Source organism: Somniosus microcephalus, unplaced genomic scaffold (assembly GCF_052327205.1).
Source record: "Somniosus microcephalus isolate GS21.2 unplaced genomic scaffold, FLI_Smic_1.0 unresolved_chr4, whole genome shotgun sequence".
NCBI classification, from domain to species: domain Eukaryota; kingdom Metazoa; phylum Chordata; class Chondrichthyes; order Squaliformes; family Somniosidae; genus Somniosus; species Somniosus microcephalus.
Genome location: NW_028225182.1, coordinates 10,235,139 through 10,307,227, shown reverse-complemented (window position 1 = coordinate 10,307,227; position 72,089 = coordinate 10,235,139). Strand labels below are relative to the sequence as shown.

Genomic DNA, 72,089 nt, shown 5'->3' with positions numbered 1-72,089 from the left:
TGCTGAGTATTTCTAGAATTTTCTGTTTTTATGTCAGATTCCCAGCCTCTGCAGTATTTCGCTATTGCATACTTTACTCCAAATAGACTCACATGCATTGATAAATATTGTGACGGTGCAATGCAACGTTCCCTAGTGGGTAGGATTCAGCGATCTCTTGAGTTTGATTCCTGGTCAGGGGAGTAACAGTTTTTAATTCGAGGCCTGATTTAAATGAATTACATGACTTTCATGTGGAAAAAAGAATAATTGGTTTAAACATCATTTATTAATCCATAAAGTTATTTTGTGGAACTTCAATCATTTAATTAGCCCTCAGCATGTGATGAACCTTTATCCCGAGCTCATTGTATTTTAGGAGCCTTGGTGCAAAATGTTGAGTGTTTATGACACGGACCCAGCCCCAGAATCGCCACTGTGAAAGTAGGAAACTGCTCGAAATACACAACAGGGCGGGCAGTTTGTGAAAAACAATTAAACTTTTGGCGTGTAGACTTTTCACAGAAATGGAACCAGCTTCGTGTGACAATACGAGCTGTGGCTGTGTGTACATGGGTGGCATGTTTCTATATCAAGTGAGTGTTTGTGTTCTGATGCGATCCTTTGCATGTCATTGAGTCATTGAGTCATAGCGGCACAGAAGGAGGCCATTCGGCCCTTCGAGTCCGTGCCGGCTCTCTGTGGAGCAATCCCAGTCAGTCCCATTCCCCCCGCTCGATCCCCGTAGCGCTGAAAGTTTATTTCCCTCAAGTGCTTATCCAGTCTCCCCTTGTGTGTCAGTTGTACATTTAATTTCTTGACTTTTATCATATGCATCAGGTTGCCAATATATAAATATCTGTGTTTGAAAGAGAGATTCTTCAAAATGGATTTTAGGTGTATCAGTGAGCTGGTGATAAATAAATGTGATTGTATCTGTGTGTTATTTCTCAATGTATTTGTGTGTATCAGTGTTCTGTATAAATGTATTTGCGTGGCATTTAAAAGGAATACAGACATAAAGAGCCAGAACATGCTTTTTGAATGAGACAGATTCCCCCAAATAAATAAATCAATAACACAGATGCATGGAAATCTTGGATAAGTGCCTGAAGGAAATAAAATGTGCAGGGCTACGGGGAGAGGGCGGGGGAGTGGGACTAGCTGAAGGGCTCTTGCAGAGAGCCGGCACGGGCTGGACGGGCCGAATGGCCTCCTTCTGTGCTGTATCCATTCTCTGATTCTATGATGTAGATCTATCTGTAAGTGGTGAAAGGCGACTACAGTGATTCACCGCCACCTCGGTGATGGGCAATAAATGCTGGCCTTGCCAGCGAGACCTACATCCCAGGAGCGAATATAAATAATATATCTAATACCAGTACTCATTGTTGTGAGTTAACAAATAAGATATTAATTGTCCAGACTGATATGAGCTGTAAAAGAATAGTGACCCCGACGTGATTTGAACACGCAGCCTTCTGATCTGGAGTTGCGCCAGGATGTCTCGACAGCGTTTGTTCTGTATTCAAGTTCATATATACAGAAGTATCATACCTGTTTCCTGCTGGACGAATGACACTCACCTGCTTTCGATTCTCAATCAAGGAATTTATGTTGACACAAGATTTGGGAACAGTAAATTACAGAAAGATAATTCACGTCTGTGAGACGAGTGATAATTGCTTTAATCTTGGTTAATAAATCCATTACTTTCTGTTACAGATTTCGGTTACAGACGCTCTTTGCGTGACATTTGTTCCGCGTTTAATTTTGCAAACTGGGAGAGATGGCCGATTGCGGGGAGACAGTGGGAGCTTCAGCGGCCCCACTGTCAGGATGTGGAAGGATTCACGTTAGGGGTGTGCGGGGGGAATCAGTGACATTTTTTGTAAAGGGCAGCGGGGGAGAAGGACTGAGAGCATTCAGTGTGGGACAGAAGCTGTTTAAATTGAGGCAGCACATTGCCGATCAGCACAGAGGGAGTTAACTGACTCAGCGCCCCTCTGCTGCTGCTACAGAGCCGGTGATTTCCACATTGTAGCGGTTATCAGATTCGAGCCCGCGTGGAAATAAATATGTTTTAAACTTGCTCGGCGAACAAACAGAGGCGAATTTATTCTCCTGTCAAAAGGGCCACAGCGGCTTCTACCTTGTTCTTTAATTGCTCTTTATTTCACTTCACTGAGTTAGATATATTTCTTATGGCTAAAGGGGTCAAGGAATATCGGGAGAAGGCAGGGACAAGGCACTGCATTTGGATGATCAGCCATGATCTCATTGAATGACGGAGCAGGCTCGACAGACCGAATGGCCTACTCCTGCTCCTACCTTCTCTGTTTCTATGTTTCTATGAACAGATAACTTTGAGTGAGAGAAAACTGATCCAGAAATATAATCCATTAATCTGCAGGGTGGCCGTCTGTAAGAAGCCTTTCCTCTCTGGATCCGGTAGCGGTTCTGTTTTCAGGCTCAAGATTGCCGGTACTGTCGATAGATTTTTGTTGAGTAAGGGTATTAAGGGTTAAGGAACCAAAGCGGGTAGCTGGAGTGAAGATACAGACTAGCCCTGATCTAATTCAATGACGGAACAGGCTCGAGGCGCTGAATGGCCTCCTCCTGTTCCTATGCAGTCGCTGCAATGCAATGTACTCGATGCTGGACGGTTTCTGGCGTGTAATAGTTATCGCACTCCGCTAACACACGAAAACACAATGGTTCGAAAGTGGGTAGAGGCAATTTAATGCCTTTTCTCCATTCAAGATTACTAAATATGAAAACAGGAATAATTTACATGTTTGTACAAATAAAACACGCATTGTCAGGCGAATTATACCTTTCAAATGGCAGCGTTACAGTGAGTGAAGTAATTCTCAATAATATGTCCCATATAAAACACAGTTTGGGTTGCGGTACTGTAAGCAGGGTTTGGGGAAAATTGGCATGATTTAGGGAATCTCCCCCACGCGTGTCGCTACATTAAAGAGGTTCAGAATGTGGAAGCAAAACAACACAGATTAATAGCAAAATACAGGGTGAGCGACGGGATTCAAAGTGCAGTTTCAATCGGTCTGTCTGGGTGTCCTTTCAATAGCTAACAAAGAAAGCGCGTCTCCAAAAATGTCCCACACCGTGTTATGATTCAGGAAACTGAGACGGGGGTAGAAATAAGAAAAAAAACAGAGTGATATAGAGAAGAGTAAGAGAGAAGGGGAAAAATACTGTTTCCACGGAGAACTAATGCAGAGACTCCTCTGCTGCGCCTGGGGTGGCCTCCTGCAGCCCGGATACATTAACATCCTAACAGCTCATTAACTGTACGAGTGGGACCGGGCGGCGCTTCAGAAGACAGGACGAAAAGGCAAAGACACTGTGTCGGTCTCAAGTGCTCTGCTCATCAAGAATAGCCACACACACAAAATGGTTTTAGCATGGTTACCTCTTATCTGCATTACCGCCAATCAGTCGGCTCTTTGGTCTAGGGGGTATGATTCTCGCTGCTTGAAACTTGCGGGATACTGTGGGTTGAAATCCTGGACGTGCACTACTTTTGTCCACGGATATTGAACTTGCAGTTGAAACTATTGCAAAGAAAGTCTCCCATTGACACAGCGCTTTTCACGAGCTCAGGACAGCCCAAAGCGCTTTACAACCATTGCAGTATCTTTGAAGTGTTGTAAGGTGGGGAAAGATGTGCCCAAATTCCCCCCACGTGAATCTCAACTCTTTGGGAAGGAGTTTGGTGGAAAGACACAGGCTCCTCAATGACGTGGACTTTCTTTGAATGAGTTCTGCCTGTAACTGCACTCGAGCTTGAAACAGCTTCTGGGCCTCCATCTTACGGGAGCAGAGTGTGGTCGCTGTGCAGCGGTTAACGAGTCGGTGACGAGCTCGGGGGTGAGACACGTCGCTTTCAATATATAAAATTTCACCAAGGGCCAGAGAATAGAAACGCTGAAGGGAACAGTCCCTGTGAGTGATGGATTGAAGGGGACGGCGCACCGAGCACAGCTGGAGAACGCGCAGTGCAGCCAAAGTGTTCGCAACATTAAATGTCAGAGTTATTAGTCCTGCAATAATTAGACATATAATTAACAACAGCATTTAGACAAATTCTTGCGAATTTTAACCGGAGAACTCAAATACGTTATAGTTCCGATCTCGATATACAAGTTAATCAAACCTGTATCGGATTCAAAAGTATCTGTTCCAAACGTTACTTTTACATCCTTTCCTCGCCTCTTCTACGCGGCCCCTCAAACTATTACAGCTGTTCAAATGGATGCATCACCTCACCTAATACAAATTCTCGAACTGATACACTATGTCAAATTAATACACCTCAGAAAAATATAGCACCTCAAACTAATACAGCACCTCAAACCAATTCAGCCCCTCAAACTAATGCCGCACCTCAAACTAATCGAGCACCTCAAACAAATACAGGTCAAACTAATATGGCACATCAAATTATTACAGCACCTCAACCAATACACCTCAAAATAATACACTACCTCCAAATAATACAAATTCTCAAACTAATACACTATGTCATAATAATACAACACCTCAAGCTAATACATTGTGTCAAAATAATACAACACCTCAAAATAATACAGCCCCTCAAAATAATATCGCGGCTCAAACTAATGCAATAGCTCAAAATCATACACCTCAAAATAGTACACTACATCAAACGAATACAAAACCTCAAACGAATACAGCAACTCAAACTAATACAGCCCCTCAAACTAATAAAGCACCTCAAACTAATACAGCACCTCAAACTAATACAGCGCCTCAAACTAATACAGCGCCTCAAACTAATATAGCACCTCAAACTAATAAAGCACCCCAATCTAATACAGCACCTCAAACTAATACAGCGCCTCAAACTAATACAGCACCTGAAACTAATAAAGTACCTCAAACTAATACAGCAACTCAAAATAATAAAGCACATCAAACTAATACAGGATGTCAAAATAATACAGCGCCTCAAACTAATACAGCACCTCAATCTAATACAGCACCTCAATCTAATACAGAGCCTCAAACTAATACAGCACCTCAAATGAATACAGCGCCTCAAACTAATACAGCACCTCAAACTAATACAGCACCTCAAACTAATACAGCACCTCAAACTAATACAGAGCCTCAAACTAATACAGTGCCTCAAACTAATACAGCACCTCAATCTAATACAGCACCTCAAATGAATACGGCGCCTCAAACTAATACAGCACCTCAAACTAATGCAGCATCTCAAACTAATACAGCACCTCAAACTAATACAGCACCTCAAACTAATACAACACCTCAAACTAATACAGCACCTCAAACTAATACAGTGCCTCAAACTAATACAGTGCCTCAAACTAATACAGCGCCTCAAATTAATACAGCACCTCAAATTAATACAACACCTCAAACTAATACAACACCTCAAACTAATACAGCACCTCAAACTAATACAACACCTCAAACTAATACAGCACCTCAAACTAATACAGTGCCTCAAACTAATACAGCGCCTCAAACTAATACAGCACCTCAAATTAATACAGCACCTCAAACTAATACAGCACCTCAAACTAATACAGTGCCTCAAACTAATACAGCGCCTCAAACTAATACAGCACCTCAAATTAATACAGCACCTCAAACTAATACAACACCTCAAACTAATACAACACCTCAAACTAATACAGCGCCTCAAATTAATGCAGCACCTCAAACTAATACAACACCTCAAACTAATACAGTGGCTCAAACTAATACAGCACCTGAAAGTAACACAGCCCCTTAAACTAATACAGGGCATCAAACTAATGTAGCACCTCAAGTCATAGAAAGATAGAGGATTGGAGCAGGAGTAGGCCATTTGGCCCCTCGATCCTGTTCCTTCATTCAATGAGATCATGGCTGATCATCCAAATTGAGTACCCTGTCCCTGCCTTCTCCCCATATCCCTTGATCCCTTTAGCCTTAAGAAATATATCTAACTCCTTCTTGAATATATTTAATAAATTGGCCTCAACTGCCTTCTGTGGTAGAGAATTCCACAGGTTCACCACTCTCTGGGTGAAGAAATTCCTCCTCATCTCAGTCCTAAATGGCTTACCCCTTATCCTCAGACTGTGACCCCTGGTTCTGGAGTCTCCCACCACCGGGAAAATCCTTACAGCATCTAGTCTGTCTATTCATGTTAGAATTTTTTAAGTTTCAGCGAAATCCCCTCTCATTCTTCTAAACTCCAGCGAGTATAAGCCCAATCGACCCAATCTCTCCTCATACGTCATTCCTGCCATCCCAGGTAAATCAATAGAGCATTTAAAACTAATAAAGCAACTCAAACTAATACGGCACCTCACACTAATACAGCACCTCAAACTAATACAGCCCCTCAAACTAATACAGCACCTCAAACAAATACAGCGCCTCAAACTATTACAGCGCCTCAAACTAATATGGCACCTCAAACTGATACAGCACCTCAAACTAATACAGCACTTCAAACTAATACAGCACCTCAAACTAATGCATACCCTCAAACTAATACAGCGCCTCAAACTAGTACAGCAATGCAAACTGATACAGACCCTCAAACTAATACAGCACCTCAAACTAAAAGATCACCTCAATCTAATACAGCACCTCAAAATAATGCAGCACCTCAAACTAATACAGCCCCTCCAACTAATACGGCACCTCAAACTAATACAGCACCTCAAACTAAAAGAGCACCTCAAACTAATACAGCACTGCAAACTAATACAGCACCTCAAACTAATACAGCACCTCAAACCAATACAGCACCTCAAAGTAATACCGCACCTCAAACTAATACAGCACCTCAATCTAATACAGCATCTCAAACTAATAGAGCCTCTCAAAGTAATACAGCACCTCAAACCAATACAGCGGGTCAAAGTAATAAAGCACCTCAAACTAATACAGCACCTCAAACTAATACAGCACCTCAAACTAATACATCACCTCAAACTAATACAGCACCTCAAACTAATACAGCACCTCAAACTAATACAGCACCTCAAACTAATACAGCACCTCAAACCTAATCAAAAATAAAGAATGTCTGAAGTGGGATCTGAACCCACACCTCCAGGGGAGACCGCTCGACCATCCTGACTTCTAAAAGTTATGTCGGGACACCTGCAAGTTGATTCTGAACGAATATCTGTGATCGTGTCTTGTCCGCTTATTTAACTGATGCCATCAGGCTCTTCTCTCCCTGACTCTGGGGAAACAGTGAGACAGAATTTCGAGCAAGCGTCTGGTTATTGTGAAACAGCAAAGAAAATATTAAATCCGGATTTATCCAAAAAAGTTGTGACCCGACCTGATTTGAACATACAGCTAACGTTGCGCCATGAGGTCGACAACAACAAGCGTGGATGTTTATATAAAAATAAACGATCCTCAACAAAAGGGCTTTAAAATCCCACTCCCACTCGGTGTCAGACAGCTGCAGAAGCAGCGCTTACCTGTCAGTCACCGGACGTCTTTTGTTAAACTGTGGTCTTTTTTTCACGGGAAAGCATCATTAATTAACCGATAATTATCTTTTGCACAACTAAAGGAATGCTAACGGAGCGAGAATCGATTCTTCAATCATTTGTTCTGTGCTTTGCATGTTAACTGTTACCCATATCTCATTTTACACACTGTGCTTTAGGAACCTGGTTTAAAATGTTCATTGCTGATGACACCAGGAATCTGGGCCAACTTTTGTCAAATTGAACAGGACCGGTTATTTCTACCGTGCACAGAAAATAGAATCGGCAGTGAATATCAACTCCAATGGTGCTGACTTTCGGATTTAACGCATCAGGTTTGCAATCAAGTGAAATAATTTCACAGTGAAAAGATTGTAAGTGTTACTCGCATTTGTGCCTTTAATAAAAGTTTGTGGCGCCTGACTCCCGTTCATGTCTCTTCTTCCTCCGTTGAATAAAACAGGAGGTGCTGGACGTTGACCAGACTGCACTGCCCCTGATATCTGTGAGCTCATCCTTTATATTGAGTGGTTTCTCGCGCTTTGATCGGCTGCAGTGTGGCGGTTACCGTGTTCGCCTCACACGCGATGGATTCTCGGATGAATCAGTTTACTCTCACTCAAAGTTATCTATTTAGTGAAGTGAAATAAGAGCAATTAATGAGTAAGTGAGCAGTCACTGCAGCCCTTTTGGTTAGAGAATGAACTCGGAAGCAAGCTTAAACATAATGCTCTCAGCCTGGGATCGAACATGAGAACCTACCGCGTGCAAAGCGAACGTGATAACCACTACACTAAGGCAACCGCTGGCTAAGGATATTTAACAGAGGGGAACTGACCAGTGAAGCAACTCTCTGCTGATTGGTTCACCTGAAACAGCATCACTCATGTAAAGGATGAGCTCACTAATATCAGGCGCAGTGCAGTCTGGTTAACGTCAAAAACCTCCTTTCTTATTAAACAGAGGAAGAAGAGACATGAACCGGAGTCAGACGGCACAAAATTTAATTAAAGGCACAAATAAGATTAACACTTACTTACAATCGTTTCACTGATAAAATCTTTCACTTGACGTAAAAGGTGACTACGTTGAATCTGAAAATGAGCACCGTGGGATATTTTGTTCACTACTGATTCTATTCTCTGTGATCACCTGTGCAGCAGTGTCCGTAAGGTAGCGGTTATCACGCTCCCCTCACACGCGGAAAGTCCCCGGTTCGAGCGCAAGTAAACACAATGCATTCGCAAAAATTTTATTCTGTTCAGTGAATAGTCCTGTTAATTTTAGCAAAAGTTGCCCCAGATTTCTGCTTTCATAAGCAATTAATATTTTAAAAGAGATTCCTAAAATGCAATGTGTAAAATGAGATATGGTTAACAGTTGATTACTTACAAAGGGCAAAATGCGTTATTGAAGTGTGTATCGCCTTTCTTTCATTCTGTAAATTATGGTAATCGGTTATTTAATGGTGATTGCAAAAGATTCAACTGCAGGTTGAATAGTGGCCGGCGACACGAGCGCTCGTTTGGGATTTGGGGCTTCACTGAAATTTATTCAACAACCGAAGCGAAAAATCGATCCCCGAGAACGCCGGTTGAAACCGAGCCAGGTGAGGAGCTAACCATTGCAAAACCATCGTGTGTGTGTGGCTATTTTTGATGAGCAGAGCACTTTAGACCGAAACAGTGACTTTGCCTTTTCGACCTGTCTTCTGAAGCGCCGCCCGGTCCCACTCCTACAGTTAATGAGCTGTTAGGATGTTAATGTATCCGGGCTGCAGGAGGCCGCCCCAGGCGCAGCAGAGGAGTCCCTGCATTAGTTCTCCTTGGAAACAGTATTTTCCCCTTCGCTCTTCCTCTTCTCTATATCCCTGTGCAGTTTCCTGAATCATAACAGGGTGGGGACATTTTTAGAGACGCGCTTTTTTTTATTACTTATTGAAAGGACAGTCAGATAGACCGATTGAAACTGCAATTTGAACCCTGTCGCCGACCTTGTGTTTTCCTATTAATCTGTGTTGTTCTGCTTTCCACATTCTCAATGAGAAAGTCCCCAGCCTCGATTTTTAAATATAATAATGCCCAGCTCGTGAAATAGCGACACGCGAGTGGGAGATTCCCTAAATCAGCGCCAACTTTCCCCAAATCCTCCTTACAGTACCGCAACCCAAACTGTGTCCTTTTTGGGAAATATTATTGAGAATTACTTCACTCATTGTAACGCTGCCATTTGAATGGCATAATTCGCCTGTCAATGCGCATTTTATTTATACTGAACCATGCATGCAAATTATTCCAGTTTTCATTATCACTAAACTTGAATGGAGAAAAGGCATTAAATGGCCTCTACCCACTTTCGAACCATTGAGTTTTCGTGCGTTAGCGGAATGCGATAACCACAACACACCGGAAACCCTCCAGCACTCGGGTGCATTGTATTGCATTGACTCCATAGGAAGAGGAGGAGGCCATTCAGCCCCTCGAGCCTGTTGCGCCATTCAATTAAATCAGAGCTGATCTGTATCTTCACTCCATCTACCCGCTTTGGTTACGTAACCCTGAATACGCTTACCCAACAATAATCTACCGACAGTACCGTCAATCTTCAGCCGGAAACCATCACCTCTCCCGGATCCAGACAGAAACGGTTTCTTACTGACTGCCACCCTGCAGATTCATGGATTACATTTCTGAACTTCAGCGATTCGGAGATTCCAGTGTTTAAAAGTGAACATAAGATGAAATGGGTCTCACTGTGGATCGGTTTTCTCTCACTCGAAGTTATCTATTCAGTGAAGTGAAATAAAGAACAATTAAAGAACAGGGGAGAAGCCGTTGTGGCCCTTTTGACAGGAGGATAAATTCGCCTCTTGTTGCTCGCCAAACCTCGAACGTGACAACCGCTACACTGCGGACACCCCAGCCCTATAGCAGCAGCAGAGGGGACCTGACTCAGTGAACTCCCTCTGTGCTGATCGGCAATGTGTTGCCTCACTTTAAACAACTTCTGTCCCACACTGAATGCTCTCAGTCCTTCTTCTCCGCTGCCCTTTACAAAAATGTCACTGATTCCCCCCGCACACCACTAACGTGTTCTCTTCCGCACCCACACAGTGGGGCCGCTCAGCCTCCCCCTGCCTGATCACTATCAACCATGTCACCCAGTTTGTAATATTAAACCCAGAACAAGCGCCCCGCAAAGAGAGTCTGTAACCTAAATCTGTAACAGAAAGTACTGGGTTTATTAACGGTGATGCAGGCAATTATAACTCGCTTCACAGACTAGAATTACTTTTATAAAGTGAACTGTAGCCAAATCTTTTGACACGCTGAATTCCTTGATTAAGAATCATAACCGGGTGAGTTCCAGTCGACCACCAGGGACCAGCTATGATTCTTCTATATATATATATATATATCAACCTGAATATGATTGGGAGCTGTCTAGACCTCGTGTCGCAACGGTAGTGCGCCTGATCCCGAGGCTGCGTGTTCAAATGACGTCGGGGTCATGGTTGCTTTGCAGCTCATATGAGTCTGGATAATTAATATATTAATGGTTATCTCACAACAATGAGAACTTGAATTAGATGTATTTTATTAGGTTGGTTTCTGGGATGTAGGTCTCGCTGGCAAGGCCAGCATTTATTGCCCATCCCTGAGGTGCTGGTCAGCCACTGTAGTCGCCTTTCACCACTTACAGAACTACATCATAGAATCAGAGAATGGATACAGCATTGAAAGAGGCCATTCGGCCCGTCCAGCCCGTGCCGGCTCTCTGCAAGAGCCCTTCAGCTAGTCCCACTCCCCCGCCCTTTCCCCGTAGGCCTGCACACTTTATTCCTTCAGTTACTTATCCAATATTTACATGTATCGGTATTATTTATTCATTTATTTGGGTGAAGCTGTCTCATTCAAAAATATGTTCTGGCTATTTATTTCTGTCTTACTTTTAAGTTACACGCAAATGACTTTATGCACAACACCGATACACACAAAGACATTGATCAATAACACACAGATACATTCACATTTATTCATCACCAGCGCAATGATACACTCAAAATCCATTTAGAAGAATCACAGTTTCAAACACAGATATTTATATATTAATGTCCTGAAGTATGTTATAAAAATAAAGAAAATAAATGTACAACTGACTCCAGTATTTTTACATGTATGTGTAACCTTTAGGTCGATGACCTTTCACCATTAATTCTCCATATACATATATAGAACTGGAAGATGCCAGCGCACCGTGTGAGATTACATTTGATTTGTGGCTCTTGTACAGCCGGCATGATGGAAATAGAAGAGGTTCGAGCACTTTAATGAGGTTTCCAATGAAGATAGATGCACCCCAATAAATGACAAAATATTTCAGATATAATGTAAATAGATCTATAAGCTGCAGAGTCATGAAATGCTTTACATGTAAACACGCGAAATTAATTTGTATCCAATACAGATTGACTCATTCTAATTACGATTATTGCGTCACTTTACTTCAGTGTTCCCTGGCAGTCTCATGATTCGAATTCGGCACTCTTACTGTCCGGGTTCAATTCCCGGTCAGGGAAGTCATTTTTATAACAGTTTTTTATTAAATTTAACTAATTTTGTTTCAACTCTAACACGCATCTAACCTGGAAAATTGTCTTAATTATTATTAATTAACCGATAATCTTAATTTACAGAATGACATAAATGCTAAAGATACTTCACTAACATATATTGTGCTTTCTATGTGATGAACTGTTATGCATATCTTATTTTACACCATGGCCCGGATTTTACGGTGTTTCCTACAGCGAATGCACAGCATAGGCTATTGTACGCCTTCAGAGCGACTACACAAGTGCCAGGTATCCGCACGCCCAGAATTTGCGATCTGTCAAGTTTCGCTTTGACAGATTCACCGCATCCGCTACAACATCACTTTTGCTGTCACAGAGTTGGGCTAACTACTGTCCAGCGAATGCCCAGGAAACCCTTACACCTGAAAATAGCAGGCATAAGGCTTTCTTTTACCATCGTAAGGGTTAAAATCAATATTAAAATATATTTTTAAAGTGATATAAACATACACTTACATTTAAAATTCGTTTAGGTAAATTTTGTTACGTTTTAAAATGTTACATTTATATTTCAAAACATTCAAATTGAATTTTAAATCATAGATTCATAGAATCATAGATGACACGGCACAGAAGGAGGCCATGCAGCCCATTGAGTCTGCACTGGCACTTTGAAAGAGCTCTTCAAATAGTCCCACTCCACTGCTTTTCCCCATAGTCCTGCAAATTTCTCCTTTACAATTATTTATTCAATTCACTTTGGAAAGTTACTATTGTGTCTGCTCCACCGCCCTTTCAGGCAGCGCATTCCCGATCACAACAACTGGCTGTGGTAAAAAAAAACTCATCTCCCCTCTGGTACTTTTGCCGGTTAGGTTCAATTAGTCTCCTCCAGTTACCGACCCTCCTGCCACTGGAAACAGATTCTCCTTATTTACTCTTATCAAAACATCTTGTAAATTTAAAAACCTCGATTAAATTTCCTCTTAACCTTCTGCAGGAAACAATTCCAGCTTCTCAGTCTCTCAACATAACTGAAGTCAACTCATCCCTGGGACCATTCGCTCTTTGTGCTTGTCTCTCTTTCTTTGTCTCTATCTGTCTCTCTCTTTGTCTCTGCCTCTCTCTTTGTCCCTGTCTCTCTCTCTGTCTGCCTGTCGCTTCTGTCTCTTTCTCACTCTGTTCACAGGTCCATTCTAGTTCTGATCAAACACTGCACTTTTCAGTTCCTCGTTGGTATAGTGGTGAGTATACTCGCTTGTCACGTGGGAGACCGGGGTTCAAGTACCCCATGGGGAGGTATTTTTTTTTTAACAACCCCATATTTAAACTTCTTCCTAGCTCCTTGAAATGCTCCTTTGAAAAGTTCAAGTGAAATAATTTTAAAAGATTTACTGGCATATGAAGAACTGTATATAAGTATAATAGCAGAGAGCCGGCACGGGCTGGACGGGCCGAATGGCCTCCATCTGTGCTGTATCCATTCTCTGATTCTATGGTGTAGATCTGTAAGTGGTGAAAGGCGACTACAGTGTTTCACCACCACCCCAGTGATGGGCAATAAATGCTGGCCTTGCCAGCGAGACCTACATCCCAGGAACAATATAAAAAATATATCTAATACAAATACTCATTGTTGTGAGCTAACAAATAAGATATTAATTGTCCAGACTGATATGAGCTGTAAAAGGCCAGTGACCCCGACGTGATTTGAACACGCAGTCTGCTGATCTGAAGTCAGACGCGCTACCGTTGCGCTCCGAGGTCTAGACAGTTTCGATTGTGTATTCAAGTTCATATATACAGAAGTATCATACCTGGTTCCTGGTGGTCGAATGACACTCACCCGCTTTCGATTCTCAATCAAGGAATTTATGTTGACAAAAGATTTGGGAACAGTTAATTGCAGAAAGATAATTCAAGTCTGTGAGACGAGTAATAATTGCTTTAATCTTGGTTAATAAATCCATTACTTTCTGTTACAGATTTCGGTTACAGATGCTCTTTGCGTGACATTTGTTCCGCGTTTAATTTTACAAATTGGGTGAGATCGCTGATCGCGGTGAGACAGTGGGAGCTTCAGCTGTCTCCACTGTCAGGATGTGGAAGGATTCACGTTAGGGGTGTGTGGGGGAATCAGTGACATTTTTTATAAAGGACAGCGGGGGAGAAGGACTGAGAGCATTCAGTGTGGGACAGAAGCTGTTTAAATTGAGGCAACACATTGCCGATCAGCACAGAGGGAGTTAACTGACTCAGTAGCCCTCTGCTGCTGCTACAGATTGTAGCGGTTATCAGGCTCGAGCCCGGCTGGAAACATATATGTTTTAAACTTGCTGTGACGAGCAACCGGAGGCGAATTTATTCTCCTGTCAAAAGAGCCACAGCGGCTTCTACCTTGTTCTTTAATTGCTCTTTATTTCACTTCACTGAGTTAGATATATTTCTTAAGGATAAATGGATCAAGGGGTATGGGGAGAACGCAGGGACAGGGTACTGAATTTGGATGATCAGCCATTTTAATATTGATTTTAACCCTTACGATGGTAAAAGAAAGCCTACACGCCAAAAGAACCACGCAGAGCTAGAGACAGTACTAGGCATGGTTAACTACTTAGCCAAGTTTGCCCCGAGTCTCTCCGAAATCAACGCACCCATGCGTCAGTTGCTCAAACAATCCAATGAGTTCCTGTGGGACAAATAACACGACACAGCATTTCAGAAAATGAAAGACCTAATCACCAGAGAACCAGGACCAAAGTTGTTGTGTATGTAACCGTTTACCTTTAAGGGAACTATAGAATGTAACCGTTCGCCTTTAAGAGCACTACTTTCGGTGTGGCACTATTTGTTGGCTCATGTATACTGTAATACCGATAGTGACCACACCAGTATATAAGGGTTGTGATACGTTAACTAGGGCAGAATCGCCCGAGCCTCTGAATAGTAAAGACGTGTTTTATTTTGTTAACAGTGGAGTCTATGATTATTTATAATACAACCCACAGACTTAACATTGGCGACGAGTCAGGATTCGAACCCTGCGGCAGTTGTTCCACGGCGGCTTCGTCCGAAGACAGGACGTTGAAGAAAGGTTTCAATCCTCACCAGTCTGGAACCGACAGGCTGGAAGCGACAGGCATTAGGACCCTGAAGCCTCCATAACCTCGTGGGTAAGCCGCAGCGTTGGCTGCAAAGACAGGGCCACCGATCGGGAGATAAGGGCGATCGCAATCCCTGATAAGAGCCGCGGTGAAACGCGCGAGCGGGTAAGCCAGAGCCCGGGAGGGAGCGAGCAAGAGCCGCGCGAGCGGGTGAGCCAGAGGCCTGGGGCCGCTTTCAAGGGCGAGGCGCAGCCGGGCCATCGATCGCATCCGCTGATAAGAGCCGCACTCGGGCTGAAAGACAGCGTCGGGGGACGGGTGAAGACCGTCAAGCGCGGGAAAACCGCCATTGAAGTGGGCGGGGAGAGCGAGAAGCGCGGGAAAGCCGCCATTTTTCGCGGGAAAACCGCTGGGGAAGAAGGCAGAAGCGGGAAACCGCCATCTTAGAAAATTAATTAGAATTTTCAGAAACAAGAAATAAGTAAAGCAATACTTGTGGTGTTCTCAAGAAGAGAAGAAAATTAATAATAAGTAAAGAAATACTTGTGCTGTTCTCGGAAAGAGAAGAAGATGCCTAAGCGAGGAAATATTAATGATTTTAATGCAGAAATAGAAGACAGGGCCACGTATGGGGAACGCATAGGAATATATTGCGTAGCCATATACGACAAGGCAATAACTTTGTTAAATTCGATGGGAGCAAAAACATACGGGCTCTTGAAACATCTAATAGCACCAGTTAAACCAGTGGACCAGACCTTCGAAGAGATCGTAGCAGTGCTGAAGGATCAAATTACTGCAAGCACTTCCAAATGCTACCGTTGTGGAAAGACAACGCACGACCAGAATCAGTGCTGGTTTAAGAACCAAGAATGTAGGAAATGTGGCAGGATCGGGCACATAGCAAAAGTATGCCGGTCAAGAATGACGGACAACAAGAGGGAGTCCGCAAAAAAAGGGTACAATAAGAGTCCAAGGGAACAAAAGTCCGACTCACACTTCAAATACAAGGGACTGGACAGTCTAAAAATTCACAACGTGAACAACGAAGCTGACAGACAAACCATTTGGATGACGCTGCGGATTGAAAAGGCCAAAGTCAAAATGGAAGTAGACATGGGATCGGCATTGACGGTCATGAATAAGCATGACTATAAAAAGTTTTTCAAACATATTCCACTACGGAATACAGAATTAGTACTACAGACATACACAAAGTATTCCCTATTGGGAAGGCAGGAGTTAATGTGCGATACAAAGACAAAAATTACCGCAGTCTGGATCAGTATGTACTGCCTGAGGGAGGTCCACCACTTCTAGGACGGGAGTGGATCCGAAAAATAAAGATGGATTGGCATGAGCTAAACGCCATGTCGGTGGAGCACGAGAAAGAGGACGTCAAATCTGAACGGTTGTCCCGAATATTAGATGAAGCGAAAGAAGTATTCCAACAAGGGCTGGGTAAGCTGCGAGGTATTAAAGCAAGGGTTAAGATTGCAGGACATGCAAGCCCAAAGTTTTGTAATGCCAGGTCGGTACCGTATGCAATACGACCAGCAGTGGAGGCAGAACTAGAAGAACTTGAACGATCAGGGGTTCTGTCAAAAGTAGACTACAGTGAGTGGGCCACGCCCATTGTACCCGTCATGAAATCCTCACCAAGTAGTAAGCCAGGGGGACCGGGGAAGGTCCGTATCTGCGGGGATTTCAAGATCACAGTGAACCCAGTGCTTCATTCGGTGCAATACCCGCTGCCAAGGATTGAAGATATTTTCGCTTCGTTGGCTGGAGGAAAACACTTCACGAAGATAGACCTAGCTCAGGCATATTTGTAGATGGAGGTTGAGGAAGAGTCACGCCAATACCTAACTATCAATACCCACAGAGGTTTGTACCGTTATAACAGACTGGTCTTTGGAGTGGCTTCGGCACCAGCAATTTGGCAGAGGGCCATGGAACAGGTGTTACAAGGAATTCCAAGCACGCAGTGCTATTTGGATGATATCCTAATCACGGGAATGGATGAAGAGGAACACCTCACGAATTTGAAACTGGTACTCACCAGGTTAAAGGAGTATGGCCTTAGGGTTAACCGCAATAAGTGTGAGTTTTTCCAAAAACGAATCTCATACTGCGGTCATATCATTGACCGCGAGGGACTACATAAATCACCGGAGAAGATAGAAGCGGTCGTGAAGGCTCCCGCTCCAGGGAACGTGTCACAGTTAAGATCATTCTTGGGGTTGATCAATTACTACCACGAGTTCCTACCAAATTTGTCCATGGTGCTGCATCCACTGAATGAGCTGTTGCGAAAGGAGACACCATGGAAGTGGAATGAGGAGTGCAAAAAGGCTTTTCGCAGAAGCAAGGAGTTGATTACCTCCGAGGAAGTGTTGGCTCATTTCAACCCAGCATTACCCCTTCGGCTGGCGTGTGATGCTTCACCGTACGGAATTGGAGCAGTACTTTCGCACAGGCTTCCAAATGGCTCGGAAAGGCCAGTGGCTTTCGCGTCCCGATCTTTGACAACCGCGGAGCGAAATTACGCCCAGATAGACAGGGAGGCCCTCAGTCTTGTGTGGGGCGTGAAGAAATTCAACCATTACTTGCAATGTAAGAGGTTCACATTGCTGACAGACCACCAGCCGCTGGTGTCCATATTTAACCCGAACAAGGCCGTGTCCAACATGACAGCACAAAGGCTACAAAGATGGTCAGTCTTACTTGGGGCACACCAGTATGACATTGAGTACAAAAGGTCAACAAAACACGGAAATGCCGATGGGTTATCACGCTTACCATTGCCGACAGTAGAAGAAGCGAGTACAGGGGACCCAGTGGAGTTGTTCCACTCGTCCATTGTGGAATGTCTGCCGATAACAAACTCAATGATTGAGAAGGAGACAAGGAATGACCCGACTCTTTCACGAGTCTATGACTTAACGGTGAAGGGATGGCCAGCACAGAGCGAACCAACACTGCAGGCATTCTCACAGAGGAAAGAACAACTGTCGGTGTGCCGGGGAACCCTAATGTGTGGGTCGAGAGTGGTGATTCCGCCCAAACTCCAAAAGAAAGTACTCAAGGAGCTGCACGAAGGACATCTGGGTGGAGTAAAGATGAAGAATTTAGCGAGAGCATTTGTGTGGTGGCCAGGCATGGATGGGAACATAGAGGAGATCACCAAGAATTGCCTAGGATGTCAGAGGGTTCAGAACGCACCACCACCGGCTCCTCTGCACCCATGGGAGTGGCCCTCATCTCCTTGGCAAAGAGTACACATCGACTTTGCTGGTCCATTTATGGACTCGATGTTCCTGATAGCGGTAGATGCCCACTCCAAGTGGCCGGAAGTAATTAAAATGACCACCACCACGACGGAGAAAACCATCACGGTGTTAAGAACCATGTTTGCTCGGAATGGCCTGCCGGAACAGATCTGTTCCGATAACGGACCACAATTTGTGTCCGAGGAATTCAAGAAATTCCTAAAGAGCAATGGGGTTAAACATTACACATCAGCCCCATACCATCCCGCCTCCAATGGGTTGGCTGAAAGGTTCGTCCAGACCTTCAAGAAGGCCGTAAAGGCCATGAGTAATGAAGACATAAGTCTACAACATAAGGTAGACAGTTTTTTGTTGGCATACCGAAATGCAACACATGCGGTCACAAATCAAACTCCCGCAATGATGTTTTTTAACAGACGCTTAAGATGCCGGCTGGATCTACTTAAACCCAATGTCAGAAGGGACGTGGAGAACCGGCAATTCCAGAACATCAATGACAGGGCAACTAGGTCTTTCAAGATGGGGCAACAAGTTTTGGCCCGGGACTATCGTACAGAAAAATGGCAGCCTGGAACTATTAAAAAAAGGCTAGGCCCGTTGATGTACACGGTGAACATTGGGGACAATGTAATAAGGCGCCATGTTGACCAGCTCATAGAGTCCGCCACAAATGAGCACTCGACTTCACCACCTGACCCGAGTAATGTTGAAACTGAAATACCTAGAACACCTACTGCTGATCTAGTAACATTGGATTCAGATGAACCTGACACTGTTGTTCCAGCTGAATCGATTTTGCCAGGCACCCCTACTGGGCCGCTAGGAATGACGACACCACTTCGGCGTTATCCAGAGAGGATCCGGAAACCTCCACAGAGACTAAACATGTAAACTGTTATATGACGTTGACTCCATCGAGAGTATATCTGTAAACTGTTATATGAAGTTGAAGATTGTATGTTTAAAGGGGATTCTGTAAGTAATAAGCTAAAAAGGGAGGAGTGTTGTGTATGTAACCGTTTACCTTTAAGGGAACTATAGAATGTAACCGTTCGCCTTTAAGAGCACTACTTTCGGTGTGGCACTATTTGTTGGCTCATGTATACTGTAATACCGATAGTGACCACACCAGTATATAAGGGTTGTGATACGTTAAATAGGGCAGAATCGCCCGAGCCTCTGAATAGTAAAGACGTGTTTTATTTTGTTAACAGTGGAGTCTGTGATTATTTATAATACAACCCACAGACTTAACAAAAGTCATACATGAAGGATGGCCTGAGGAAAGGAGGAAACGCCCTGAATTCTGGAACCACAGAGACAAACTGTCACAAATCAACAGAATCGTCTTCAAAGGGGAGAAAATCGTCATTCCTACCAGTCTCAGAGAAGAGATGTTGACAGAAATTCATGCTGGACATATGGGCATGGAAAAATGCAAACAAAGAGCACGTGACATTATGTTTTGGCCCGGAATGTGCAAACATATTGAGGACATTGTCGGAAAATGTTCCATTTGTCTCGAACGCCGCCCATCAAATGTCAAAGAGCCCATGATACCTCACCGTATCCCAGACAGGCCCTTGCAGGTCATGGCAATTGATCTGTTCACATGGAACAACGAGGACTACATAGTGACTGTTGATTACAACAGCAGATTTTTTGAACTGGACATGCTTCACAGCACCACATCTGCAGCTGTGATCCACAAGCAAAAGGCGGCCTTTGCCAGGCATGGCATGGTAGAGACTTTAGTCTCAGACAATGGCCCCCAATATAAATCAAAAGAGTTCGAGTCGTTTGCCAAGGCATGGGATTTCACACATGTCACATCAAGGCCACATTACCCTCAAAGTAATGGCCTTGCTGAAAAAACTGTCCAGATTGCAAAAACACTCATGGACAAAGCCAAAGCGGGCAAAAGAGACCCCTACGTCAGTCTCCTTGAGTACCGCAACTCTCCGGTTGACAACTTCAAGTCACCAGCACATCAGTTGATGAGCCGCAGACCTCGCTCAATCCTTCCACGCACCAACCAGCAGCTGCAGCCAGAGGTCGCCAGCTGCAAGCAAGTGCATGCAAAACGTGTACAGAGACAGCAACACCAGAAGAAATATTATGACAGGTCAGCTAGACTACTGCCGCCACTGCAAAATGGAGAATCCATCAGAATCCAGGAGCATGACTACTGGAAGCCAGCAGTCGTCATCCAGCCAGCTGACACTGAGGGATCGTATCACGTCTGCACCCCAGAAGGACAGGTGTACCGCCGCAATCGCAGGCACCTCGGGAACACCAAGGAACAACACCGTCATTCCGACGAGAGGATCAGTTCAACAGAGTGTGATGAACAGAGCAATACACAAAACAAATCATACTTACCTGAACCTAAACCTGAACCTGAATTGTTGACCGATTCAGAGGCATGCTCAGTTCCATACCACACAAGGTCGGGACGAAAGGTCAAGCCTAGAGTTATCCTTGACTTGTGAACTGTCAAAGGGTGTCGGCAGATCGCTGCCTTTAAAAAAACTGTACATCGTTATTGAAAGGTTGAGATGTTTTCACTGCTAGTTAAATGTTGAGTTTACTTATATGTTGATGCTACTGAGAACATTATGTAGAGGAAAAGTTTAAAAGTAAAGCATAACATTTTTCTTTTAAAAGAAAGGGGATGTAACATTTGCATATTGAATTTTCATTGGCCCACAGGCATCTGTAAGGAATACCTAGTATATTCACATGTGATCACATGCTGAGTTGTCATTGGCCTGCAGGCATCTGTAAGGACTGCTATTGTTTTGAAGACCCAGGCTGGGGGTCCTTACTCCATCTTGTCCCCACGGTACTGCTGTGAGTAAGATCAGACCTAATGCTTCATAAAAGAGTTTAAACTGCAATACTCCATTGTCCTGCAAGTTATTATTTTGAACAAAGTGAGCAAAACAAGACAGGTATGATTCTCGCTGGTTGAAACTTGTGAGATATTGGCCCAGAAATTCGGGTCGGGGGCTTCCCGTGGGTGTAAGCCCCCGACCTGCACTTAGCTAGCAGCCCGGCAGTTGAGCTGTAGGGCGCCGTGGAATCCCGATCCGGGGCCTGGTCCAGCTGCCGGCGGGCAGTGCTTCGTATCGCAGGGGCACAGTTAGTGCGATGCGTCCCCTGGGATCACGTGAGCCATGGGCAGCCAATAGGAGGAGGGAAAGCCCATTCATAAATCTGACAGGAAGACCGGTCAAGACTTATAAATACTACGGCCCCAAAATAGCATTAAACCTTCAAATAATTTAAAAAAATATCACACTTTTTAAAATATACTATAAATTACATTAAATAACTATTTTAAACAATAATTTAAATTTTTGAAAAAAATAATTTTATATTCTAACAGGGCTAAAAATAAACTTACCTTGCTTTAAATATTTAAAAATAATAAACCTGTGGAAAAAATGTTTTAATTTTTATTAATTGACCACTTACCTTGTAAAAAGCAGGCCTTACACCTGCTTTTGACATTTCTAAATCCTGCAGGCTTACGATCCCGGGAAAACCTGCAAAAGAAACCTAAGTTCAAAGCGCACGCGCAGACTCTCCCGCGCACGCGTTCGACCTCTGAACCTCTTGGTTCAGGGGAACGGAAGTGCCGGAGACACGAATTTCTTGGCCAATATTCAGGGTTCAAATCCCCGACATGCCCTTCTGTTGTCCGCGGATTTTGCACTTGCAGATGAAACTGTTGAAAAGAATGACTTGCATTGACACAGCGCTTTTCATGAACTCAGGACATCCCAATGCGCTTTATAAACATTGAAGTACCTTTGAAGTGTTGCAATGTGGGGAAAGGTGAGCCGAAATGCCCCCCACATGAATCTGAACTCTTTGGGAAGGAGTTCGGTGCAAAGACTCAGGCTCCTCAATGTCTTGGACTTTCTTTGAATGAGTTCTGCTTGTAGCTGCACTCGAGCTTGAAACAGCTCCTGGGCATCCATCTTACGGGAGCAGAGTGTGGTCACTGTGCAGCGGTTCGCGAGTCGGTGACCAGCTTGGGGTGAGACACGTCGCTTTCAATCTATGACATTTCACCAAGGGCCAGAGAATTGAAACGCTGAATGGAACTGTCCCTGTGAGCGATGGACTGAAGTGGACGGCGCTCCAAGCACAGCTGGAGAACGCGCAGTGCAGTAAAAGGGTTCACAACATTAAATGTCAGAGTTATTAATCATGCAATAATTAGACATATAATTAACAACAGCATTTAGACAAATCCTTGCGAATTTTAACCGGAGAACTCAAATACGTTATGGTTCCGATTTCGATATGCAAGTTAATCCAACATTGATCGGTTTCTAAAATATCTGTTCCAAACGCCACTTTTACATCCTTTCCTCACCTCTTGTACCTGATCATTTGCACGTTGAATTGTGTTACCTATCACAACTGCCCAACATCTGATGGAAGGTCATCGACCGGAAATGTTAACTCTGTTTCTCTCTCTACAGACGCTGTTTGACCTGCTGAGTTCGTCCATCATTTTCTCTTTATAAAACCGGAACTTGTAACCAGAGTATCAATTCCCTTTTCTCCAAACCACACTCCTTCCTGCCATGTAGCCTTGTCCAATCAACAGAGGGGAACGGACCAGGGAACTCCATCTGTGCTGATTGGCTCACCTAAAATAGCGTCACTCAATATAAAGGATGAGCTCACAAACATCAGGCACAGTGCAGTCTGGTCAAAGTCAAGCCCCTCCTTTCTTATTCAGAGACATGAACGAGAGTCAGACGCCACAAACTTTAATTAAAGACACAAATACGAGTAACACTTACTTCCAAATCGTTTCACTGATAAATTATTTCACTTGATGTAAATGCTGACTGCTTTGAATCTGAAAATGATCACCGTGGGATAGTTTGTTCACTACTGATTATATTAGCTGTGAGTAGCAATGCAAAGTTTTCCGTAGTGTAGTGGCTATCACATTCACTTTACATGCGAAAAGTCCCGCGTGCCACCCAAGGCGGGCGGGAACATTACAATAGCCAGTATTTTATTCAGTGCAGTGACCAGTCCTGTTAAATTTTATCGAAAGTTGCCCCATTTTTCTGCTTTCATAAGCAGTGCAATTTTAAACGAGGTTCCAAAGATACAATGTGTAAAATTAGATGCGGTTAACAGTTCATTACTTACAAAGGGCAAAATGCGTTATTGAAGTGTGTTTCGCCTTTGTTGCATTCTGTAAATTATGGTAATCGGTTATTTAATGGTGATTGCAAAAGATTCAACTGCAAGTTGAATAGTGGCCGGCGACACGAGCGCTCCTTTGGGATTTGAACCGTGGGCTTCTCGGAAATTTAATCAAATACCGAAGCGAAAATCGGATGCCGAGAACGCCGGTTCAAACCTAGCCAGGTGAAGAGCTAACCGTTGTAAAACCATTTTCTGTGTGTGGCTATTCTTGATGACCAGAGCACTGGAGACCGAGACAGTGAGATTGCCTTTTCGACACGTCTTCTGAAGCGCCGCCCGGTCCCACTCCTACAGTTAATGAGCTGTTAGGATGTTAATGTATCCGGGCTGCAGGAGGCCGCTCCAGGCGCAGCAGAGGAGTCCCGGCATTAGCTCTCCGTGGAGCAGTATTTTTCGCTTCTCTCTTCCTCTTCTCTATATCGCTGTGCAGTTTCCTGAATCATAACAGGCTGGCGACATTTTTAGTGAGGCGCATTCTTTGTTTCTTATTGAAAAGACACACAGACAAACCGATTGAAACTACACTTTGAATCCTGTCGCTGATCTTGTGTTTTCCTATTAATCTGTGTTGTTCTGCTTTCCACATTCTCAATGAGAAAGTCCCCAGCCTCAATTTTTAAATAAAATAAGGCCCAGCTCGTCAAATAGTGACACGCGAGTGGGAGATTCCCTAAATCAGCGCAAGCTTTCCCCAAATCCAGCTTACAGTACCGCAACCAAAACTGTGTCCAATATGGGAAATATCATTGAGAATTACTTCACTCACTGTAACGCTGCCATTTGAATGGCATAATTCGCCTGTCAATGCGTATTTTGTTTATACTGAACCAAGCATGCAAATTATTCCAGTTTTCATATTCACTAAACGTGAATGGGTAAAGGGCATTAAATTGCCTCTACCCACTTTCGAACCGTTGAGTTTTCGTGCGTTAGCGGAATGCGATAACCATTACACACCGGAAACCCTCCAGCACTCGGGTGCATTGCATTGCAGTGACTCCATAGGAACAGGAGGATGCCATTCAGCCCCTCGAGCCTGTTGCACCATTCAATTAGATCCGAGCTGATCTGTATCTTCACTCCATCTATCCGCTTTTGTTCCGTAATCTTGAATACCCTTACCCAACAAAAATCTATCGCCAGTATCGGCAATCTTCAGCCTGAAGCCATCTCCTCTCCCGGATCCAGACAGAAACGATTTCATACTGACTGCCGCCCTGCAGATTAATGGATTACATCTCTGAACTTCAGCGATTCGGAGATTCCAATGTTTAAAAGTGAGCAAAAGATGAAATGGCTCTCACTGTGGATCAGTTTTCTCTCACTCGAAGTTATCTATTCAGTGAAGTGAAATAAAGGGCAATTAAAGAACAAGAGAGAAGCCGCTGTGCCCCTTTTGACAGGAGGATAAATTCACCTCTGGTTGTTCGCCAAACCTCGAACGTGACAACCGCTTCTCTGCGGACACCCCCGGCTCTATAGTAGCAGCAGAGGGGACCTGACTCAGTGACCTCCCTCTGTGCTGATCGGCAATGTGTTGCCTCACTTTAAACAACTACTGTCCCACACTGAAAGCTCTCAGTCCCTCTTCTCCGCTGCCCTTTTCAAATAATGTCACTGATTCCCCCCGCACACCCCTAATGTGTTCTCTTCCACACCCACACATTGGGGCCGCTCAGCCTCCCCCTGCCTCAACGCGATCAGCGATGTCACCCAGTTTGTAATATTAAACCCGGAACAAGTACCCCAGAAAGAGAGTCTGTAACCTAAATCTGTAACAGAAAGTACTGGGCTTATTAACGGTGATTCAAACAATTATTACTCATCTCACAGACTAGAATTACTTTTATACAGTGCTTTATACAATATTTTGTCACGCTGAATTCCTTGATTAAGAATCGTAACCGGATGAGTTCCAGTCGACCACAAGGGACCAGCTATGATTCATGTATATATATATAGATATCAACCTGAATATGATTAGGGAGCTGTCTAGACCTCATGTCGCAATGGTAGTGCACCTGACTGCAGATCCGGAAGCTGCGTATTCAAATTATGTCGGAGTCACGGTTCCTTTGCAGCTCATATGTGTTTGGATAATTAACATATTAATTGTTATCTCACAACAATGAGAACTTGTATTAGATGTGTTTTTTATATTGGTTCAAGTGATGTAGGTCTCGCTGGCAAGGCCAGCATTTATTGCCCATCCCTGGGGTGGTGGTGAGCCACTGTAGTTGCTTTCACCACTTACAGATCTGCATCATAGAATCAGAGAATGGATACAGCATAGAAAGAGGCCATTCGGCCCGTACAGCCCGTGCCGGCTCTCTGCAAGAGCCCTTCAGCTAGTCCCACTTCCCCACCCTCTCTCCATAGCCCTGCACATTTTATTCCTTCAGTTGCTTATCCAATATTTACATGTATCGGTATTATTTATTCATTGATTTGGGTGAATCTGTCTCATTCAAAAATATGTTCTGGCTATTTATTTCTGTCTTACTTTTAAATTACACGCAAATGACCTTATTCGGAACACCGATACACACAAATACATTGATCAATAACACACAGATACATTCACATTTATTCATCACCAGCGCAATGATACACCCAAAATCCATTTAGAAGAATCACAGTTTCAAACACAGATACTTATATATTAATATCCTGAAGTATGTTATAAAAATAAAGAAAATAAATATACAACTGACTCAAGTATTTTTACATGTATGTGTAACCTTTAGGTCGATGACCTTTCGTCATTAATTCTCTATATACATATATAGAACTGGAAGATGCCAGTGCACCGTGTGAGTCTGTGGCTGTTGCACAGCCGGTCTGAGGGAAGTAGAAGAGGCTGGAGCACTTTAAAACGGTTTCGAATGAAGATGGATGCACCCCAATAAATGACAAACTTTGTCAGATACATTGTATATAGATCTGTAAGCCGCAGAGTCATGAAACGCTTTTACATGTAAACACGCAAAATTAATTTGTATCTAATACAGACAGATTGACTCATTCTAATTACAGTTATTGCGTGACTTTACTTCAGTGTTCCCTAATAGTCTCACGATCAGAATTCGGCACACTTACTGCCCGGGTTCAATGCCCGGTCAGGGAAGTCATTTTTATAACAGTTTTTTATTAAATTAAACTAATTTTGCTTCAACTCTAACACGCAGCTAACCTGGAAAATAGTTTTAATTATTATTAATTAAACGACAATCTTAGTTCATAGAATGACGTAAATGCTAAAGATACTTCACTAACATATATTGAGCTTTCTATGTGATGAACTGTTATGCAGATCTCATTTTACACCATGGCCCGGATTTTACGGTGCTTCCGACAGCGAATGCACAGCATAGGCGATTGTACGCCTTCAGAGCGACTACACAAGTGCCAGGTATCCGCACGGCCAGAAATTGTGGTCTGTCAAGTTGCGCTTGGACACATCCACTGCATCTGCTGCAACATCACTTTTGCTGTCACAGAGTTGGGCTAACTACTGCCCAGCGAATGCCCACGAAACACTTACACCTGGTAATATCAGGCGAAAGGCCTTCTTTTACCATTGTAAGTGTTAAAATCAATATTAAAATATATTTTAAAAGTGATATAAACATACACTTACATTTAAAATTCGTTTAGGTAAATTTTGTTAAGTTTTAAAATGTTACATTTATATTTCAAAACATTCAATTTGAATTTTAAATCATAGATTCATAGAATCATAGATTGATATGGCACAGAAGGAGGCCATGCAGCCCATTGAGTCTGCACTGGCACTTTGAAAGAGCTCTTCAAATAGTCCCACTCCCCTGCTTTTCCTCATAGTCCTGCAAATTTCTCTTTACAATTATTTATTCAATTCTCTTTTGAAAGTTACTATTGCGTCTGCTCCACCGCCCTTTCAGGCAGTGCATTCCCGATCACAACAACTGGCTGCGGTAAAAAAAATACTCATCTCCCCTCTGGTACCTTTGCCGGTTAGGTTCAATCGGTGTCCTCCAGTTACCGACCCTCCTGCCACTGGAAACAGATTCTCCTTATTTACTCTTATCAAAACATCTTGTAAATTGAAAAACCTCAATTAAATTTCCTCTTCACCTTCTGCAGATAACAATTCCAGCTTCTCAGTCTCTCAAAATAACTGAAGCAGCGATTTACTTGTACTTCTTGCAATTTAATATATTGTATTCGCTGCTCACGATACGGTCTCCTCGACATTGAGGAGACCAAACACAGATTGGGCGACTGCTTTGCAGAACACGCCCGCTCAGTCCGTACGGGTGACCCTGAGCTTCTGGTCGCCTGTCACTTGAATTCACCGCTTCACTCCCACTCTGATCTCTCTGTCCTCGGGCTATTGCATTGTTCCAATGAAGCTCAACGTAAGCTCGAGGAACAGCACCTCATCTTTCGATTGGGCACTTTGCAGCCTGCTGGAATCAACATTGAGTTCAACAATTTCACATAATTATCCCTGCCCCCATTTTTCATGCAGTATGATTTTTGCCATTCCCATTTGCAACATTTTATCTTTCCTGCCTCTTACAAAAGTACAGGATGTTCTTTCTATTTCTTCCTCCCCTCCTAACTCCGCCCCCCTGTCTCTGCACCTGCTTAATATCTGTTACATCTCCAACTTTTTCCAGTTCTGATGAAGGGTCCCAGACCTGAAACGTTAACTCTGTTTCTCTCACCACGGATGCTGCCTGGCCTGCTGAGTATTTCCAGTATTTTCTGTTGTTATTTCAGATATCCAGCATCCGCAGTATTTTGCAATTATATTGAAGTCAACTCATCCCTGGGACCACTCGCTCTTTGTGCGTGGCTCTCTTTCTTAGTCTCTATCTGTCTCTCTCTCTTTGTCTCTGCCTCTCTCTTTGTCCCTGTCTCTCTCTCTGTCTGTCTGTCTCTTCTGTCCCTTTCTCACTCTGTTCACAGGTCCATTCTAGTGCTGAGTAAACACGGTAGTGCTCAGTTCCTCGTTAGTATAGTGGTGAGTATTCCCGCCTGTCACGCGGGAGACCGGGGTTCAATTCCCCGACGGAGAGGCTTTTTTTTTTAACCAACCCAATTTTTTAACTTCTTCCCAGCTCCTTGAAATGCTCCTTGGAAAAGTTGAACTGGAAAAGTTCAAGTGAAATAATTTTAAAACATTTACTGGCATATGAATAACTGTATAAATACTTCCTGCACCTGTTCCTCGTTGGAATCGTGCTCTCCTTCTATTTCCCTCTCACTGTTGTGTGGGGCAGAGAGGAGTCATAACGGCACAGAATGAGACCATTGAATGCTTAATTAAATTCATTTATTTTGAACATGTGACCAATTATTCTTACTTCCGTGGTGTGAAATGTTATTTATTTGGAGATTTCTATTATGCTTATGGGATTCCGTACATACAGCATCGTAGGAATCCCCTGTGTGATTGGTTGGCCTGGCCAACGGATGATGCCGAACCGTGAGCGCCAATGGTATCCGTGGGCCTTTATGCATGCGTACGCCAGCAGGCCCAAGACCGCAAGAGTGCGAAGCTGCGGAGACACCAGTTAATTGGGATTTGTTTCTCAGTTCGGAGGCGTAAGCCGGCGACAAACCTCCGATCGCAATTTCAAGGCCCATCGTATTTTAGGAGGCTGGTTTAAAATGTTCATTACTTACGACATCAGGAATCTGGGACAAATTTTGTTCAATATAACCGGACCGGTTATTGCAGAGAATAAAAATGTTCCACTCGAACATATCCACCCGGGTTCAATTTGGGAACTGTTGTTGTTGGAGGCGAACATGATAGTCGCTGCACTACGGAAACCACGGCAAAGCGAATCAGCAGCAAACATAAAATCTCATGGTGATCATTTTCAGATTCAATGCAGTCAGCCATTAAATAAAGTGAAATTATTTTACAGTGAAAAGATTTGGAAGTGTTACTCGTATCTGTGCCTTTAATTAAAGTTTGTGGCGTCTGACTCCCGTTCATGTCTCTGAATAAGAAAGAGAGGCTTGACGTTGACCACACTGCACTGTGCCTGATGTTTGTGAACTCATCCTTTATATTGAGCGGTTTCTCATTCTTTGATCGGCGTCAGGTTTAGCTCAGCGGTAACTTCGCAGCCTCAACTTAATTGTATGGCTCGACCTCCTTCTCACCGCGGGCGTTGCATGGTGATTTTATTGTCATATTCAATCCCCTTCTTCTACACCGAAACAAATAGTAGCTGTGATTTTAAACCTATGCTGCGTGATTCATAGCGATCACCTTCAAAACCAGTCCTTTCACCTCCGTCACACGGTTTTGAATACTGGTCAGGAAAGTGACTTTTATAACAGATTTTAAATCACAATCTGATGAAATTGACTACATTCAGCTGATTTGAAAAAATTAGAATTGCATAAATTACCATTACTTACCCCATAACTTTCATTTGCAGAACGAAAGAATTAATAGCTTTACTATTTAAAAATATTCTGTTTGTCTATTCTTCCGACCAAAGTGAATAACCTCACATTTCCTACATTATATTCCATCTGCCACCTTATTGCCCGCCCACTCACTTAATCTGTCTCTATCCCATTGTAGGCTCTTTGTGTCCTCCTCACAGCTTACTTTCCCACCTAGCTTTGGATCATCAGAAAACTTGGATACATTACACCCTGCCCCTTCATCTAAGTCAGTAATATAGACTGTAAATAGCTGAAGCATGCACACTTGATCCTTGCGGCACACCACTAGTTATAGCCTGCCAATCTGAAAATCACCCGATAATTCCTGCTCTCTATTTTCTGTCCGTTAACCAATCCTCTATTCTTGCTAATACATTACCTCCAGTCCCATGAGCCCTTATCTTGTGTAACAAGCTTTAACGTGTTTCCTTATCGAATGTCTTTTGGAAATCCAAATATACTGCCTCCACTGGTTCCCCTTATAGTTCCAATGAATGTCTGAAGCAGAACATCCCGTTGTGCGAATGGAGCCTGTTTGTTGGACAATGCTACATGTAAGGAAGGAGTGTGGTAAGGAGATAAGGGAAGTGATACTCTGGTAACAAGGTCACAGGGACTGTTCCATTCAGCATTTCTTTTCTCTGGGCCTTGGTGAAATTTCATAGATTGAAAGCGACGCGTCTCAACCCCAAGCTCGTCACCGACATGCTAACCGCTGCACAGCGACCACACTCTGCTCCCGTGAGATGGAAGCCCGGGAGATGTTTCAAGCTCGAGTGCAGTTACAAGCAGAACTCATTCAAAGAAAGTCCACATCATTGAGACGCCTGAGTCTTTGCACCGAACTCCTTCCCAAAGAGTTGAGATTCATGTGGGGGTCATTTGGGCACATCTTTCCCCACATTACAACACTTCAAAGGGACTTCAATGGGCTTAAAGCGCTTTGGGACGTCCTGAGTTCGTGAAAAGCTGTGTATCAAAGCCAGTGTTTTTTTTTGCAAAAGTTCCAACAGCAAGTTCATAATTCGCGGGCAAAATAAGGGCTCGTCCGGGATCCCTCGCAAGTTTCAACCAATAACCCCGAAGCAAGAATCATACCAACCTAGCGAACTGATAAATTTGACTGGAGATAAGAGGTAAGCATTGTAAAACCATTTTGTTTGTGTGGTTGTTCTTGATGAGCAGAGCACTTAAGACCGAGACAGTGACTTTGTCTATTCGAACTGTCTACTGAAGCGCCGCCCGGGCCCACTGCTACAGTTAATGAGCTGTGTTGAATATTGGATGGGATAAAAATTGATAAAGAGGAGGTACTAGAAAGCTGGCTGTACCAGGACCAGTTGAAATGCATCCTAGGATGCTGAGGGGAGTAAAGGTGGGAATTACGGAGGTGCTGACCATAATCTTCCAATACTCATTGGATATGGGGTGGTGCCAGACGTCTGGAGAATCGCAAATGTTACACCCTTGTTGAAAAAAGTGTATAAGGTTCAACCCAGCAACTACACGCCAGTCAGCTTAACGTCGGTAGTGAGGAAGCTTTTAGAAAGGGTAACCCTGCACAAAATGACCAGTCACTTGGACAAGTGTGGATTAATTAAGGAAAGTCTGCTCGGATTCGATAAACGCAAATCGTCTTTTCCCAACTTGATTGCATTTTTTGATGAGGTGAAAGAGAGGGTTGATGAGGGAAATGCAGTTGATGTGGTGGACATGGACTTCCAAAAGGAATTTGATAAAGTGCCACGTAACAGGCTTGCCAGCAAATCTGAAGCCCATGGAATAAAAGGGACAGTGGCAGCATGGATGTCAAATTGGCGAAGTGACAGGAAACAGAGAGTAGTGCTAAACTGTTGTTTCTCTGAATGGAGGAAGGTACACAGTGGTGTTCCCCAGGGGTCGGTACTAGGACCACGGCCCTTCTTGACATATATTAATCCTTTGGAGTTAGGTGTCCAGGGCACAATTTCATAATTTGCAGATGATACAAAACTTGGAAGTATAGTGAGCAGTGAGGAGTATAGTGATAGACTTCAAGAGGACATGGATCGGCTGGTGGAACGGGCGGACATGTGGCAGATGAAGTTAAAAACAGAAAAGTGCGAATTGATACATTTTGGTCGGAAGAATGAGGAGAGGCAATATAAACTAAAGGATACAATTCCAAAGTAGTTGCAGGAACAGAGATACCTGGGGGTGTATGTACACAAAACGTTCAATGTGGCAGGACAGGTTGAGAAACCAGTTTAAAAAGCTTACAGTATCCGGGGCTTTATAAATAAAGGCGCAGAGTACAAAAGCAAGGAAGTTATGATGAACCTTTATAAAACACTGGCTCGGCCACAACTGCAGAAATTATGTGTTCCAGAAAATTATATCCCGTGCAATAACTGGTCCCATTAAATTAAACAAAAGTTGCCCCAGATTCCTGGTGACATAAGCAACGAGCATTTTAAACCAGACTCCTGAAATACAATCGGCCTGGAAAATGCGATCGGAAACTCGCCGCTGGCTAACGCCTCTGAATCAAAAAACCAATACGACTTACCTGGTGTCTCCAGAGCTTCGGACTCTTGCTGCCCTGGGCCTGCTGGCATACGCCTGCATAAAGGCCCATGGATCCCAGGGGCACACACGGTTCGCAAGCCTGGGTGTGCTTGTGCACCAGTCGCTGAAGGTAAGCATGCAGGTGCAGCAGGCGGTTAAGAAGGCAAATGGTATGTTGGCTTTCGTAGCGAGAGGATTCGAGTACAGGAGCAAGGATGCCTTGCTGCAGTTGTACAGGGCTTTGGTGAGACCACATCTTGAGTATTGTGTGCAGTTTTGGTCGCCTTATCTGAGGAAGGATGTTCTTGCCATGGAAGGAGTTCAGCGAATATTGACCAGGCTGATACCTGGGATGGCAGGAATGCCATATGAGGAGAGATTGGGAGGATTGGGCTCGTACTCGCTGGAGTTTAGAAGAATGAGAGGGGATCTCATTGAAACTTATAAAATTCTGACAGCACTGGAAAGACTAGATGCAGGAAGGATGTTCCTGATGGTCGGGGACTCCAGAACCAGGGGTCACAGTCTAAGGATAAGGGGTAGGCCATTTAGGACAGACATGAGGAGGAATATCTTCACTCAGAGAGTGGTGAACCTGTCGAATTCTCTACCACAGAAGGCAGTAGAAGCCAATTCATTAAATATATTCAAGAAGGAGTTGGATATATTTCTTCAGGCTAAAGGGATCCAGGTGTATGGGGAGAAAGCAAGTTTAATCAGAGGAATATCCGCAGTCAGGAGCTGAAAAGGAACAAGAGCTGAAAAAACACCAGAAAAAAATAAGAAATATCAGCAATTGTGATCAACTCTTTAATGTGTGTTCTCGTAGTTTAGTGGTTTAATTGTTGTAATCAACATTCATTAACCGAAAGCGTTGTTTTGGAGAATGGAAGAAATGCTCACAGTAAGGGACAGTCGAAAGTTGAGTAATTTAACTTTAATAATTTGTGAAAGTTTATTCATTGACGAAGATTTATACCCTATCAGAATTTACGCACTGTGTATTTTAGGAGTCTGCTTTAAATTGTTCGTTGCTTCTGACACAAGAAAGCTGTTAAATTTATTTCACAGAAAAATAATGTTTCCGCCCGGGCTCGAACCGGGAACCTTTCGCGTGTGAAGCTAACGTGATAACCGCTACACTACGGAAACCTCTGCTTAATTAATCATCGAGAAAGCACTGTTCAGACAAAAGGGACACTACAGAATCGCTGTTTCTGCAATGAATTCCTTTCACTGGTATTTCTCTGACCGAACTGCACAAGTCAAAAATGTTCCTTTCAAACTCATTAAACTGCCGAATTTCCTTCCCTCTGTTTTAACCCAGGAGTTTAAATTGCTCTGCAAACCATGAACCAGGTTCACCTGAATTCCAAGGTGTGTAAGGAAATCAAGCATCAAAACCCCTTTCATTAACCACAGGGATTCAGGCAATTTTCTGATCGCAAAGCGCTTTCTCACCTTGTCAATATCTCTCGTCTATTTGCCGGTGTTTCCCGATTCTGCCTGTCTCTCTGGCTCTGTTTATTCTGTGTGACCACCTGCAGGTTGATTTTGAGCGAATACCTGTGCTTGTGTCTTGTCACATTAAATAAATGAGGAATTGTGGCACCTCTCTCCCTGACACTGGGGAAAGAGTGAGACAGTCTTTGGAGCAAATGTCTGGTTATTGTGAAACGGCAAAGAAACGAATAATTTTGGAATTACCCGAAAGAACAGTGACCCCGACGTGATTTGAACACGCAGCCCTCTGATCTGCAGTCAGACGAACTACCGTTGCGCCACGAGATCCTACAATGTAAAACGCGCTGTTTTCATATACACACGTTCCACAAACACTGTTTCATTCCTCCTGCCTTCTCCTGATTCCTCAGTGTCATTCACAGAAGCGCCTGATGCCCTCATTTGTTTAACGTAACAAGCAGACACAAACACAGGTATTCCTTCAAAATCAACCCGCAGGTGGCAACAGACACAATAAACAGAGCCAGAGAGAAAGACAGAATCGGGAATCTCCGGGAAAGAGACAAGAGATATTGACAAGGGCTAAAGCGCTTTGCGATCAGAAAATTGCCTGAACCCCTGTGGTTAATGAAAGGGATTTTGCTGCTTGAGTTCCTAAAACGCCTTGGGCTTCTGGAGAACTTGTTTCGTAGTATGCAGAAACGTGGCTCAAACATGCTGTTGCGACCGGGCCGGAGCCAGCAGGTACCTGACTGCAATCAGCGACAATGAAAGATAGTTTCAACGGGCCTGGCTAGATCAGTCTGTAAAGCATAAGACTCTTAGATTTCTGCGTCGTGGGTTCGAGCCCCACATTGGGCGGTATTTTTTTTGTTAAACTTTTATGTTGCTTTCAAAGCGTCATTAATTGAGCGATAACCTTGTTTCGCACAATGAAAGAAATGCGAACTGAGAAAATCCTGCAGATGCTGGAAATCCGAATTGAAACAGAAAATGCTGGAGATACTCAGCAGGTCAGGCAGCTTCTGCGAAGAGAGATACAGAGTTAACGTTTCAGGTCGATAACCTTTCGTCAGAACTGGAAAAAAGAGGTAATGCAACAGATTTTTAAGCAAGTGTAGGGGATTCTATGAGATCATGGCTGATCTCCTGCCTCAATTCCATTCACCGGTCCTATCGCCATATCCCTTGATGCCCTTACCAGTCAGAAATCTACCGACTTCTGTTTTGAACATAACCAATGACTGAGCCTCGACAGTCCTCTGGGGGAGAGAATTCCAAAGATTCACCACCCTCTGTGTGAAGAAATTTCTTCATCTCTCAGTCCTGAATGGCCTAACCTTTCTCCTGAGGCTGTGGCCCCTGGTTCTAGACTCCCCAGCCAAGGGAAACATTCTCCCAGCATCCAACCGATCAAACCCTGTAATAATTTTGCATGCTTAACGAGATCCCCTCTCATTCTTCCAAATTCAAGAGGTTGCAGGCCTAGTTTACTCAATCTCTTCTCATACGAGGTCAGTGACAGTCTTGCAAATGGTGACTTGATATTCGGTAGTGGGGTCATGGTCCAGGCGCAGGTAGGAGGACGTGTTGGAGAGTTGGCGTACAGCTTCCGTTAGGTCGAGGTCGGTTCGCCAACCGGCAACAGCACCACCCTTGTCAGCAGGTTTTGTGCTTTACTTGTTAACTGTTAACTGTTATCCATATCTCATTTTACACAATATATGGGCTACTCCAGCTCCTAATTCTTTTGTTCTTAGTTGTTATTTCCTCACACAGGAGAGCAATCTCGCCCCTGGACAAGCAGAAGGAGCAAGTTCCAACAAAATGATTCTGCAAACGTGATAACTGCTACACTGTGGAATCGTCTCCACTTTCAGTACCAGGTCAGATGGAAATGTTAAAATTTTTTGAGGATGTAACTGGTAGAATAGATAAGGGAGAACCAGTGGATGTGGTGTATTTGGACTTTCAGAAGGCTTTCGATAAGGTCCCACATAAGAGATTGGCGTGCAAAGTTAAAGCACATGGGATCGGGGGTAAGGTACTGACTTGGATAGAGAACTGGTTGGCAGACAGGAAGCAAAGAAAATGTCTAAACGGGTCTTTTTCCAAGTGGCAGGCAGTTACTAGTGGGGTAGGGCAGGGATAAGTGCTAGGACCCCAGCTACTCACAATATATATTAATGATCTAGAAGGTTGAACTAGATGTAATAAGTCCAAGTTTGCAGACGACACAAAGCTGGATGGGCATGTGTGCTGTGAGGAGGATGCCCAGAAACTCCAGTATGATATGGACAGGTTAGGTGATTTAGCAGAAGCATGGCAGATGCAGTATAATGTGGATAAATGTGAGGTTATCAACTTTGGTGGCAAAAACAGGAAGACAGCTTATTATCAGAATGTCAATAGATTGGGAAAAGGGGAACTGCAATGAGACCTGGGTGTCCGTGTGCAACAATCGCTGAAGGTAAGCATGCAGGTGCAGCAGGTGGTTAAGAAGGCAAATGTTGGCCTTTATAGTGAGAGGTTTCGAGTACAGGAGCAAGGATGTCTTGCTGCAGTTGTACAAGGCCTTGCTGAGGCCATACCTTGAGTACTGTGTGCAGCTTTGGTCACCTTATCTGAGGAAGGATGTTCTTGCCATGGAGGGAGTGCAGCGAAGATTCACCAGACTGATACATGGGATGGCAGGAATGACGTATGAAGACAGATTGAGATGATTAGGCTTATATTCGCTAGATTTTAGAAGAACGAGAGGGGATCTCATTGAAACTTACAAAATTCTAACAGACTAGACACACTAGATGCAGGAAGAATGATCCCGATGGTGCGGGAATCCAGAACCAGCGGTCACAGTCTAAGGATAAGGGGTAAGCCACTTATGGCTGAGATGAGGAGGAATTTCTTCACCCAGAGAGTGGTGAACCTGTTGAATTCTGTAACACAGAAGGCCGTTGAGGCCAATTCATTAAAAATATTCAAGAAGGAGTTATATATATTTCTTAAGACAAAAGACAAAAAGGGATAATGGGAGAAAGCAGGGACAGGGTACTGAATGTGGATGATCAGCCATGATCTCATCAAATGGCGGAGCAGTCTCGAGGGGCCGAATGGCCTACTCCTGCTCCTATCTTCTATGTTTCTATGTGAATGGAGCAGGTGAACTGCTGAATCCTACTTTAAAGCGATGTCCCAATGTCTTTACAGTGGTGTGAAAATAAATGAGTTCCGCTTGGTAATTAAAAGTAAAGACTGTCAGAAGTGGGATTCGAACCCACGCCTCCAAAGGAGACTGCGATCTGAACGCAGCGCCTTAGACCGCTCGGCCACCCTGACTTGTTCCGTTAATTTCTGCAACTCATCACTTCCGGATGAAGAACGTTTCCGTCCGGGTGCTTGTTCAATGCTGATGAAGGCTCAGTGACCGGGATATCATCTCCCCCGTGGTTTTCTTGAGCTTGTGCTCGGTGTTTGGGGAGGTTTGTGCTGGGTCCCTCGTATCTTGCAGCTCCAGGGATGGGCAGTAACAATCTGAGCTCTGGAGCTGGGGAAAAGCGAATAATTAATGGATTTAACCCAGGGGTTTAAATTGTTCTGCAAACCATGAACCAGGTTCATCTGAATTCCAAGGTGTGTAAGGAAATCAAGCATCAAAAGCCCTTTCATTAACCACAGGGATTCAGGCAATTTTTTGATCGCAAAGCGCTTTCTCACCTTGTCAATATCTCTCGTGTATTGGCCGGTGTTTCCCGATTCTGCCTGTCTCTCTGGCTCTGTTTATTCTGTGTGACCACCTGCAGGTTGATTTTGAGCGAATGTCTTGTCACATTAAATAAATAAGGAATTGTGGCGCTTCTCTCCCTGACACTGGGGAAAGAGTGAGACAGTCTTTGGAGCAAGTGTCTGGTTATTGTGAAACGGCAAAGAAAACAATAATTCTGAAATTACCCGGAAAAACATTGACCCCGACGTGATTTGAAAACGCAGCCTTCTAATTCGGAGTCAGACGCGCTACCGTTGCGCTACGAGCTCCTACATTTTAAACTGCCCTGTTTTTATATACACACGTTCCACAAACACTGTTTCATTCCTCCTGCCTTCTCCTGATTCCTCAGTGTCATGCACAGAAGCGCCTGATGCCCTCATTTGTTTAACGTAACAAGCAGACACAAACACAGGTATTCCTTCAAAATCAACCCGCAGGTGGCCACAGACACAATAAACAGAGCCAGAGAGAAAGACAGAATCGGGAATCTCCGGGAAATAGACAAGAGATATTGACAAGGACTATTGCGCTTTGCGATCAGAAAATTGCCTGAACCCCTGTGGTTAATGAAAGGGATTTTGCTGCTTGAGTTCCTTACACGCCTTGGGCTTCTGGAGAACTTGTTTCGTAGTTTGCAGAAACGCGGCTCAGACATGCTGTTGTGACCGGGCCGGAGCCACCAGGTAACTGACTGCAATCAGCGACAATGAAATTCAGTTTCAACCGTCCCGGCTAGCTCAGTCGGTAGAGCTTGACACTCTTAATCTCTGGTTCGTGGGTTCGAGCCCCACATTAGGCGCTATTTATTTTGTTAAACTTTTATGTTGCTTTCAAAGCGTCATTAATTGAACGATAACCTTGTTTTGCACAATGAAAGAAATGCGAACTGAGAAAATCCTGCAGATGCTGGAAATCTGAATTGAAACAGAAAATTCTGGAGATACTCAGCAGGCCAGGCAGCTTCTGCGAAGAGAGAAACAGAGTTAACGTTTCAGGTCGATAACCTTTCGTCAGAACTGGAAAAAAGAGTTAATGGAACAGATTTTTAAGCAAGTGTCGGGGATTCTATGAGATCATTGCTGATCTCCTGCCTCAATTCCATTCACCAGCCCTATCGCCATATCCCTTGATGCCCTTACCAGTCAGAAAGCTACCGACTTCTGTTTTGAACATACCCAATGACTGAGCCTCCACAGCCCTCTGGGGTAGAGAATTCCAAAAAAAAACACCCTCTGTGTGAAGAAATTTCTTCTCCTCTCAGTCCTGAATGGCCTAACTTTATCCTGAGGCTGTGGCCCCTGGTTCTAGACTCCCCAGCCAAGGGAAACATTCTCCCAGCATCCAACCGATCAAACCCTGTAATAATTGTGCATGCTTAATGAGATCCCCTCTCTTTCTTCCGAATTCAAGAGATTGCAGGCCTAGTTTACTCAATCTCTTCTCATACGAGGTCAGTGACAGTCTTGCAAATGGTGACTTGATATTCGGTAGTGGGGTCATGGCCCAGGCGGAGGTAGGAGGAGGTGTTGAAGAGTTGGCGTACAGCTTCCGCTAGGTAGAGGTCGGTTCGCCAAACAGCAACAGCGCCACCCTTGTCAGCAGGTTTTGTGCTTTGCATGTTAGCTGTTAACTGTTACCCATATCTCATTTTACACAATATATGGGCTACTCCAGCTCCTAATTCTTTTGTTCTTAGTTGTTATTTCCTCATACAGGAGAGCAATCTCGCCCCTGGACAAGCAGAAGGCGCAAGTTCCAACAAAATAATTCTGCAAACGTGATAACTGCTACACTGTGGAACCGTCTCCACTTTCAGTACCAGGTCAGATGGAAATGTTAAAATTTTTTGAGGATGTAACTGGTAGAATAGATAAGGGAGAACCAGTGGATGTGGTGTATTTGGACTTTCAGAAGGCTTTCGATAAGGTCCCACATAAGAGATTGTCGTGCAAAGTTAAAGCACATGGGATCGGGGGTAAGGTACTGACTTGGATCGAGAACTGGTTGGCAGACAGGAAGCAAAGTGTATGTCTAAACGTGTCTTTTTCCAAGTGGCAGGCAGTTACTAGTGGGGTAGGGCAGGGATAAGTGCTAGGACTCCAGCTACTCACAATATATATTAATGATCTAGAAGGTTGAACTAGATGTAATAACTCCAAGTTTGCAGACGACAGAAAGCTGGGTGGGCATGTGTGCTGTGAGGAGGATGCAGAGAAACTCCAGTATGATATGGACAGGTTAGGTGATTTAGCAGAAGCATGGCAGATGCAGTATAATGTGGATAAATGTGAGGTTATCAACTTTGGTGGCTAAAACAGGAAGACAGCTTATTATCAGAATGTCAATAGATTGGGAAAAGGGGAACTGCAATGAGACCTGGGTATCCGTGTGCAGCAATCGCTGAAGGTAAGCATGCAGGTGCAGCAGGTGGTTAAGAAGGCAAATGTTGGCCTTTATAGTGAGAGGTTTGAGTACAGGAGCAAGGATGTCTTGCTGCAGTTGTACAAGGCCTTGGTGAGACCATACCTTGAGTATTCTGTGCAGCTTTGGTCACCTCATCTGAGGAAGGATGTTCTTGCCATGGAGGGAGTGCAGCGAAGATTCACCAGACTGACACATGGGATGGCAGGAATGACATACGAAGACAGATTGAGATGATTAGGCTTATATTCGCTAGAGTTTAGAAGAACGAGAGGGGATCTCATTGAAACTGACAAAATTCTAACAGGACGAGATACACTAGATGCAGGAAGAATGATCCCGATGGTGCGGGAATCCAGAACCAGCAGTCACAGTCCAAGGATAAGCGGTAAGCCACATATGGCTGGGATGAGGAGGAATTTCTTCACCCAGAGAGTGGTGAACCTGTTGAATTCTGTACCACAGAAGGCAGTTGAGGCCAATTCATTAAATATATTCAAGAAGGAGTTAGATATATTTCTTAAGGCTAAAGAGATAAAGGGATATGGGGAGAAAGCAGGGACAAGGTACTGAATGTGGATGATCAGCCATGATATTATTAAATGGCGGAGCAGGCTCGAGGGGCCTATCTTCTATGTTTCTATGTGAATGGAGCAGTTGAACTGCTGAATCCCACTTTTGAGGGATGTCCCAAAGTGCTTGACAGTGGTGTGAAATTAAATGAGTTCCGCTTTGTAATGAAAAGTAAAGACTGTCAGAAGTGGGATTGGAACCCACGTCGCCAGAGAAAACTGCGATCTGAACGCAGCGCCTTAGACCGCTCCGCCATCCTGACTTCTTCCGTTAATTTCGGCATCTCATCCCTTCCACATGAAGAACGTTTCCGTCCGGGTGCTTGTTCAATGCTGTTGAAGGCTCAGTTACCGGGATATCATCTCCCCCGGGGTTTTCCTGAGCTTGTGCTCGTTGTATGGGGAGGTTTATTCCATGTCCCTGGAATCTTGCAGCTCCAGGGATGGGCAGCAACAATCTGAGCTCTGGAGCTGGGGAAAAGCGATTAATTAATGGGTTTGTTTTCGGGCCTGAAATGCGGCTTAGATCTGTTGGTATTAACCGAGGCCGGGGCTGCGAGATATTTCAGTTTGTTCACGTTTAACCAGAGGAATATCCGCAGTCAGGAGCTGAAAAGGACCAAGAGCTGAAAAAACACCAGAAAAAAGATAAGAAATATCAGCAATTGTGATCAACTCTTTAATGTGTGTTCTGGTAGTTTAGTGGTTTAATTGTTTTAATCAACATTCATTAACCGAAAGCGTTGTTTTGCAGAATGAAAGAAATGCTCACAGTAAGGGACAGTCGAAAGTTGAGTAATTTAACTTTAATAATTTGTGAAAGTTTATTCATTGCCGACGATTTATACCCTATCAGAATTTACGCACTGTGTATTTTAGGAGTCTGCTTTAAATTGTTCGTTGCTTCTGACACAAGAAACCTGTTAAATTTATTTCACAGAAAAATAATGTTTCCGCCCGGGCACCTTTCGCGAGTGAGGCAAACGTGATAACCGCTACACTACGGAAACCTCTACTTAATTCAGCATCGAGAAAGCACTGTTCAGACAGAAGGGACACTGCAGAATCGCTCCTTCTGCAATGATTTCCTTTCACTGGCATTTCTCTGACCGAATTGCACAAGTCAAAAATGTTCCTTTCAAACTCATTAAACTGCCGAATTTCCTTCCCTCTGGTTTAACCCAGGGGTTTAAATTGTTCTGCAAACCATGAACCAGGTTCACCTGAATTCCAAGGTGTGCAAGGAAATCAAGCATCAAAAGCCCTTTCATTAACCACAGGGATTCAGGCAATTTTCTGATCGCAAAGCGCTTTCTCACCTTGTCAATATCTCTCGTCTATTTGCCGGTGTTTCCCGATTCTGCCTGTCTCTCTGGCTCTGTTTATTCTGTGTGAGCACCTGCAGGTTGATCTTGAGCGAATACCTGTGCTTGTGTCTTGTCACATTAAATAAATGAGGAATTGTGGCGCTTCACTCCCTGACACTGGGGAAAGAGTGAGACAGTCCTTGGAGCAAGTGTCTGGTTATTGTGAAACGGCAAAGAAAACAAAAATTCTGGAATTACCCGGAGAAACAATGACCCCGATGTGATTTGAACACGCAGCTTTACAAACCGATTGAGACGCGCTGCCGTTGACGCCACGAGAGTTTATAGGCCCAATCTCTCCTCATAGGACAATCTTATCATCATTGAAAACAATCAGGTTTGATTCCCAGTCAGGGATTTCAGTTCTGACAAAGACCATTGAAGTCTGTGAGAACCTTACTAATTTTATTAAAACCAACAAAAATGTGTGTTGCACACTGAAGGAAATTGTAACATGTTTGCCGGGTGACAGTCAAACTTTAATAACTTTCGTCAGAGATTCATAGATTTATAACAAAAGGCGACGGTTTTATCCAGCGTTTCCGTAGTGTAGTGGTTATCACGTTCGCCTAACACGCGAAAAGTCCTCGGTTCGAAACCCGGCGGAAACATTTTGTAAATCATGTTCATTTAAATCGTAGAAAAATGGATCAATTCCCATTTGTTATGCAAAGTAACAAAGTCCTGTTACAGTTGTGTTATTCTGTACAGTTGTACACACACACAGAACACTACGGTGTCGCTCGCTCACTTCCGTTTCCAGCCCTGGCCGTGCAGACAGCCCCTCTCAAAGCTACACAATCCGGCTGCTTTCAGTTGAATTGTGAAAGATTATTCAAGGATCCTGCAGCTTTACTTCGGTTCACAACAGCAGATCGAAGCCGCGTTGCTGCAAACAACAAACCATGTTTTCCAGAATTCCAAGGTGTATACGGAACTCAACCATTAAAATTCCCTTCATTAACCTCAGGGGTTCAGGTAATTTTCTATGATTCTATAACAAGTTATTAAAGTTTGACTGTCATCCGGTATACATGTTAGCAATTCCTGCAGTGTGCAACAAAATGTTGTGGGTTGATTAATGATAATAGAAACAATTATGAAGTGTCTCACAGACTTCAATGATTCCTTAATACCGTTGGTTGACTAAAAGCTATCAATCGCAGGTTAAAATGAGCAATTCATGATGCATCTTTGAAAGAGCTATCCAAACAGTCCCACTCCGCTGCTCTTCCCCCATAGCCCTGCTGACACTCCTGCCAGTGGAAACTGTTTCCCCCATAATTTTGATCACCTCTATTAAATCTCCCCTGACCAGTGATTAATGGAGTTCAACCCGTTCAAGTGTCAGATCATCCACTTGGGGCCTAGCAAAGATTGGTCAGTGTGTGGTCTGAAAACATCATGTGAGAGAATAGGTTTTTTCTGTGAAATAGCCGGTCCCGATAAATTTTACAAATCTTGCCCCAGATCGCTGATCTCTCAAGCAATGAAGATTTTAAACTATTCTCCTAAAATGCAATGTGTAAAATGAGATATGGGTTAACAGTTCAGGAGATGCAAAGAGCAAAATAAATGAATGAAGTTTCGACTGTCCCTCAGTAACCATATTATCATGTCTTTCATTCTGCAAAATAAAGTTACCGGTTAATTAATGGTGATTATAGCAGTTCTTATTTATTCACATTAGATGCATGTAATTAATTTAATAAAATTACATCGCATTCATGAATAAGAAACGGTGATATCAAAATGTCTTCTCTAACCGGGAATCGAACCCAGCTCGCAACACTGATAGGGATACGTTATTGAATTATTTAATGGTGCCTCGAAAAATGTCACGCTGCTAAATTAAAATCACTGCTTTAATGTGTTTCGGTGTTGAAGGGGATTGAAAAAAGCCCAGACTGCGCCCGCGGTGAGACAGAGTTCGAACTTACAAAGAAGTTAGTGCTGCGAAGTAACCGCTGAGCGAAAGCTGACACCGATTAAAGGACGAAGAACGGCTCAATATAAAGGATGAGCTTACAAACGTTAATTTCTGTATTCTGTGTAAAAGGACTCCCAAATCCTTGAATATACTCAATGACTGAGCATCCACTGCCCTCTGAGGTTGAGAATTGCAAAGATTCACAAGCCTCTGAGTGAAGAAATGTCTCCTCATCTGACTCTCAACTGGCCGGCCCCTTATCCTGAGACTCTGCCCCCTAGTTCTAGACTCTCCAGCCAGGGGAAACAACCTCTCAGCTTCTACCCTTTCAAGCCCTGCATGAAAATTGTACCTTTCAATGAGAACTCCTCTCGTTCTTCTGAACTCCAGAGATTATAGGCCCAATCTACTCAATCTCTCCTCATAGGACAATCCTATCATCATTGAAAACAATCAGGTTTGATTCCCAGTCAGGGATTTCAGTTCTGACAAAGACCATTGAAGTCTGTGAGAATCTTAATAATTGTATTAAAACCAACAAAAATGTGTGTTGCACACTGAAGGAAATTGTAACATGTTTGCTGGGTGGCAGTCAAACTTTAAAAACTTTCCTCATAGATTCATAGATGTATAGCAAAAGGCGACTGTTCGATACAGCGTTTTCGTAGTGTAGTGGTTATCACGTTCGCCTAACACGCGAAAAGTCCCCGATTCGAAACCGGCCGGCAACATTTTGTAAATCATATTCATTTATGTCGTAGAAAAATGGATCAATTCGCATTTGTTATGCAATGTAACAAAGTCCTGTTACATTTGTGTTATTCTGTACAGTTCTGCACACACACAGAAAACTGCGGTGTCGCTCTCTCACTTCCGTTTCCGGACCTGACCGTGCAGACAGCCCCTCTCAAAGCTGCACATTCCGGCTGCTTTCAGTTGAATTGTGAAAGATTATTCAAGGATCCTGCAGCTTTACCTCGGTTCACAACGGCAGATCTAAGCCGCGTTTCTGCAAACTACAAACCATGTTTTCCAGAATTCGAAGGTGTATACGGAACTCAAACATTAAACTTCCCTTCATTAACCACAGGGGTTCAGGCAATTTTCTCTGAATCTATAAAACGTTATTAAAGTTTGACTGTCATCCGTTATACATGTTAACAATTCCTGCAGTGTGCAACAAAATGTTGTGGGTGGATTATTGATAATGGAAACAATTATGAAGTGTCTCACAGACTTCAATGATCCCTTAATAACGTTGGTTAACTAAAATCTATCAATCGCAGGTTAAAATGAGCAATTCATGATGCATCTTTGAACGAGCTTTCCAATCAGTCCCACTCCGCAGGTCGTCCCCCATAGCCCTGCTGACACTCCTGCCAGTGGAAACTTTTTCCCCCTTAATTTTGATCACCTCTATTAAATCTCCCCTGACCAGTGATTAATGGTGTTCAACGCGTTCAAGTGTCAGATCATCCACTTGGGGCCGAGCAAAGATTGGTCAGTGTGTGGTCTGAAAACATCATGTGAGAGAATCAACATACACTTAAAATTCGTTTAGGTAAATTTTGTCAAGGTTTAAAATTTTAAGTTTTACATTTATATTTCAAAACATTCAATTTGAATTTTAAATCATAGATTCATAGAATCATAGATTGATACGGCACAGAAGGAGCCCATGCAGCCCATTGAGTCTGTGCTGGCACTTTGAAAGAGCTCTTCAAATAATCCCACTCCCCTGATGTTTCACACAGAATCACACAGAAACCCCACAATGCAGATGGAGGCCATTTCGGCCCATCGAGTCTGCACCGACACATGTCCCACCCGATTCCCGTAACCCCTACACGAACACATATCCCACGCTATCCCCATAACCCCACGTATTTAATCCCCCTAACACTAAGGGTCAATTTATCATAGCCAATCAACCTAACCTGCACACCTGCAAATTTCTCCTTTACAATGATTTATTCAATTCTCTTTTGAAAGTTACTATTGTGTCTGCTCCACCGCCCTTTCAGGCAGCGCATTCCCGATCACAACAACTGGCTGCGGTAAAAAAAACTCCTCATCTCCCCTCTGGTACCTTTTGCCGGTTAGGTTCAATCGGTGTCCTCCAGTTACCGACCCTCCTGCCACTGGAAACAGATTCTCCTTATTTACTCTTATCAAAACATCTTGTAAATTTAAAACTTCGATTAAATTTCCTCTTAATCTTCTGCGGAAGAACAATTGCAGCTTCTCAGTCGATCAACATAACTGAAGTCAACTCATCCCTGGGGCCACTCGCTCTTTGTGCTTGTCTCTCTTTTTTGTCTCTATCTGTCAATCTCTTTGTCCCTGCCTCTCTCTTTGTCCCTGTCTCTCTCTTTGTCTCTGCCTCTCTCTTTGTCTCTGCCTCCCTCTTTGTCCCTGTCTCTCTATCTGTCTGTCTGTCTCTTTCTCACTCTGTTCACAGTTAGCTTCTAGTTCTGATCAAACACTGCAAGTTTCAGTTCCACGTTACTATAGTGGTGAGTATCCCCGCCTGTCACGCGGAAGACCGGGATTCAATTCCCCGACGGCAGGTTTTTTTTTTAACAACTCCAATTTTTTAATTTCTTCCCAGTTCCCTGAAATGCTCCTTGGAAAAGTTGAACTGAAAAAGTTCAAGTGAAATAATTTTAAAAGATTTACCGACATAAGAAGAACTGTACAAAATCTTCCTGCACCTGTTCCTCGTTGGAATCGTGCTCCCCTCTATTTCCTTCTCACTGTTGTGTGGGGCAGAGAGGAGTCATAACGGCACAGAATGAGACCATTGAATGCTTAATTAAATTCATTTATTTTGAACATGTGACCATTTATTCTTACTTCCGTGGTGTGAAATGTTATTTATTTGGAGATTTCTATTATGCTTATGGGATTCCGTACATAAAGCATCATAGGAATCCCCTGCGTGATTGGTTGGCCTGGCCAACGGATGCTGCCGAACCATGAGCGCCAATGGTATCCGTGGGCCTTTATGCAGGCGTACGCCAGCAGGCCCAAGGCCGCAAGAGTGCGAAGCTCCGGAGGCACCAGTTAATTCGGATTTGTTTCTCGGTTCGAAGGCGTAAGCCGGCGCCAAACCTCCGATCGCAATCTCAAGGCCCATCATATTTTAGGAGGCTGCTTTAAAATGTTTATTACTTACGACATCAGCAATCTGGGGCAAATTTTGTTCAATATAACCGGGCCGGTTATTGCGCAGAATTAAAATGTTCCACTCGAACATTTCCACCCGGGCTCGATTTGGGAACTGTTCATGTAGGAGGCGAACATGATAGTCGCTGCACTATGGAAACCGGAGCGTTAGTGTCCACGAAAAAACGAATCAGTAGCGAACATAAAATCTCATGGTGATCATTTTCAGATTCAATGCAGTCAGCCATTAAATAAAGTGAAATAATTTTACAGTGAAAAGATTTGGAAGAGTTACTCGTATCTGTGCCTTTAATTAAAGTTTGTGGCGTCTGACTACTGCTCATGTCTCTGAACAAGAAAGGAGGGGCTTGACGTTGACCAGACTGCACTGTGCCTGATGTTTGTGAGCTCATCCTTTATAATGAGCGGTTTCTCATTCTTTGATCGGCCTCAGCATCAGCTCAGCGGTAACTTCGCAGCCTTAACTTAATTGTAAGCTCGAACCCTCTCTCACCGCGGGCGTTGTATGGTGATTTTATAGTCATATTCAATCCTCTTCTTCTACACCGAAACAAATTGTAGCCGTGATTTTAAACCTATGCTGCGTGATTTATAGCGATCACCTTTAAATAATTCAGAAAACCAGTCCTTTCACCTCCGCAACACGATTTCGATTCCTGGTCAGGAAAGTGACTTTTATAACACAGTTCTTAAATCACAACCTGATGAAATTGACTACATTCAGCTGATTTGAAAAAAATAGAATTGTATAAATTACCATTACTTACCCCATAACTTTCATTTGCAGAACGAAAGAATTAACAGCTTTGCACCATTTAAAATTATTCTGTTTGTCTATTCTTCCTACCAAAGTGAATAACCTCACATTTCCCTACATTATATTCCATCTGCCACCTTCTTGCCCGCCCACTCACTTAATCTGTCTATATCCCATTGTAGGCTCTTTGTGTCCTTCTCACAGCTTACTTTCCCACCTAGCTTTGTATCATCAGAAAACTTGGATACATTACACTCTGTCCCTTCATCTAAGTCAGTAATATAGACTGTAAATAGCTGAAGCATGCGCACTTGATCCTTGCGGCACCCCACTAGTTACAGCCTGCCAATCTGAAAATGACCCGATAATTCCTACTCTCTATTTTCTGTCCATTAACCAAACCTCTATTCTTGCTAATACATTACCTCCAGTCCCATGAGCCCTTATCTTGTGTATCCAGCTTTTACGTGTTTGCTTATCGAATGCCTTTTGGAAATCCAAATATGCTGCCTCAACTGGTTTCCCTTATAGTTCCAATGAATGCCTGAAGCAGAACATCCCGTTGTGCGAATGGAGCCAGTTTGTCGGACAATGCTACATGTAAGGAAGGAGTGTGGTAAGGAGATAAGGGAAGTGATACTCTGGTAACAAGGTCGGGTAATAAAAATAGAAAGTGCTGGAAACACTCAACAGGTCAGGCAGCAGCTGTGGAGAGAGAAGCAGATTTAACGTTTCCGGTCGAAAACCTTCCATTAGAAGCTGGGCAGTTGTGTTAGGTTACACTATTAAACGTGCAAATTGTCACGTAGTAGAGGTAAGGAAAAGATATCAAATGTTTGGAACAGATACTTTAGAATTCGATAAAGGTTTGATTAACTTGTATATCGAACTCGGAACTATAACTTGTTGGAGTTCCTCGGCTAAAATTCTCAAAGATTTGTTTAAGAGCTGTTGTTAATTATATGTCTAATTATTGCGGGATTAATAAATCTGACATTTAATGCTGCGAACACTTTTGCTGCACTGCGCGTTCTCCAGCTGTGCTCGGAGCGCCGTCCCCTTCAATCCATCGCTCACAGGGACTGTTCCATTCAGCATTTCTTTTCTCTGGGCCTTGGTGAAATTTCATAGTTTGAAAGCGACGCCTCTCAACCCAAAGCTCGTCACCGACTTGCTAACCGCTGCGCAGCGACCACACTCTGCTCCCGTGAGATGGAAGCCCAGGAGATGTTTCAAGCTCGAGTGCAGTTACAAGCTAGAACTCATTCAAAGAAAGTTCACATCATTGAGGCGCCTGAGTCTTTGCACCGATCTCCTTCCCAAAGAGTTGAGATTCATGTGGGGGTGATTTGGGCACATCTTTCCCCACATTACTTCAAGGGACTTCAATGGGCTTAAAGCGCTTTGGGACGTCCTGAGTTCGTGAAAAGCTCTGTATCAAAGCCAGTGTTATTTTTTGCAAAAGTTCGAACAGCAAGTTCATAATTCGCGGGCAAAAAAACGGCTCGTCCGGGATCTCTCGCAAGTTTCAACCAATAACCCCGAAGCGAGAATCAAAGCAACGAGCCAACTGATAAATTTGACTGGAGATAAGAGGTAAGCATTGTAAAACCATTTTGTTTGTGTGGTTGTTCTTGATGAGCAGAGCACTTAAGACCGAGACAGTGACTTTGTCTTTTCGAACAGTCTACTGAAGCGCCGCCCGGGCCCACTGCTACAGTTAATGAGCTGTAGTTGAATATTGGATGGGAGAAAAATGGATAAAAAGGAGGCACTAGAAAGCTGGCTGTACCAGGACCAGTTGAAATGCATCCTAGGATGCTGAGGGGAGTAATGGTGGGAATTACGGAGGTACTGACCATAATCTTCCAACACTCATTGAATATGGGGTCGTGCCAGACGTCTGGAGAATTGCAAATGTTACACCCTTGTTGAAAAAAGTGTATAAGGTTCAACCCAGCAAGTACACGCCAGTCAGCTTAACGTCGGTAGTGAGGAAGCTTTTAGAAAGGATAACCCTGCACAAAATGACCAGTCACTTGGACAAGTGTGGATTAATTAAGGAAAGTCTGCTCGGATTTGTTAAACGCAGCTCGTCTTTTCCCAACTTGATTGAATTTTTTGATGAGGTGAAAGAGAGGGTTGATGAGGGAAATTAATTTGATGTGGTGGACATGGACTTCCAAAAGGCATTTGATAAAGTGCCACGTAACAGGCTTGCCGGCAAAGCTGAAGCCCATGTAATAAAAGGGACAGTGGCAGCATGGATGTCAAATTGGCTAAGTGACAGGAAACAGAGAGTAGTGCTGAACTGTTGTTTCTCTGACTGGAGGAAGGTACACAGCGGTTTTCCCCAGGGGTCGGTACTGGGAGCCTGCTCCGTCATTCAATGAGATCATGGCTGATCATTCACATTCAGTACCCTGTCCCTGCCTTCTCCCCATATCCCTTGATCGCTTTAGCCTTAAGTAATATATCTAACTCAGTGAAGTGAAATAAAGAGCAATTATAGAAAAGGTAGAAGCCGCTGTGGCCCATTTGACAGGAGAATAAATTCGCCTCTAGTTTTTCGCCACAGCAAGTTTAAAACATATATGTTTCCACCCGGGCTCGAACCTGATAACCGCTACAATGTGGAAACCACCGGCTCTGCAGCAGCAGCAGAGTGGTACTGAGTCAGTTAACGCGCTCTGTGCGGATTGGCAATGTGTTGCCTCACTTTAAACACCTTCTGTCCCACACTGAATGCTCTCAGTCCTTCTCCCCCGCTGCCCTTCACAAAGAATGTCACTAATTCCCCCACACACCCCTAACATGAATCCTTCCACATCCTGGCAGTGGGGCCACTAAAGCCCCCACTGTCTCCCCGCGATCAGCGATCTCACCCAGCGAAAGCAGGTGAGTGTCATTCGACCACCACGGACCAGGTATGATACTTCTGTATATATGAACCTGAATACACAAAGAAAGTTGTCGAGACCTCGTGGCGCAACGGTAGCGCGTCTGACCCAGATCATAAAGTCATAGAGTCATAGAGTTTTACAGCACAGAAAGAGGCCCTTCGGCCCATCGTGTCTGCGACGTCCATCAATCCCTGTCCAGTCTAATCCCATTTTCCAGCATTTGGTCCATAGCCTTGTATGCAATGGCATTTCAAGTGCTCATCCAAATGCTTCTTGAATATTGTGAGGCTTCCTGCCTCTACCACCCTTTCAGGCAGTGAGTTCCAGATTCCAACCACCCTCTGGGTGAAAAAGTTCCTCCTTAAATCCCCTCTAAATATCCTGCCCCTTACCCTGAATCTATGCCCCCTTGTTATTGACCCCCCCACTAAGGGGAAAAGTTCCTCTTTATCTACCCTATCTATGCCCCTCATCATTTTGTACACCTCAATCAGGTCCCCCCTCAGCCTTCCTTGCTCCAAGGTAAACAACCCCAGCCTGTTTAGCCTTACTTCATAGCTGAGGTACTCCATCCCAGGTAACATCCTGGTGAATCTTCTCTGCACCCTCTCCAAAGCAATCACATCCTTCCTATAGTGAGGCGACCAGAACTGCACACAGTACTCCAGCTGTGGCCTCACCAGCGGTTTGTACAGCTCCATCATAACCTCCCTGCTCTTATATTCTATGCCTCGGTTAATGAAGGCAAGTATCCCATATGCCTTTTTAACCACCTTTTCTACCTGTTCCGCTGCCTTCAGGGATCTATGTACATGTACACCAAGGTCCCTCTGACCCTCTGTACTATCTAGGGTCCTACCACTCATTGTGTATTCCCTTGCCTTATTTGTCCGTCCAAAATGCATCGCCTCGCACTTTTCAGGGTTAAATTCTATTTGCCACTTTTCCGCCCATCTGACCAACCCGTTTATATCGTCCTGTAGCCTGAGGCTTTCCTCCTCGCAATTTACCACCCCACCAATTTTCGTGTCATCTGCGAACTTACTGATCATACCTTTTACATTCTCATCCAAATCATTTATGTAGATCAGAAACAGCAAGGGACCAAGCACCGATCCCTGAGGTGCCCCACTGGACACAGGCTTCCAGTCACAAAAGCAACCTTCGACCATCACTCTCTGCCTCCTGCCACTCAGCCAGTTTAGGATCCAATGCACCAAGGCACCCTGGATCCCATGGGCTCTTACCTTCTTGACCAGTCTCCTATGCGGGACTTTGTCAAAAGCTTTACTGAAGTCCATGTAAACCACATCCACAGCATTTCCCTCATCCACACAACTAGTCACCCCCTCGAAAAATTCAATCAGATTGGCCAGACATGATTTACCCTTGACAAAGCCATGCTGACTATCCCCGATTAACCCTTGCCTCTCCAAGTGGTGACTAATTATGTCCCTCAGAATTTTTTCCAATAATTTCCCTACCACAGATGTTAGGCTCACTGGCCTGTAATTCCCTGGTTTATCCCTGCTACCCTTCTTGAATAATGGTACTACGTTAGCTGTTCTCCGGTCCTCTGGTACATCCCCTGTGGCCAGAGAGGTTCTGAAAATTTGTGTCGGAGCCCCTGCAATCTCCTCCTTTGCCTCACACAACAGCCTGGGATACATCTCGTCCAGGCCTGGGGATTTATCCACATTTTGGCCTGTTAAAACCGCTAGTACCCCCTCCCTCTCGATGCTAATATGTTCAAGTATGTCACAGTCCCCTTGCCCGATTTCTATGTCTACATCGTCTTTCTCCATAGTGAACACAGATGCAAAAAATTCATTTAAAACCCCACCTACATCATCTGGCTCTACACACAGATTGCCACTTTTGTCCCTAATCGGCACTACCCTTTCCCTGGTTATCCTCTTGCCCTTAATATACTTAAAAAACATCTGAGGATTTTCCTTTATTTTGCTCGCCAGTGTTATTTCATGGCCACTCCTCGCCCTCCTAATTTCTCTTTTAAGTATGCCCCTGCACTTTTTATACTCCTCTAGGGCTTCCTCCGTCTTTCGTCTTTTGTAATTGCCAAAATCCCCCTTTTTTTCCAAATGCATTTTTGTATATCCCTTGTCATCCAAGGTTCCCTTTGCTTGTTGGTTCCACCCTTGACCTTTACAGGAACATTTTGGCGTTGTACTCTCTCTATTTCCCTTCTGAAAGTCTCCCACTGTTTTGATGTGGATTTTGCTATAAGTAGCTGCTTCCAGTCCACTTTGGCCAGATCCTGCCTTATCATATTAAAATCGGCCTTCCCCCAATTTAGAACCCTTATTTCCGGGCCGTCTTTGTCTTTTTCCATGACCACCTTAAATCTCACCGAATTATGGTCACTGTCGCCAAAATACTCTCCGACTGACACTTCCACCACTTGCCCGGCTGCATTCCCTAGAATTAGGTCCAGTACCGCCCCCTCTCTTGTAGGACTTTCTACATGTTGGCTCAAAAAGCTCTCCTGGATGCACTTTAAGAATTCTGCACCCTCTAAGCCTTTCACACTCTGACTATCCCAATTAATATTGGGGAAGTTGAAATCCCCCACAATTATTACTCTATTATTTTCGCACTTCTCTGAGATTTGCCTACATATCTGTTCCTCTATCTCCCCCTGACTGTTTGGGGGCCTATAGTACACTCCCAGCAAAGCGCTTGCCCCCTTTTTGTTCTTAAGTTCTACCCATATGGCCTCATTAGAGGAACCCGCTAATATATCGTCCCTCCTTACAGCAGTAATTGACTCCTTAATTAATATTGGAACACCCCCTCCCCTTTTACACCCCCCTCTGTCTCGCTTGAAGATTCTATACCCCGGAATGTTGAGCTGCCAGTCCTGACCCTCCCTCAACCATGTCTCCGTGATAGCAACAATATCGTACTCCCATGTGTTCAACAACAACTTCAGTTCATCCACCTTATTTGCAAGACTCCTTGCATTAAAATAAATGCCTTCCAGCCCTGCCATATTCCCTTTTGCCTTTACATATTTGCTCTGCCTTCCCAGCTGACTTGTTTTTTCCTGCGTATTTGGCTGTAAATCACCCCGTACTATAGCTCCACTCTGTATCCCATCCCCCTGCCAAGTTAGTTTAAACCGCCCCTCCCCAGCAGTGCTAGCAAACCTCCCCGCAAGGATATTGGTTCCCCTCTGGTTCAGGTGTGAACCGTCTGACTTGTACAAGTCCCACCTTTCCCAGAAGCAGACCCAGTGATCCAGGAAACTAAAGCCCTCCCTCCTGCACCATCCCTTTAGCCACGCATTCATCTGTTCTATCTTCCTATTCCTATACTCACTAGCACGTGGCACCGGGAGTAATCCAGAGATTACAACCTTTGAGGTCCTGCTCCTTAATCTTCCACCTAGCTCCCTAAATTCTTGCTGCAGGACCTCATCCCTCTTTTTACCTATGTTGTTGGTACCAATGTGGACCACGACCTCTGGCTGTTCACCCTCCCCCTCCAGAATGCCCTGCAGCCGCTCAGTGACATCCTTGACCCTGGCACCAGGGAGGCAACAAACCATCCTGGATTCACATCTACGGCCATAGAAACGCCTATCTGTTCCCCTTACTATAGAATCCCCTACCACTATTGCTCTCCCACTCTTTTTCCTCCCTTCCTGGGCAGCAGGAGCACCCCCACTGCCAGGAAGTTGGCTGCTGCTGCCTTCCCCTGGTGAGTCATCCCCCTCAACAGTATCCAAATTGGTATAACTGGTATCAGAAGGCTGCGTGTTCAAATCACGTCGGGGTCACTGTTCCTTTACAGCTCATATCAGTCTGGACAATTAATATCTTAATTGTTAACTCACAACAATGAGAAATTGTATCAGATGTATGTTTTATATTGGTTAGATGTAGGTCTCGCTGGCAAGGCCAGCATTTTTTGCCAATGCCTGAGGTCACGGTGTGTCACTGTAGTCGCCTTTCACCACTTACAGATCTACACCATAGACGCAGAGAATGGATACAGCACAGAAGGAGGCCATTCGGCCCGTCCAGCCCATGCCGGCTCTCTGCAAGAGCCCTTCAGCTAGTCCCACTCCGCCGCCCTCTCCCCGTAGCCCTGCACATTTTATTTCCTTCAGGCACTTATCCAAGATTTACATGCATCTGCCTTATTTATTCATTTATTTGGTTGAATCTGTCTCATTCAAAAAGCATGTTCTGGCTATTTATGTCTGTCTTACCTTTAAATGCCACGCAAATACATTTATACAGAACACCAATACAAACACATCCATTGAGAAATAACACACAGATACAATCACATTTTTTCATCACCAGCCCACTGATATTCACAAAATCCATTTCGAAGAATCTCACTTTCAAACACAGATATTTATATATTGATAACCTGATGGATATGATAAAAGTCAAGAACATAAATGTACAACTGACACACAAAGGGAGACTGGATAGGCACTTGATGGAAATAAACTTGCAGAGCTACGGGGATAGAGCGGGGGGAATGGGACTGACTGGATTGCTCCACAGAGAGCTGGCACGGACTGGAAGGACCGAATGGCCTCCTTCTGTGCTGTTATGACTCTATGACTCAATGACATGCAAAGGATCGCACTCAGAACACAAACACTCGCTTGATATAGAAACATGCCACCCATGTACACACAGTCACAGCTCATGTTGTCACCCGAAGCTTGTCCCATTTCTGTGAAAAGTTATTTTGTAGAAATTCAATCATTTATTTAGCTCTGAGCCTGTGATGAGCCTTTATCCCTAGCTCATTGTATTTTAGGAGCCTTGGTTTAAAATGTTGAGTGTTTATGACACGCACCCAGCCCCAGAATCGCCACTGTGAAAGTAGGAAACTGCTCGAAATACACAACAGGGCGGGCAACTTGTTAAAAACAATTAAACTTTTGGCGTGTAGACTTTTCACAGAAATGGAACCAGCTTCGTGTGACAATATGAGCTGTGAGTGGGTGTACATGGGTGGCACGTTTCTATATCAAGCGAGTGTTTGTGTTCTGAGTGCGATCCTTTGCATGTCATTGAGTCATAGAATCATAACGGCACAGAAGGAGGCCATTCGTCCCTTCCAGTCTGTGCCCGCTCTCTGTAGAGCAATCCAGTCAGTCTCATTCCCCCCGCTCTATCCCCGTAGCTCTGCAAGTTTATTTCCCTCAAGTGCTTATCCAGTCTCCCTTTGTGTGTCAGTTGTACATTTAATTTCTTGACTTTATCATATGCATCAGGTTATCAATATATAAATATCTGTGTTTGAACGAGAGATTCTTCTAAATGGATTTTGTGTGTATCAGTGGGCTGGTGATGAATAAATGTGATTGTATCTGTGTGTTATTTCTCAATGTATTTGTGTGTATCTGTGTTCTATATAAATGTATTTGCGTGGCATTTAAAAGGAATACAGACATAAAGAGCCAGAACATGCTTTTTGAATGAAACAGATTCACCCAAATAAATAAATCAATAACACAGATGAATGTAAATCTTGGATAAGTGCCTGAAGGGAATAAAATGTGCAGGGCTACGGGGAAAGGGCGGGGGAGTGGGACTAGCTGAAGGGCTGTTGCAGAGAGCCGGCATGGGCTGGACGGGCCGAATGGCCTCCTTCTGTGCTGTATCCATACTCTGATTCTATGGTGTAGATCTGTAAGTGGTGAAAGGCGACTACAGTGTTTCACCACCACCCCAGGGATGGGCAATAAATGCTGGCCTTGCCAGCGAGACCTACATCCCAGGAACAATATAAAAACTATATCTAATACAAGTACTCATTGTTGTGAGTTAACAAATAAGATATTAATTGTCCAGACTGATATGAGCTGTAAAGGGACAGTGACCCCAACACGCAGCCTGCTGATTTGAATTCAGACACGCTACCGGTGCACCACGATGTCTAGACAGCTTCGACTGTGTATTCAAGTTCAAATATACAGAAGTATCATACCTGGTTCCTGGTGGTCGAATGACACTCACCCGCTTTCGATTCTCAATCAAGGAATTTATGTTGACAAAATATTTGGGAACAGTAAATTGCAGAAAGATAATTCAAGTCTGTGAGACGAGTAATAATTGCTTTAATCTTGGTTAATAAATCCATTACTTTCTGTTACAGATTTCGGTTACAGACGCTCTTTGCGTGACATTTGTTCCGCGTTTAATTTTACAAACTGGGTGAGATCGCTGATCGCGGGGAGACAGTGGCAGCTTCAGCGGCCCCACTGTCAGGATGTGGACGGATTCACGTTAGGGGTGTGTGGGGGAATCAGTGACATTTTTTATAAAGGGCAGCGGGGAGAAGGACTGAGAGCATTCAGTGTGGGACAGAAGCTGTTTAAATTGAGGCAACACATTGCCGATCAGCACAGAGGGTGTTAACTGACTCAGTAGCCCTCTGCTGCTGCTACAGAGCCGGCGATTTCCACATTGTAGCGGTTATCAGGCTCAAGCCCGGCTGGAAACATATATTTCTTAAACTTGCTGTGACGAGCAACCAGAGACGAATTTATCCTCCTGTCAAAAGAGCCACAGCGGCTTCTACCTTGTTCTTTAATAGCTCTTTATTTCACTTCACTGAGTTAGATATATTTCTTAAGGCTAAATGGATCAAGGGGTATGGGGAGAACGCAGGGACAGGGTACTGAATTTAGGTGATCAGCCATTTTAATATTGATTTTAACCCTTACGATGGTAAAAGAAAGTCTACACGCCAAAAGAACCACGCAGAGTTAGAGACAGTACTCGGCATGGTTAACTACTTAGCCAAGTTTGCCCCGAGTCTCTCCGAAATCAACGCACCCATGTGTCAGTTGCTCAAACAATCCAATGAGTTCCTGTGGGACAAACAACATGACACAGCATTTCAGAAAATGAAAGACCTAATCACCAGAGAACCAGGACCAGTTCTTGCCTACTTCGACCCCAACAAAGAGCTCAGACTACAAGTGGACGCGTCAAAGCATGGACTAGGCACTGTATTACTGCAAGAAGGAAAGCCCATTGGCTACGCTTCCAGATCTCTCACAGACAGTGAAATCAACTATGCTCAAATCGAGAATGAGTTATATGCAATTCTGTTTGGATGTAAGCATTTCCACCAGTACGTCTATGGCCGACAAGTCATTGTGGAATCCGACCACAAGCCCCTCGAGTCAATCACGAGGAAACCACTAGCCACAGCCCCACCAAGGCTACAGAGAATGATCCTTCAGCTACTGAAGTATGACTTCACAATCATTCACCGTCCAGGCAAAGACATTCCTGTCGCAGACACGCTCTCCAGAAAGTCTCTTAGCTACCAGGACAGCAGCTTCAGTGAATGCATGGATGTGCAGGTGCACATGGTGTACAACAGCTTACCTGTGAGTGACTCAAAACTGAAGGAGATCCGAGCAGAAACAGAGAAAGATGCACAACTCACACTGCTGAGCAAAGTCATACATGAAGGATGGCCTGAGGAAAGGAGGAAATGCCCTCAGAGCATATCTGAATTCTGGAACCACAGAGAATAACTGTCACAAATCAACAGAATCATCTTCAAAGGGGAGAAAATCATCATTCCTACCAGTATCAGAGAAGAGATGTTGACAGAAATTCATGCTGGACATATTGGCATGGAAAAATGCAAACAAAGAGCACGTGACATTATGTTTTGGCCCGGAATGTGCAAACATATTGAGGACATTGTCGGAAAATGTTCCATTTGTCTCGAACGCCGCCCATCAAATGTCAAAGAGCCCATGATACTTCACCGTATCCCAGACAGGCCCTTGCAGGTCGCGGCAATTGATCTGTTCACATGGAACAACAAGGACTACATAGTGACTGTTGATTACAACAGCAGATTTTTTGAACTGGACAAGCTTCACAGCACCACATCTGCAGCTGTGATCCACAAGCTAAAGGCAGCCTTTGCCAGGCATGGCATGGTAGAGACTTTAGTCTCAGACAATGGCCGCCAATATAAACCAAAAGAGTTCGAGTCGTTTGCCAAGGCATGGGATTTCACACATGTCACATCAAGGCCACATTACCCTCAAAGTAATGGCCTTGCTGAAAAAACTGTCCAGATTGCAAAAACACTCATGGTCAAAGCCAAAGCGGGCAAAAGAGACCCCTACGTCAGTCTCCTTGAGTACCGCAACACTCCGGTTGACAACTTCAAGTCACCAGCACATCAGTTGATGAGCCGCAGACCTCGCTCAATCCTTCCACGCACCAGCCAGCAGCTGCAGCCAGAGGTCGCCAGCTGCAAGCAAGTGCATACAAAACGTGTACAGAGACAGCAACACCAAAAGAAATATTATGACAGGTCAGCTAGACTACTGCCGCCACTGCAAAATGGAGAATCCATCAGAATCCAGGAGCATGACTACTGGAAGCCAGCAGTCGTCATCCAGCCAGCTGACACTGAGGGATCGTATCACGTCTGCACCCAAGAAGGACAGGTGTACCGCCGCAATCGCAGGCACCTCGGGAACACCAAGGAACAACACCGTCATTCCGACGAGAGGATCAGTTCAACAGAGTGTGATGAACAGAGAAATACACAAAACATATCATACTTACCTGAACCTAAACCGGTACCTGAATTGTTGACCGATTCAGAGGCATGCTCAGTTCCATACCACACAAGGTCGGGACGAAAGGTCAAGCCTAGAGTTATCCTTGTCTTGTGAACTGTCAAAGGGTGTAGGCGGATCGCTGCCTTAATAAAACTACATCGTTATTGAAACGTTGAGATGTTTTCACTGCTAGTTAAATGCTGAGTTTACTTATATGTTGATGCTACTGAGAACATTATGTAGAAGAAAAGTTTAAAAGTAAAGCATAACATTTTTCTTTTAAAAGAAAGGGGATGTAACATTTGCATATTGAATTTCCATTGGCCCGCAGGCATCTGTAAGGAATACCTAGTATATTCACATGTGATCACATGCTGAGTTGTCATTGGCCTGCAGGCATCTGTAAGGACTGCTATTGTTTTGAAGACCCAGGCTAGGGGTCCTAACTCCATCTTGTCCCCACTGTACTGCTGTGAGTAAGATCAGAAGTAATGCTTCATAAAAGAGTTTAAACTGCAATACTCCATTGTCCTGCAAGTTATTACTTTGAACAAAGTGTGCAAAACAAAACAGGTATGATTCTCGCTGGTTGAAACTTGCGAGATATTGGCCCAGAAATTCGGGTCGGGGGCTTCCCGTGGGTGTAAGCCCCTGACCTGCACTTAGCTACCGGGCTGGCAGTTGAGCTGTGGGGCCCCGTGGAATTCCGATCCGGGGCCTGGTCCAGCTGCCGGCGCGCAGTGCTTACGTATTGCAGGGGCACAGTTAGTGCGATGCATCCCCTGGGATCACGTGAGCCATGGGCAGCCAATCGGAGGAGGGAAAGCCCATTCATAAATCTGACAGGAAGACCTGTCAAGACTTATAAATACTACGGCCCCAAAATAGCATTAAACCTTCAAATAATTTTTAAAAAATCACACTTTTTAAAATAAACTGTAAATTACATTAAATAACTATTTTAAACAATAACTTAAATTTTTGAAAAAAATAATTTTATAGTCTAACGGGGCTAAAAATAAACTTACCTTCCTTTAAAGTATTTAAAAATAATAAAACTGTGGAAAAAATGTTTTAATTTTAATTAATTGACCACTTACCTTGTAAAAAGCAGGCCTTACACCTGCTTTTGACATTTCTAAATCCTGCAGGCTTACGATCCCGGGAAAACCTGCAAAAAAAACCTAAGTTCAAAGCGCACGCGCAGCCTCTCCCGCGCACGCGTTCGACCTCTGAACCTCTTCGTTCAGGGGAACGGAAGTGCCGGAGACACGAATTTCTGGGCCAATATTCTGGGTTCAAATTCCCGACATGCCCTTCTTTTGTCCGCGGATTTTGCACTTGCAGTTGAAACTGTTGAAAAGAATGACTTGCATTGATACAGCGCTTTTCATGAACTCAGGACATCCCAAAGCGCTTTATAAACATTGAAGTACCTTTGAAGTGTTGCAATGTGGGGAAAGGTGAGCCGAAATGCCCCCCACATGAATCTGAACTCTTTGGGAAGGAGTTCGGTGCAAAGACTCAGGCTCCTCAATGTCTTGGACTTTCTTTGAATGAATTCTGCTTGTAACTGCACTCGAGCTTGAAACAGCTCCTGGGAATCCATCTCACGGGAGGAGAGTGTGGTCGCTGTGCAGCGGTTAGCTAGTCGGTGACCAGCTTGGGGTGAGACACGTCGCTTTCAATCTATGACATTTCACCAAGGGCCAGAGAATTGATACGCTGAATGGAAATGTCCCTGTGAGCGATGGATTGAAGGGGACGGCGCTCCAAGCACAGCTGGAGAACGCGCAGTGCAGTAAAAGGGTTCGCAACATTAAATGTCAGAGTTATTAATCATGCAATAATTAGACATATAATTAACAACAGCATTTAGACAAATCCTTGCGAATTTTAACCGGAGAACTCAAATACGTTATGGTTCCGATTTCGATATACAAGTTAATCCAACATTGATCGGATTCTAAAATATCTGTTCCAAACGCCACTTTTACATCCTTTCCTCACCTCTTCTACCTGATCATTTGCACGTTTAATTGTGTTACCTATCACAACTGCCCAACATCTGATGGAAGGTCATCGACCGGAAATGTTAACTCTTTTTCTCTCTCTACAGACGCTGCCTGACCTGCTGAGTTCTTCCATCATTTTCTCTTTATATTACCGGAACTTGTAACCAGAGTATCAATTCCCTTTTCTCCAAACCACACTCCTTCCTTCCATGTAGCCTTGTCCAATCAACAGAGGGGAACGGACCAGGGAACTCCATCTGTGCTGATGGGCTCACCTTAAATAGCGTCACTCAATATAAAGGATGAGCTCACAAACATCAGGCACAGTGCAGTCTGGTCAAAGTCAAGCCCCTCCTTTCTTATTCAGAGACATGAACGAGAGTCAGACGCCACAAACTTTAATTAAAGACACAAATACGAGTAACACTTACTTCCAAATCGTTTCACTGATAAATTCTTTCACTTGATGTAAACGCTGACTGCTTTGAATCTGAAAATGAACACCGTGGGATAGTTTGTTCACTACTGATTATATTAGCTGTGAGTAGCAATGCAAAGTTTTCCGTAGTGTAGTGGCTATCACATTCGCTTTACATGCGAAAAGTCCCGCGTGCCAGCCAAGGCGGGCGGGAACATTACAATAGCCAGTATTTTATTCTGTGCAGTGACCAGTTCTGTTAATTTTTATCGAAAGTTGCCCCATTTTTCTGCTTTCATAAGCAATGCAATTTTAAACGAGGTTCCTAAGATACAATGTGTAAAATTAGATGTGGTTAACAGTCCATTACTTACAAAGGGCAAAATGCTTTATTGAAATGTTTTTCGCCTTTCTTTCATTCTGTAAATTATGGTAATCGGTTATTTAATGGTGATTGCTAAAGATTCAACTGCAAGTTGAATAGTGGCCGGCGACACGAGCGCTCATTTGGGATTTGAATCGAGGACTTCACGGAAATTTAAACAACCACCGAAGCGAAAATCGGACCCCGAGAACGCCGGTTCAATCCTAGCCAGATGTGAAGCTGACCATTGTAAAACCATTTTGTTTGTGTGGCTATTCTTGATGAGCAGAGCACTGGAGACCGAGACAGTGTCGTTGCCTTTTCGACCTGTCTTCTGAAGCGCCGCCCGGGCCCACTCCAACAGTTAATGAGCTGTTCGGATGCGAATGTATCCGGGCTGCAGGAGGCCACCCCAGGCGCAGCAGAGGAGTCTCTGCATTAGTTCTCCGTGGAAACAGTATTTTCCCCTTCTCTCTTCCTCTTCTCTATATCCCTGTGCAGTTTCCTGAATCATAACAGGGAGGGGACATTTTTAGAGACGCGCTTTTTTATTACTTATTGAATGGACAGCCAGCCGGACCGATTGAAACTGCAATTTCAATCCTGTCGCCGACCTTGTGTTTTCCTATTAATCTGTGTTGTTCTGCTTTCCATATTCTCAATGAGAATGCTCCCAGCCTCAATTTTTAAGTCAAATAAGGCCCACCTCTTCAAATAGCGACACGCGAGTGGGAGATTCCCTAAATCAGTGCCAACTTTTCCCAAATCCTTCTTACAGTATCGCAAGCCAAACTGTGTCCTTTATGGGAAATATCATTGAGAATTACTTCATACTCCGCCTGACAATGCGTGTTTTATTTACACTGAAGCAAACATGAAATTATTCCAGTTTTCATATTTGCTAAACTTGAATGGAGAAAATACCTTAAATTGCCTCTACCCACTTTCGAGCCGTTGAGTTTTCGTAAAGCGATCACCAGTACACACCGGAAACCCTCCAACACTTGGGTGCATTGCATTGTAGCGCCTCAAGAGGAACAGGAGGAGGCCATTCAGCCCCTCGATCCTGTTGCGCCATTCAATTAGATCAGGGTTGATCTGTATCTTCATTTCATCTACCCGCTTTGTTTCCGTAACCTGTAATAACCTTACCCAACAAAAATCTATCACCAGTAGCGGCAATCTTCAGCCTGACTCCAGCTGCACTCCCGGATCCAGACAGAAAAGGCTTCTTACTGAAGGCCACCCTGCAGATCAATGAATTACATTTCTGAACTTCAGGGATTCGGAGATTCCAGGGTTTAAAAGGGAACAAAAGATGAAATGGACCTCACTGTGGATCAGTTTTCTCTCACTCAGACGTATCTGATTGGTGAAGTTAAATAAAGAACAAGGGAGAAGCCGCTGTAACCATATTGACAGGAGAATAAACTAGCCATACATCTCTCACGTTTCCCAATTCTAACAGAAGTGTAATCGAATTGAAACGTTCACTCTGTTTCTTTATCCACACATACTGCCTAACCTCTTAAGAATTTCCACCATTTTCCTTTTCTATTTGAGATTCCCAGCATTTGCAATAATTTTCTTTTGTCACTTAAAATAAACCCGCTGGTTGTTCATCCACAGCAGCATTAAACACAATGTTCCCGCCCAGGCTCAGAACCGGGAACCTTTCGCGTGTAAAGCAAACGTGATAACCACTACACTACGGGAACCGCTGGGTACACAGCTTCAACAGAGGGGAACTGACCAGTAAAGCCCCTCTGTGCTGATTGGTTCAGCTGAAACAGCATCAGTCAATATAAAGGATGAGCTCACAAATATCAGGCGCAGTGCAGTCTGGTCAACGTCAGCCCCTCCTTTCTTATTCAACAGAGGAAGAAGAGACATGAGCGGGAGTCAGACGTCACAAACTTTTATTAAAGCTACAAATACGAGTAACACATGCTTCCAAATCGTTTCACTGAAAACTTCTTTCATTGATGAAAAAGCTAACTGCATTGAATCTGAAAATGCGCACCGGGCGATATTTTGTTCACTACTGACTCTATTCTCGGTGGGTTACGCCGCAACTGCTGCCGTAGTGTACCGGTTATCCCTTTCGCTTCGCACGCGAAATGGCTGCGGTTCGAGCTCCGTCAGATATACGATATTTGCCATGATTTCGTTGTATGCAGTGACCGATCCTGTTAGCTTTAACAAAAGTTGCGTCAAATTTCTGCTTTCATAAGCAATTAACAATTTAATCGTGATTCCTAAAATACAATGTGTAAAATGAGATATGGTTAACAGTTGATTACTTACAAAGGGCAAAATGCGTTATTGAAGTGTGTTTCGCCTTTGTTGCATTCTGTAAATTATGGTAATCGGTTATTTAATGGTGATTGCAAAAGATTCAACTGCAAGTTGAATAGTGGCCGGCGACACGAGCGCTCCTTTGGGATTTGAACCGTGGGCTTCTCGGAAATTTAAACAAACACCGAAGCGAAAATCGGATGCCGAGAACGCCGGTTCAAACCTAGCCAGGTGAAGAGCTAACCATTGTAAAACCATTTTGTGTGTGTGGCTATTCTTGATGACCAGAGCACTGGAGACCGAGACAGTGAGATTGCCTTTTCGACCTGTCTTCTGAAGCGCCGCCCGGTCCCACTCCTACAGTTAATGAGCTGTTAGGATGTTAATGTATCCGGGCTGCAGGAGGCCGCTCCAGGCGCAGCAGAGGAGTCCCGGCATTAGTTCTCCGTGGAGCAGTATTTTTCGCTTCTCTCTTCCTCTTCTCTGTATCGCTGTGCAGTTTCCTGAATCATAACAGGGTGGGGACATTTTTAGTGAGGCGCATTCTTTGTTTCTTATTGAATAGACACACAGACAGACCGATTGAAACTGCACTTTGAATCCTGTCGCTGACCTTGTGTTTTCCTATTAATCTGTGTTGTTCTGCTTTCCACATTCTCAATGAGAAAGTCCCCAGCCTCAATTCTTAAATAAAATAAGGCCCAGCTCGTCCAATAGCGACGCGCGAGTGGGAGATTCCCTAAATCAGCGCAAGCTTTCCCCAAATCCTCCTTACAGGACCGCAACCAAAACTGTGCCCTAAATGGGAAATATCATTGAGAATTACTTCACTCACTGTAACGCTGCCATTTGAATGGCATAATTCGCCTGTCAATGCGTATTTTATTTATACTGAACCAAGCATGCAAATTATTCAAGATTTCATATTCACTAAACTTGAATGGGTAAAGGGCATTAAATTGCCTCTACCCACTTTCGAACCGTTGAGTTTTCGTGCGTTAGCGGAATGCGATAACCATTACACACCGGAAACCCTCCAGCACTCGGGTGCATTGCATTGCAGTGACTCCATAGGAACAGGAGGATGCCATTCAGCCCCTCGAGCCTTTTGCACCATTCAATCAGATCCGAGCTGATCTGTATCTTCACTCCATCTATCCGCTTTTGTTCCGTAATCTTGAATACCCTTACCCAACAAAAATCTATCGCCAGTATCGGCAATCTTCAGCCTGAAGCCATCTCCTCTCCCGGATCCAGACAGAAACGATTTCATACTGACTGCCACCCTGCAGATTAATGGATTACATCTCTGAACTTCAGCGATTCGGAGATTCCAATGTTTAAAAGTGAACAAAAGATGAAATGGCTCTCACTGTGGATCAGTTTTCTATCACTCGAAGTTATCTATTCAGTGAAGTGAAATAAAGGGCAATTAAAGAACAAGGGAGAAGCCGCTGTGCCCCTTTTGACAGGAGGATAAATTCACCTCTGGTTGTTCGCCAAACCTCGAACGTGACAACCGCTTCTCTGCGGACACCCCCGGCTCTATAGTAGCAGCAGAGGGGACCTGACTCAGCGACCTCCCTCTGTGCTGATCGGCAATGTGTTGCCTCACTTTAAACAACTACTGTCCCACACTGAAAGCTCTCAGTCCCTCTTCTCCGCAGCCCTTTTCAAATAATGTCACTGATTCCCCCCGCACACCCCTAACGTGTTCTCTTCCACACCCACACATTGGGGCCGCTCAGCCTCCCCCTGCCTCAACGCGATCAGCGATGTCACCCAGTTTGTAATATTAAACCCGGAACAAGTGCCCCAGAAAGAGAGTCTGTAACCTAAATCTGTAACAGAAAGTACTGGGCTTATTAACGGTGATTCAAGCAATTATTACTCATCTCACAGACTAGATTTACTTTTATACAGTACTTTATACAGTCTTTTGTCACGCTGAATTCCTTGATTAAGAATCGTAACCGGATGAGTTCCAGTCGACCACCAGGGACCAGCTATGATTCCTGTATATATATATAGATATCAACCTGAATAAGATTAGGGAGCTGTCTAGACCTCATGTCGCAATGGTAGTGCACCTGACTGCAGATCCGGAAGCTGCGTATTCAAATTATGTCGGGGTCACGGTTCCTTTGCAGCTCATATGTGTTTGGATAATTAACATATTAATTGTTATCTCACAACAATGAGAACTTGTATCAGATGTGTTTTTTATATTGGCTCAAGTGATGTAGGTCTCGCTGGCAAGGCCAACATTTATTGCCCATCCCTGGGGTGGTGGTGAGCCACTGTAGTCGCCTTTCACCACTTACAGATCTGCATCATAGAATCAGAGAATGGATACAGCATAGAAAGAGGCCATTCGGCCCGTCCAGCCCGTGCCAGCTCTCTGCAAGAGCCCTTCAGCCAGTCCCACTTCCCCGCCATCTCCCCATAGCCCTGCACATTTTATTCCTCCAGCTGCTTATCCAATATTTACATGTATCGGTATTATTTATTAATTGATTTGGGTGAATCTGTCTCATTCAAAAATATGTTCTGGCTATTTATTTCTGTCTTACTTTTAAATTACACGCAAATGACCTTATTCGGAACACCGATACACACAAATACATTGATCAATAACACACAGATACATTCACATTTATTCATCACCAGCGCAATGATACACCCAAAATCCATTTTGAAGAATCACAGTTTCAAACACAGGTATTTATATATTAATATCCTGAAGTATGTTATAAAAGTAAAGAAAATAAATATACAACTGACTCAAGTATTTTTACATGTATGTGTAACCTTTAGGTCGATGACCTTTCGTCATTAATTCTCTATATACATATATAGAACTGGGAGATGCCAGTGCACCGTGTGAGACTGTGGCTATTGTACAGCCGGTCTGAGGGAAGTAGAAGAGGCTGGAGCACTCTAATAAGCTTTCGAATGAAGATGGATGCACCCCAATAAATGACAAACTTTTTCAGATACATTGTAAATAGATCTGTAAGCTGCAGAGTCATGAAATGCTTTTACATGTAAACACGCAAAATTAATTTGTATCTAATACAGATTGACTCATTCTAATTACAGTTATTGCGTCACTTTACTTCAGTGATCCCTAATAGTCTCATGATCAGAATTCGACACACTTACTGCCCGGGTTCAATGCCCGTTCAGGGAAATCATATATATAACAGTTTTTTATTAAATTAAACTAATTTTGCTTCAACTCTAACGCGCAGCTAACCTGGAAAATTGTTTTAATTATTATTAATTAAACGATAATCTTAGTTCATAGAATGACATAAATGCTAATGATACTTCACTAACATATATTGAGCTTTCAATGTGATGAACTGTTATGCAGATCTCATTTTACACCATGGCCCGGATTTTACGGTGCTTCCTACAGCGAATGCACAGCATAGGCTATTGTACGCCTTCAGAATGACTACACAAGTGCCAGGTATCCGCACAGCCAGAAATTGCGGTCTGTCAAGTTTCGCTTGGACACATCCACCGCATCCGCTGCAACATCACTTTTACTGTCACAGAATTGGGCTAACTACTGCCCAGCGAATGCCCACGAAACCCTTACACCTGGTAATATCAGGCGAAAGGCCTTCTTTTACCATTGTAAGGGTTAAAATCAATATTAAAATATATTTTAAAAGTGATATAAACATACACTTACATTTAAAATTCGTTTAGGTAAATTTTGTTAAGTTTTAAAATGTTACATTTATATTTCAAAACATTAAATTTGAATTTTAAATCATAGATTCATAGAATCATAGATTGATATGGCACAGAAGGAGGCCATGCAGCCCATTGAGTCTGCACTGGCACTTTGAAAGAGCTCTTCAAATAGTCCCACTCCCCTGCTTTTCCTCATAGTCCTGCAAATTTCTCCTTTACAATTATTTATTCAATTCTCTTTGAAAGTTACTATTGCGTCTGCTCCACCGCCCTTTCAGGCAGTGCATTCCCGATCACAACAACTGGCTGCGGTAAAAAAAAAACTCCTCATCTCCCCTCTGGTACCTTTGCCGGTTAGGTTCAATCGGTGTCCTCCAGTTACCGACCCTCCTGATACTGGAAACAGATTCTCCTTATTTACTCTTATCAAAACATCTTGTAAATTGAAAAACCTCCATTAAATTTCCTCTTAACCTTCTGCAGATAACAATTCCAGCTTCTCAGTCTCTCAAAATAACTGAAACAGCGATTTACTTGTACTTCTTGCAATTTAATATACTGTATTCGCTGCTCACGATACGGTCTCCTCTACATTGGGGAGACCAAACGCAGATTGGGCGACTGCTTTGCGGAACACCTCCGCTCAGTACGTACGGGTGACCCTGAGCTTCTGGTCGCCTGTCACTTTAATTCACCGCTTCACTCCCACTCTGATCTCTCTGTCCTCGGGCTATTGCATTGTTCCAATGAAGCTCAATGTAAGCTCGAGGAACAGCACCTCATCTTTCGATTGGGCACTTTGCAGCCTGCCGGAATCAACATTGAGTTCAACAATTTCACATAATTATCCCTGCCCCCATTTTTCTTGCAGTATGATTATTGCCATTCCCATTTGCAACATTTTATCTTTCCTGCCTCTTACAAAAGTACAGGATATTTTTTCTATTTCTTCCTCCCCTCCTAACCCCGCCCCCCTGTCTCTGCACCTGCTTAATATCTGTTACATCTCCAACTTTTTCCAGTTCTGATGAAGGGTCCCAGACCTGAAACGTTAACTCTGTTTCTCTCACCACGGATGCTGCCTGGCCTGCTGAGTATTTCCAGTATTTTCTGTTGCTATTTCAGATTTCCAGCATCCGCAGTATTTTGCAATTATATTGAAGTCAACTCATCCCTGGGACCACTCGCTCTTTGTGTGTGTCTCTCTTAGTCTCTATCTGTCTCTCTCTCTTTGTCTCTGCCTCTCTCTTTGTCCCTGTCTCTCTCTCTGTCTGTCTGTCTCTTCTGCCTCTTTCTCACTCTGTTCACAGGTCCATTCTAGTCCTGAGCAAACAGTGCTTTTTTTCAGTTCCTCGTTAGTATAGTGGTGAGTATCCCTGCCTGTCACGTGGGAGACCGGGGTTCAATTCCCCGACGGGGAGGGTTTTTTTTTTAACAACCCCAATTTTTTAACTTCTTCCCAGCTCCTTGAAATGCTCCTTGGAAAAGTTGAACTGGAAAAGTTCAAGTGAAATAATTTTTTAAAGATTTACTGGCATATGAATAACTGTATAAAAACTTCCTGCACCTGTTCCTCGTTGGAATCGTGCTCTCCTTCTATTTCCCTCTCACTGTTGTGTGGGGCAGAGAGGAGTCATAACGGCACAGAATGAGACCATTGAATGCTTAATTAAATTCATTTATTTTGAACATGTGACCAATTATTCTTACTTCGGTGGCGTGAAATGTTATTTATTTGGAGATTTCTATTATGCTTATGGGATTCCGTACAGACAGCATCGTAGGAATCCCCTCGTGTGATTGGTTGGCCTGGCCAACGGATGATGCCGAACCGTGAGCGCCAATGGTATCCATGGGCCTTTATGCAGGCGTACGCCAGCAGGCCCAAGGCCGCAAGAGTGCGAAGCTCCGGAGACACCAGTTAATTGGGATTTGTTTCTCAGTTCGGAGGCGTAAGCCGGCGACAAACACGGTGGCATAGTGGTTAGCACTGTTGCCTCACAGCTCCAGGGACCCGGGTTCGAATCCGGCCTCGGGTGACTGTCTGTGCGGAGTTTGCACATTCTCCCCGTGTTTGCGTGGGTTTTCTCCGGGTGCTCCGGTTTCCTCCCACAGTCCAAAAATGTGCAGGTTAGGTTGATTGGCTATGATAAATTGACCCTTAGTGTTAGGGGGATTAAATACGTGGGGTGGGTGGGATATGTGTTGGTGTAGGGGTTACGGGGATCGGGGGTGGGATATGTGTCGGTGCAGGCTCGATGGGCCGAAATGGCCTCTATCTGCACTGTGAGGTTTCTGTGATTCTGTGAAACCTCCGATCGCAATTTCAAGACCCATCGTATTTTAGGAGGCTGGTTTAAAATGTTCATTACTTACGACATCAGGAATCTGGGACAAATTTTGTTCAATATAACCGGACCGGTTATTGCAGAGAATAAAAATGTTCCACTCGAACCTATCCACCCGGGTTCGATTTGGGAACTGTTGTAGGAGGCGAACATGATAGCCGCTGCACTACGGAAACCACGGCAAAGCGGATCAGCAGCGAACATAAAATCTCATGGTGATCATTTTCAGATTCAATGCAGTCAGCCATTAAATAAAGTGAAATAATTTTACAGTGAAAAGATTTGGAAGTGTTACTCGTATCTGTGCCTTTAATTAAAGTTTGAGGCGTCTGACTCCCGTTCATGTCTCTGAATAAGAAAGAGAGGCTTGACGTTGCCCAGACTGCACTGTGCCTGATGTTTGTGAACTCATTCTTTATATTGAGCGGTTTCTCATTCCTTGATCGGCGTCAGGTTTAGCTCAGCCGTAACTTCGCAGCTTCAATTTTAATTGTATGCTTGACCTCTTTCTCACCGCGGGCGTTGCATGGTGATTATATTGTCACATTCAATCCCCTTCTTCGACAGCGGAACAAATTGGAGCCGTGATTTTAAACCTATGCTGCGTGATTCACAGCGATCACCTTTAAATGTTTCAAAAAACCAGTCCTTTCACCTCCGCCACATGGTTTCGATTCCTGGTCAGGAAAGTGACTTTTATAACAGATTTTAAATCACAACCTGATGAAATTGACTACATTCAGCTGATTTGAAAAAATTAGAATTGTATAAATTACCATTACTTACCCCATAACTTTCATTTGCAGAACGAAAGAATTAATAGCTTTGCTATTTAAAAATATTTTGTTTGTCTATTCTTCCGACCAAAGTGAATAACCTCACATTTCCTACATTATATTCCATCTGCCACCTTATTGACCGCCCACTCACTTAATCTGTCTGTATCCCATTGTAGGCTCTATGTGTCCTCCTCACAGCTTACTTTCCCACCTAGCTTTGGATCATCAGAAAACTTGGATACATTACACCCTGTCCCTTCATCTAAGTCAGTAATATAGACTGTAAATAGCCGAAGCATGCACACTTGATCCTTGCGGCACACCACTAGTTACAGCCTGCCAATCTGAAAATCACCCGATAATTCCTGCTCTCTATTTTCTGTCCGTTAACCAATCCTCTATTCTTGCTAATACATTACCTCCAGTCCCATGAGCCCTTATCTTGTGCAACAAGCTT

General features: G+C 43.9%; 4 non-coding genes across 4 annotated transcripts; 1 reads left to right on the top strand and 3 right to left on the bottom strand.

Annotated features, from left to right (window-relative positions):
* Nucleotides 1-33,807: 33,807 nt before the first annotated feature.
* trnav-cac (transfer RNA valine (anticodon CAC)) lies at nt 33,808-33,880 on the bottom strand. Its single transcript has one exon. It is a non-coding gene; the product is annotated as a tRNA-Val (tRNA).
* Nucleotides 33,881-37,448: 3,568 nt separating this feature from the next.
* trnal-cag (transfer RNA leucine (anticodon CAG)) lies at nt 37,449-37,531 on the bottom strand. Its single transcript has one exon. It is a non-coding gene; the product is annotated as a tRNA-Leu (tRNA).
* Nucleotides 37,532-42,859: 5,328 nt separating this feature from the next.
* trnav-aac (transfer RNA valine (anticodon AAC)) lies at nt 42,860-42,932 on the top strand. The gene has a single exon. It is a non-coding gene; the product is annotated as a tRNA-Val (tRNA).
* Nucleotides 42,933-64,140: 21,208 nt separating this feature from the next.
* trnav-uac (transfer RNA valine (anticodon UAC)) lies at nt 64,141-64,214 on the bottom strand. Its single transcript has one exon. It is a non-coding gene; the product is annotated as a tRNA-Val (tRNA).
* Between the last annotated feature and the right edge of the window lie 7,875 nt (nt 64,215-72,089).